General features: G+C 40.8%; 7 protein-coding genes and 1 long non-coding RNA gene across 12 annotated transcripts; 4 read left to right on the forward strand and 4 right to left on the reverse strand.

Moving 5' to 3' along the window:
* Positions 1-1,506: 1,506 nt before the first annotated feature.
* LOC103708073 (protein TIFY 9) lies at positions 1,507-3,932 on the reverse strand. 2 transcript variants are annotated; one of them, XM_008792840.5, is made up of 6 exons: positions 3,683-3,932; positions 3,376-3,544; positions 3,182-3,269; positions 2,971-3,049; positions 2,787-2,844; positions 1,507-1,805 (listed from the first exon to the last, which is right to left on the reverse strand). In XM_008792840.5, the coding sequence occupies exons 1-6, from the start codon at positions 3,774-3,776 to the stop codon at positions 1,709-1,711; spliced, it is 585 nt and encodes a 194-aa protein (XP_008791062.1). In that variant the 5' UTR covers positions 3,777-3,932; the 3' UTR covers positions 1,507-1,708. The 2 variants fall into 2 exon arrangements, with proteins under 2 accessions (XP_008791062.1, XP_088575639.1); XM_088719513.2 differs by having other exon boundaries at positions 2,787-2,868; positions 3,683-3,919.
* Positions 3,933-9,885: 5,953 nt separating this feature from the next.
* Positions 9,886-24,753, forward strand: LOC103708075 (uncharacterized). Of its 4 annotated transcripts, XR_015976956.1 has the most exons (4): positions 9,924-10,624; positions 23,183-23,305; positions 23,515-23,677; positions 24,439-24,753. XR_015976956.1 is itself a non-coding variant. In XM_039133421.2 (2 exons), the coding sequence occupies exon 1, from the start codon at positions 10,065-10,067 to the stop codon at positions 10,590-10,592; it is 528 nt and encodes a 175-aa protein (XP_038989349.2). In that variant the 5' UTR covers positions 9,886-10,064; the 3' UTR covers positions 10,593-10,624; positions 24,439-24,753. The 4 variants fall into 4 exon arrangements, 2 of the variants coding, with proteins under 2 accessions (XP_038989349.2, XP_089786122.1); XR_005514747.2 differs by lacking the exon at positions 23,183-23,305 and having other exon boundaries at positions 9,919-10,624; XM_039133421.2 differs by lacking the exons at positions 23,183-23,305; positions 23,515-23,677 and having other exon boundaries at positions 9,886-10,624.
* LOC149753593 (uncharacterized) lies at positions 14,526-19,337 on the reverse strand. Its single transcript, XM_089930319.1, has 2 exons — positions 15,990-19,337; positions 14,526-15,230 (listed from the first exon to the last, which is right to left on the reverse strand). The coding sequence occupies exons 1-2, from the start codon at positions 19,335-19,337 to the stop codon at positions 14,526-14,528; spliced, it is 4,053 nt and encodes a 1,350-aa protein (XP_089786445.1).
* A 2,478-nt stretch (positions 24,754-27,231) lies between the features above and the next one.
* Positions 27,232-32,776, forward strand: LOC103708076 (transport inhibitor response 1-like protein Os04g0395600). Its single transcript, XM_008792841.5, has 3 exons — positions 27,232-30,601; positions 31,169-31,664; positions 31,750-32,776. The coding sequence occupies exons 1-3, from the start codon at positions 30,150-30,152 to the stop codon at positions 32,527-32,529; spliced, it is 1,728 nt and encodes a 575-aa protein (XP_008791063.1). The 5' UTR covers positions 27,232-30,149; the 3' UTR covers positions 32,530-32,776.
* A 3,387-nt stretch (positions 32,777-36,163) lies between these two features.
* On the reverse strand, positions 36,164-39,001 carry LOC103708077 (uncharacterized). The gene is made up of 2 exons (XR_005514746.2): positions 38,861-39,001; positions 36,164-36,377 (listed from the first exon to the last, which is right to left on the reverse strand). It is a non-coding gene; the product is annotated as an uncharacterized LOC103708077 (long non-coding RNA).
* Positions 39,002-45,926: 6,925 nt separating this feature from the next.
* LOC103708078 (GDSL esterase/lipase At5g03610-like) lies at positions 45,927-49,403 on the forward strand. Its single transcript, XM_008792845.6, has 4 exons — positions 45,927-46,038; positions 47,055-47,332; positions 48,243-48,531; positions 48,985-49,403. The coding sequence occupies exons 1-4, from the start codon at positions 45,942-45,944 to the stop codon at positions 49,206-49,208; spliced, it is 888 nt and encodes a 295-aa protein (XP_008791067.3). The 5' UTR covers positions 45,927-45,941; the 3' UTR covers positions 49,209-49,403.
* Positions 49,404-50,618: 1,215 nt separating this feature from the next.
* Positions 50,619-52,468, forward strand: LOC103708079 (GRAM domain family protein). The gene is made up of 3 exons (XM_008792846.5): positions 50,619-50,974; positions 51,676-51,950; positions 52,036-52,468. Exons 1-3 carry the CDS (start codon positions 50,704-50,706, stop codon positions 52,255-52,257), a joined length of 768 nt encoding a protein of 255 aa, XP_008791068.4. The 5' UTR covers positions 50,619-50,703; the 3' UTR covers positions 52,258-52,468.
* Positions 52,469-54,903: 2,435 nt separating this feature from the next.
* LOC103699559 (protein CURLY FLAG LEAF 1-like) lies at positions 54,904-56,691 on the reverse strand. The gene is made up of 2 exons (XM_039133420.3): positions 56,164-56,691; positions 54,904-55,475 (listed from the first exon to the last, which is right to left on the reverse strand). Exons 1-2 carry the CDS (start codon positions 56,398-56,400, stop codon positions 55,053-55,055), a joined length of 660 nt encoding a protein of 219 aa, XP_038989348.3. The 5' UTR covers positions 56,401-56,691; the 3' UTR covers positions 54,904-55,052.
* Between the last annotated feature and the right edge of the window lie 4,676 nt (positions 56,692-61,367).

A 61,367-nucleotide genomic window follows, 5' to 3' on the forward strand; every position in this document is an offset into this window, starting at 1 on the left:
TGGGGCTTGGATGATTGGAGTTCCTTGAGATAGGGTGATGTTGAGAGCTTCTTCAATCAAAGGAGTGGACAAAATCTTATCAGAAATTTCGGAAGAATGGCAATCATTATGCACAAAACAGGAGAATGATAACTAACAAATGATGTTTTTTTCATTCTTCACCTATCATGCTCCATTATTTGCATGGAAAAGAGAATAATATAAAATTAAAATTAAAAAAAGTTGATTAGAACTAATGTGGCTACAAATTTGTGTCCAAATTCTTTTTGTTCATGCGCATAGCATCCTATATCTTAGCACTTGCACATCCTACATACTCTATGAATGCATCAATTATAACTTGTTCTGCATGTCATTCTACATGTTTCTCCATGCTCCATGATTGCACTTGGTTTCAGCCTTTCAGCTCTAATACAATACGTTATCACATGCAAATAGAGAATATCGCCATAGTTTAGGAAAAAGTAACTTTCAGATACAAATAGTTCCTTGCTAAATCTTCTTTAAATTATTTCATGATATTTGTGTAGCTCAAATCCTGATCCTTAATACAGCTACAATTTAATTAATAAGTAAATGACTTTGTTTCACTCGCAATCTTTTGGTCCCTGGGTTTGAAATTATATATTTTTGTACCTTGTTACCTGCACACTTATACATATTATCTTTGTGTTATACATATTTTACACCTTTGTTCTCAATCCATTTATATCTTATTTCATACATGAGTAAACGATTAGATATTTCCGTCAAATGATAGATCGAAAAATAAAAAAAAAATTTGACCGACAGATTTTTATAGGGAATAGAACTGCAAGACCTAGAAAGAGGGTGGATGATCGAAGAAGGATTTGCTCTCCATGTTTGCAACCTCTTTTTCTTTACAAAAAAAAAAAAAAAAAAAAACCTCTAAAACAAACTGCAAATCCTAATGTCTTTTCTTGGTTGAAATAGACACTTACAGAATAGAATGAAAATGGATTTATCGACACAACATATGAGGGATAGAGATTTTTAAATCTTTTCGAGAATTCTAACTGTTAAGTTCAAAAAAGTTTAATTATGTAACAATCAAAAATGTTGCATGAGGCTCACAAGTCACCAGACAAGAAACAATAATTTATAGTAGAGTGAAAAGAACAAGATGAAGCTATGATTCTATCAATTTTTCTATTTGCCATCATTTCTCTTACTAAATCTTCATTTTAAAAACTATATTTGCTTTTCAAGTTCAATATATATTTCCAACTTCATTGCTTTACAAACCCTAAGTTTATGGCCTATCAATTCTTCTGCTCGCCATTATTTCCACTGCTAAATATTTATCGAAAAAAGATACTGGCCTTGCAACTTCAGTAACATATACATCTATACCCAACTTTATCACTTTACAAACTCTATACCATCAAACCAAATGACATTTAATTGCTTTACAAACTCCCCTGCAATCTATATCTCAACTTTCCAAATATATCAGCTAAACTTGAACTGTCAAAACATCTCAAATTTTACATTCTAAACAATCTCATAAAGTGCTTTCATTTCTCATAATATATATGATCATTAATTACATAATCCACAAAAAATATGAACCAACCAACCAAAAGAAGGAACAAAATGAGTAGCTAAATTAGTGTTCCTTCACATCTAACCCTACGAAAGCTTGCCATTCCCTTGCTATCTTATGTAATGTATGAGTCATCATCCATCAAAAGTTAGACACAGTCACCACATCCATGGTTGCCACCTTGCGCGCCTTCTCCTTCCTCACCTCGACCTCCTCGTACGGTCCCAACGCGGTCAACCTGCACATTTAAAATGAACCCAGTTAGACTCGAAGCACTAAAAAGATCCGAAAAGACCACCAATCCCACCACAGCCACAAGTCGCGCGGCAAAGCGACCGTTCTCGGGCCCCACCCACCGCGTTCTCGTGATGCGGGAACCCAGCCAACCATATCACTCCAGATGGCGACAGGTCTGTCTTGTCTCTGGAGTGGGTCTATTTGTGGGGCTCGATAATCGCGTGTGGAGTAATTATCAGATCCAGCAAGAGGCCAAAGGGCCAGAGGCCGGGAGTTGGGTCCCTTTTCTCGGGTGGAGATAAGGTTTACTCGTTTTGTAAATTTGCTACGCGGGTCGGCTCCCGTTCCGTACTCCAATGCTTAGAAAATATTAAAAAGACCGGAATAGAAACCACCCATTCAGACCCATTCAAAGACTTTAAACAAATAAATAAATAAATAATATAATATAATATAATATACTACGGCGGCAGTACTTCCAATAGGATGGAGAAGGAGAAAAAAAAAAAAATTGCTACGAGATATCCGGGTGTTCCATGGCACATCTACAGAGGGGTTAATAAGGCCAATCTAGACGGAGCACAGAAAGACTGGTAGAGCTATAGATTGGATAGTCTCATATGTGGCAGATAAATCCAATACCACTATGAAAGTTTGGCTGCAGCACTCGAAGATATGTTATTTTTTGACTTTTTTTTAGATATATCAAGAGTATGAGCCACCCGATGCAGCAAAAATTAAAAAAAAAAACTCTGTACCAAAAATTATGATATATTAAAAATAAAATTATATTTTTTGAGAGTAAACAAAAACAAATTTATAATTAGAAAATAATAAAATTTGTTTTGAGTATATTTCTGCCATTAATAAATCTAATTATATTTATGCAAAGACTTTAACAAACATTTGGAGGAATTAGCGGACTTTTTTGATGAAGATTTATCTAATAAATTCAAGGGGTGAGTGATTTCCGGCTTTTTACCTCTCCTTGCGCTTCTCAAAAAATCTCTGCAACGACTTCTTCCGTGCCATCGGTAAATCTGCATTAAAATAAAAAAAAAACACTACCACTTTTCGTGAAAACAACAAGCAAATCTGAAGGTGATAAGCGAAAACAAGAAGTCAATCTCATTAATAGGAAAAGAAGGCTCTTGGGAGTCGCTTACCTCCGTTAAATTTTTCCAGTAAGCCCTCCTCCAGGCCGATACGGTTAGCATCCTCGGCAAATTTTATTATAATCTCCGCCTATATCCATTTGAAATTCCAAGATTAGATAATGTAAATTATTTACTATTTTTGTTAAAAACAGAAATAAAGATATTATTTCTACAAATTTAGGGGGGGGGGGGGGAAATAAAGAAGGAAATAATTACAAACCTTCTCTGGGGGGACGTCGATGACGGTGACGGTGCCCTTGTAGAAGATCGTTAACGGAGCCGTTCCCGGAAGACTCTCATTACTAGTACTAAATGTCACAAATATTTTAAAATAATTAATACATTTAATATATATATATATATATATGTATTTTAAAAAAAGGAAAAAGAAAGAGACTAGGAATAAAAGCTTACCGGGAGGAGGCCGGGCTCAGGACCGGCAGCGGCGACGGCGGCGGCGAGAGGAACGGCCGGCAAGATTCCCCCGCCGAGGCCGCCGGGTGAAACGCCGCGCTCCCACCACCGGGGGCGAGGAGGCTCCTCAAAAGATGCGGGTTTATCCTGGATATCTCACCCTGGATACCTATTCCCACCACCCACCGGCAAAAACCATCAAACTCATTGACATGAGAGAGAGAGAGAGAGAGAGAGAGAGAGAGAGAGAGAGAATAAAGTTATGGATGGATGGAATAATCGGAGGAGGAAGGAAGAGATGGAATACCACGAATGGAGCTTCTTGGCTCCACGGCGCGGAATCTGGCCGCGTTCTCCTTCTCGAGGCCGAAGAAATCCAACTCTACCGTGGCTCTCGACATGGCTAGCTGCAGGCTTCTTCTTTCCCTTCCGTTCTCCTCCTTCCTTCCACCGCTATTCTTGTACTCCTATCAACCGAGAAAGAGTAAAGCGAGCGAGGATTCCAAGAGATTCGTGACGGGTTTTAAATGCCCACAACACCACGAGAAAAAACGGGCAAGAAGGTTGGAAGCAGATGCAAAACCTAAATAGCCAATCGCGTGACACGAAATTGAAGGGACATGACTATTACAGCACGTCTTCCATGAATTCTACGTTGAATACCTCTCAAAAAAAAAAAAAAATCTACGTTGAAATAATGGAACCATCTCTCCCAAAACACCCCTCAGCTTCCTCTAAAAGAGACATGAAGAGCCGGGTATATCCGCTAAATAGGAGATGTCCGAGGGGCAAGGAATAAGGGAGGGGGATAAGAGGAGTCAAGTGGGTCACGCCAGTTGAAGAGGCACGTGATCTAGCGCGATGACAATATTCTAATGACAGGATTCGCGGGGTCCACCGGATACGCGCCGAACGCGTTGGTCGGAGCTGCCGTACGCGTACCGGCGTGTTCTGGTCACCGTTCCCGGGGATAGGAAAGGGCATTTCGCGCATGTCTTCCACGTGGGGAGCCGACTGTGGGGTCCACCGGCCGGTGGTGGGAGGACGGGGAGCACGGAGGGGCCGATTCGGGTTCGGTCCGGGTTCGGGTTCAAGTTTGACTTTGATCGTGATGAAATTAATGGACGGTGGTGTTGGAAGCCGATCGCCGACCACGTGGTAAGAATGGGGAACAAGTTTGCTCATCAGAGTCAATGGTTTGATCCTTGTCCGATTTGCACCTACCATGAGATCATTAAATTAATGGAAGTTTGATCTTAAATTAGAATAACGGTCAATGGTTGACTTAGTCTTTAATAGCATGCATCAGCTTAGGTTGCAATGGTTCAATTAAGACTTGGAGGGTGTTTGATACTTTGATCATCCATGGTTGTGATTGCTATTGTAAAAGCTTCAGATGCAAGCTAAAGTGATACATAGGAAATAGCTTCAAGGTCCAAACCTACCACCAAGAAAAAGCTTCAAAATGGGTTCCTTTCACTATAGATCTTTAATGTGTCCCAAACTGCACCAATCCCTCTTTAAATCACATGGCGCCTTAGTTGTGAAGCAACTTTTCTTCTTCTTCTTCTTTTTAACCATGCTTGGATTCAAAGCATCAATCGCAAGCCATATTATCTTCGCATGAGAGTAATTTCTTTAGCTTCAAGGATGGGAAAGCAAACTTATCTCTACCAAGTTCCATAACATTTTTGTTTGTAGAAAGGGGAGGAAGAAAAGTATGGTTAACAAAAAAATGAGAAAACCCAGCTCTCTTGTCAAAAAGTCACCATTATAGTTTTTTGAACCACCCATATGTTTTGCATGGAACAGCAATAATTATCGTTTGTGTGCTTAATTGCATGCATGAAAAACTTACATATTAGATTGTATTAAACTGTCAACCAAATCAATTGGTGGTCCATGTATACTTTCATGAGATGATGCAGAATTGTGAAGCAAATGGAGTAAGTGATGGGTGTAATAATTTGGTGGGGTAGTTGGGTTTCAATGGCTAGCATATGTAATGCTTGTAGGAGGGGAAAAGAGCTTGCTCTCTCATCTCCTTGTGAAATCCATGATGTCCAATGTCCAAGGCAATAATGTGCTGCATGCATTACTTGTGACTGATGGAATCTTGATGCCTTCCTCCCATTTTGCTTTGTTGTTAGCAATATATCACCTAAATAAATAAATAAATCTAATAATTGCAATTAATAAAAAAATTTAAATGAAATAATATATATTTTATTCGGGATCAAAATAAATCTATTTTATCACAAAAAAAATCTATTCTAGCACAAAATAAATCTATTTATTTAATAAATTCAAATCATAAAATTGTAAATCTTACATATCTACTAATATTAAATTTAAAACAAAAGTTAGAGGAAATAGCCTGATTGAAGATAAGTCGAAGCGCGTAGACGCTGTCCCAAAGAAGTATTTGCCCCTACGTACGGGTCTCCCGGCAATCCTCCTCAGAAATACAACGACCCTAAACTTCTTCTTTGGTGCGTCTCGAAAGAAGCCAAATAACATTCGATCAGACTTGTAGATCCAGCGAAGAACGAAATAAAAATGATAAAATAAATAAAATAGAATTGTAAAAATAAAAATCAGAAGTGGCTAAGAGAAAGAACTTTTCTGGTATTTTTCTCTAATTTTTCGTATCACGAAAGAGATGAAATCAAGGGGTATTTATAAGAGTATTTAGAGAAACATTTTAGTCTTTTTGGGGACGCGCCCGCAGTGATTTCACGGAAGAAAACCGCAACGGCGCCAGCAGGCGCCCGCTGGGTATTGTGCACGTGGCCCGAGAATGGCCGTGTGCGCCTTTAATTTTTCCAACAAATGTTTTCAAAAATATAAATCCCATCTTCCATGTTATATTGCTTGTGGTGCAACCACTCTTCTTGAGATGCCATCCATCCATATTGATTTAATATATACTTCTTGGTAGCATAGATGCTGTGTGAGATTGGTTTAATATCCCAACCGACCAAGTTCGGAAGTGCTTTTGCTCGGAAAGAAATTATTCGGACGTGTGTTTAGTCCAACATCGATTATTCACTGAATAAATTTTGGGTACTTATATAAAATCAAGGAACCCAAATAATATCTTTCGGCTAGCTTTTTTGAATAGGTCCTATATTGTTACAAATGGTATCAGAGCGGACTTGACTCATAACCTATAGGACTAGGGGACACTGCAGCATAGATTCATTAGGGCTAACCACGGGTCGATCATGGTGCTTGTAATTAGATTTGAATAGATTTAAATTCTTAGTCCGATGAGAATGTTAAGGCATAAACGGAGAAAGTATGTAAGGACCTATACGGACGTTTGTTTAGTCCCACATCGGTACGGAGGAAAGTATGTAAGGACCGTACGATGCGTGTGTTTAATCCCACATCGGTTAGGTTCTAGAGGCATGTTGATTATGTTGGTGGCCTGAAACTTCTGAGATAGATGGACATCAAGATATAAGTTTATATTATGAAATGCCAAAGAATTTTAAATAGGTAGAGACATGTATCTCCAGATCATAGCCGATATAGTTCTTGCGCCATCTTTGTCTAATTCTTTTTAAAGATTTCATATATGTTGTTGAGAAACATGCTAGGAAAAAAAGATATGCATTAAAGCTTGTTTTCATTAAAAAATATATTTAATAATTAATGAATTTCTTTACTTTTCAAAGACAAAAAAATAGAAGATCTCAACTCATTGATATGTAACAGGTGAGATATCAAATGATTGACCGACTTCTAGGGGGAAAGTGAGACCAACAAAGAACCTTTTATTAAGACCTTACTCTAAACTTTAAAACTTATTTGTAGAATAAAATAAACTGAAAAGAAGTATTAAAAACTGAGGGATATACTAATTTGTATCATCCAAAAACAACATGAGCGAGTGCTTCATAGATAAATTACTATTTTTTTTTTAAAAAAAAAAAAGCAACTAGAGAAAGACAAGGCTAACCTGATTTGATTTAATATGGAATAATGAAATGAAGAAATTTCTTGCATATAGGGGATTTTGTGAAACTTTATTAGCATATACAAAATCCTCATATTATGGTACTCATATTAATAATCTTAATGAATGTACTTGCACGAGGAAAAATTATACATCACTGTTTGCACACACAAAATATGGAATACTATGCAAGCTTATCATGAATGTTGAACTTTCAGATTGTTTTACTTTTAGCATTAGACTTAATCTATAGGCCTTCTCTTTGATAACTTCGACCCTCATTAGATTTGTTTATCATCGGGCATTAAGCATCTATGGCGATAAGAAATGCTCAATTGGAGTTCATGATCTTCTAAGATTCCAAGGAGTGGGAATGCCATTGAAAGATAAGAAAAAGTTCATCAACTAATGCTAGGAATTTTATGTTTTTTTTGCTTGTAGTTAGGACTATCGAGAGTTGAGAACAAGCGAATATACACATAAGAGGCATATACTGAAGCTACATGGTTGTTTAGCTGAATGGCCCCTACATGCATTTTATGGGACATAATTCATCATCATGCAAGCTTCACCAATTCTCAGATGGAGCATGCATAACATTTTTTTTTTTTACTAAAACGGGTATTTCATATGTCACGGGTACGAATACACCCAATAGAATCAACAAACAAAATGTCCCACAAAGTACTCCGAGAATCTCTCCCTCCTCAGTCTATAGAGTGCCTCTTGAGTGGCTCGCTACATATGCTGCCACTCAGTCGGCCACCCCATTAGCTTCATGATATACATGCATGGTCTGAAATGTGCGTCTTCACTCACCATCATCCAAATATCGTGGAGCAAGAGATGAACTCCTCCGTCACTGCTCGGGCCTTTTCGGATCCAGCTAATCACCGTAGTCGAATCACCCTCTAATAGGACTGAACTAGCCTGAAGCACCCGATGCGCGTAGCACATACCCATCCAGGCCGCCCGCAACTCTGCTCTAGGAACCGAGGCATCGAATATATGAAAACCCCCTGCTACCACCGCACTGGAGCTCGGGCCCCTGATGACGAATTCGGCCCCTCCCCTCCTACCTCCATCCAGGACTGAACTATCAAGATTGACCTTGAAGAAACTCAAGGGTAGAGGCTCCCAAGTAAAGAATACTCTATGTGGAGCTGCCGAAACAATGTCGGGGCCCCAGATATCTTGAACTATCAAAGATCTATGGTCTGAACCTACATGGATGATTTCTGCTGCCTGTGCACGAGCCCGCTCTATCACGAACTGTGGGGATGGACTAAGCTTGCCAAATATTCGAGTATGTCTAGCCAACCATATCTGATAAGCTGTACAGACCACCGTGATAGCCATAGGACGCATCTAGGGGACGCCAGACCATCGCCGAACCTCTTCCAGAAAACAATCCCTCCGGCTCCAAATGTCCCTCGGGGTCCCTGACAGACTCCAAGCATCCCTCGCCCATACAAATCGGAATAGCACATGATCCACTGACTCGTCTACCCCACAATCCAGGCACAGGGGAGAGATGTTCACTCCTCGTCTGCTCAACACTGAGCTCGTCGGCAAACGCTCCCAGTCCACCTTCCAGAGGAAAAGAGAAATCCTCTGATGTAGCCCAAACCCTCACATCCAGCCACAGTCTAAGCCTGGCTTTGACTCCCGCTGAAGAGCCCGAGAGACATCACCAATCCCGACACTGGCGCTACAGGTAGTGCTCCAAACCCTAATATCTGGACCAGCAGATCCCGAAATAGGGAGCGCCCAAACTCGCTCTACCAAATGCTCTCCAAACAATTGGCCAGTCTGTTGCCATCCTACTTCGTAGCCCCATGCATGGCTCACAACATGCATATGTGCTTTGTCTTTACATTGCATGACATGAACTGTCTGCGCATCATGCATATGTGTTTTATCTTCGCATTGCATGTCATGAATTCTGCATTGTGTGCGTGCGATGTAGGGGCCTGATCATGGCTAGGGCTGGAAATAGGCTCGGATCGGCATGAAGCCCATCTAGTCAGGCCAACTTTGGATCAGGGTACGAGCTAGGCCTGAAAGATTTCGGGCTGAATTTGTATTTAATTATAGATCCTATTTATTTTCAGGCCGAGCTCGGATGTATCATTGGCCAAGCTCGGGCACATCCAAGCTCGGGCCCATGCCCGAACCCAGTCTGATTTGGTCATGTAGACTCATTCTAAAATAAGCCTTTTCAATACTCCTAGTCTCCAATGGATTCACTGGGCGAATGGGCTTCAGAGCATGCTTGATTAGTTAGCTGTTTCATTTGTTTTATATTCACCTTAATTTGACAGTTGAATATTTAACTATAACTAATTTATTTTGGGCGTCATTCGAGGGCTGTTGTTTTTGGAGTTCGGGCCAGCCCAATTTTGGGGCCGAGGTTGTCTAAATATAGACCTAAGCCTGGCCGAAGCAGCACAAAATATGGGCTCGGGTAGAGGCCAATCCCGGCCCATCCCACCCATTTCCGGCCTAATCATAACCTGAGCGAAACTAAATCCCAGAACCACTCCAAAGCCGGCAATCCGACGCCGGCAAAAGGGCTGCACTAAAATCGCGTTTACTGATACCGAAAACGATCCGACGCGGCGAGGAGGGCGAGAAAACCCTCTGTCTCCGTTGTAAAACCCTAGCTGTCGCTCGGCGCGCGCGCGCGCGCTCTCCCTCTCTCTCACCCAAAACCCTAAGCGCCATGGCCGAGGCCGAGGGGGATGACCAAAACCTCGAGCCCCAGCACGATCCCCCGCCCCTCACGAAGCGAAAGCCCGTCTCCGATTGCGTCGAAGAAGGGGAGGAAGAGGAGGAGAGGGATACGAAGCTCCGGAAGCCGGACACCACTGCTCCTCTCCAAGAAGACGACGAGGATGACGACGACGACGGAGAGGATGGCGACTACGAGGAGGGCGCCAACGACGACGGTGAAGCGAGCGATCCCAATGGGCATGCCGAAGCCGATAAGGGGAAGGGCGTGGTAGCAGCGGTGGATAAGGGGAAGGGCAAGATGGTGGTGGAAGAGGAAGACGATGAGGACTCTGATAACAGTAACGATGACGGTAGTGGCGATGAGATGGCGGATGAGGGTGACGACGACAGTGATTTCGCGGATGATCCGCTCGCCGAGGTCGATCTCTCGAACATTCTCCCCTCGAGGACGCGGCAGCGAGCAGCCACGCAGCAAGGGATTCGTTTCGTTGCCGATCGAGATGGGGGTGACAGATGATTGAAGATTACCTGTGATGAGACGAAAGGGAGGTAACTTTGATGGAAAATTCCTGCTTTTGTTTTGGATTTCAGTGTTAATTGTGTCGTCTGGATTGGGAATTTAGCTATATTTAGGATTTTTGCCCGATTGGACGCAATGTAGAACAAAATCTTGATGATCAGAATGGGATCGCAAACAAGCAACCATTTTCCTAATAATCAAATGCACAAAAGGAAAGAATTTATCGTCAGATATGATGATGCTGAATGCAGTAGAATTAGATGGATGCTTTATGTTAGTCAATAGAAGAGGAAGGATATTTAAGCTCAAGTTTAGTTGTCATAAATTGATGGTCTGGGCATGATTCATGATTTCTGTATCTTATGGTTAATAGCTCTGAAATAATGTTCATTTATCTCCTAGCTGTTGGGTGGGAAATTTGTTATCAGCAATTTTAAAGCAGTTAGGACCTGAGAGCTTAGGAAGTATGGGAAGCTTATGAGACATGCAATGCATGATGGGGTTTAAACTTCTGAAAACTATTAAGAAAGGAGTGGAAGTAACCTACAAAAGTTTTGTATAATCCTTAGTTAATTATCCACTAGCTTGTGATGTTCAGTTCTCATGCAAGAGGCAACACACTGAGAATGGGTTCCATTTTGAACATGGCATTGATGGAATCAACTCGCCTCATACTCAGGGGAAATGATTTTAATAGGAACATATCTAGCAGGGAATTAAGAAAAATAAAATCTACAGAAGCTGATGCTCCTTTAGTTACTGTAATATTCCAAACCATCTCTGTTGCTTTCACATGTAGTTTAAAAGAGTTTCATCCCAGGCCTTGTGAACAGTTGCATCCAGAATCATCTCTTATATCATTCATATGATAGTCCAAGAATTTTATCCCAGGTCTAGAGAACAACTGTACCCAAAACTTAACAAACTAGGGATTAGTTGCGCTCAAATTCCTTGGGAAAGAGAGATTTATGATCATAAATTTCTAGGAGTTCTGTGACTAGTTGTATCAATAACAAGATTATTATAACTTGATATTGTTAGATATAGTTTCTGATATAGAGAGTTTCAAATACCACTGCCAGTTGACATATTTATGAGCATTTCTGAAGACTTGTTCAATCAGAAGTAAAAAAAAGAACAAATGAATATAACTTTAGCTAGATCTCATATCATGAACATTGTAGTTCATGAGCTGGAAGGGGGAAAAAGGTTGCATTAAAACTACATCCACATTATTGGAACAAAGCGGAGAGCAACCACTCCCGACGCTAGACCGAGAGATCGGCAGACCATTCAGAAACTAGCCATGTAGTCCGTAATCTGTGGGGATAGGTTGTATAAAAAAGTAAACCAACAACGAGTGAAACAGGAAGGAGTCAATATTCGCCCGCGAAGCCTTTTTTGATTGGATAACCATATTTTGGCGTGATTCACCTGTAACCCAGTAACCGAGGGAGCCGGCTGCAGCCGGGGTTCTCAAACGGCCTCTGTTTCACCCAAGAAATATTGTATTGAGATTGAGTGAACCATCAATCATTTGGAGCGTGAAGTACAATTAGATCAATTTATATTGGGGATCAATATTACGATTCGGGAACTCCGTACTTCAACACCCTTTTGAGAATTTTGGATGGTCAGGAGTGTAGACTCGATTTAAAGTACTCACGCGTATTCTTATATTAAATTGCCTCACTTTTATGTTGCCTGTGTTTCTCTGGAAATTATTGGTTTTTTCAGAACTCTTTTCTCCCCCCCCCCCCCCGAAAAAAAAAACCCACAAGGTAATGGGTTACGGATCAGGGGGTAACCCTCTCCAAATACCTCTTAAGTCTCTAGCCCCGCAAACCATGGTGTATGTGGGATTTGGGCCTACATCTTTGTTATGACCATCAAGAAATTTTTTTACTTGCTAGATAAACTTGCAGCTTCATGTTTCAATGACAGTTAATTAAATTTTTAGATGCAACAACTTCACTCATCATTTTCTCAATTATTGTTTTTCATTAGTTTGATATTGCTATATATTGTATTATTTTTGTCAAGTACTTCATATTGTCAGCATCTTATCTTTCTTTTCATATTTACATCATAGATTTTTTGCATATATACCCTCCTAAATATTGGAATTTGTGTGAATACCCTCCAAAAAATTGATATTTGCATGTATACCCTCATAAAATATTTGTTTTATGTCTATACCTTTTTTTTGGCATATGTACCTATGCCATCTAATGCCGTTAAAAAAATAATGGTTTAAATTAAAATAATTGAAATATCCTTAGTGGATATACATGCAAAAAGAAACATTATAAGGGTGTGCATGCACATAGCAACTTTGGTAGGGTATTCATGCAGTTTCACATATTTAGGTGGGTATACACGCAAAAGAATTTTTAGATTTTTTTTGCATGAATACCTGCCTAAATATTGGAATTTACTTGAATACCCTTCTAATTGAAATTTGCATGCATATCCTCACAAAACATTATTTTTGCATGAATATCTTTGACATAATGGTTCAGCTGACGCCATTGGACAAAATCTTATTTAAATTTTAATTATAATTATGAAATTATCTTTTTATCCCAAAAGTGGGTAATGGGTTAACAAGTCTCACTGGAAACTTATCTGACTCATCGAACTTTTCCTTTTCCCATGTGATCGCTCTTTTCCGTTCAAGATTGCCCTAACCCTTCTGCCTCCTCTAAAAAGTTTTTTCGATCTCTCTCGATCTCTCTTTTATTCCCCTATTCGAAATCAAATCCATTCTCTTGATTCTCTTCTCCCTCTTTTTCCTTCGCTGGAGTTCTTGCTGTTGGAATCCAAGTCCCTCTCATCACCACTGGAGTTTTTCCTTTATTGTATCATTTTTTATTTGAAGATGATCTGGTCCTACCTTTAACTCTATGGATTATTTTAAAGAAAAGTGTTGTGAGAGATTTGCAGGTTTATCTTTTAGCGTGTGAGATTTGCAACTTTTATAGTTTAGAGATGGAAAACTTCTCGTGTGTAGGCAGGTGGCTGATTTAAAATCGCTAAGACAAGATGGGTCCTATACGCTAGGTCTTTTCTTCTTCAGGAAATCAAAGTTTCAAAGAAAAGTGGCTTAAGGTATCCAATGTAAGGGGTGGCCTTGTACCACATGGGCAAGTTGTTTGTGAGTTTGAAGGGGTTTGAAGTTCTTCAATGGCTTTGCTCGGGAATGATTGATGTTGTTTCCACCCATGGGCACAGCACTGGTAAAGAAGCTTGATCATTGCAATCTATTATATCTTTAAGAGATTCTATTTCTTTCTATATTTTGATCCATGCCCTCACATACATCTATAACAATAAATATTACGAGCTGGCTTTCGATTAAATAAGATATAATGATAGTTATAAATAAAGAAGGATAAAGTAGAACAATCTCATGATTAGTGAAGAACTTTCATAACTCTCATTGTTATCTAATCGTCGAATCTATCTTTTTTCTAAGCTATGTTTTCACATAAAATATTGAGGAGCAGGCACTGGACTAATCCAAGTGTCAAAACAAGTTGAATAGACAAAAATGTTAGAATTTTTTTTCACATGCATCGCCTCCTAAATATGTGAAATTGTATGAATACTCTCGTAAAGTTGTTATTTGTATATATAACCTTATAGATGGTTTGATGCAGGACGGAAGTACGGATTGAAATACAGAGAGAAAGAGGAGAGGAAGAGGGGAAGAAGAAGAGAAGGAGGAGAAAAGGAGGAGGAAGAAGAAGACCAATTTTCATTCAATAATTCATTAAAAAAAAAATAACAAATGCATGCCCTATATATATATAGGGCCACCAAATAACAAATAAGTCCCAATAATAAAAACGATTCGAAAGAGGTCCTCACAAGACAATATGCAAACTAATCCTATCAAAATAAATAATAATAAAAGAAAAACATCAATCAATCCAGCCACAATGAAAGTGGCTGGACCGTCTTCCTGCGACGACCAGAATCCCGCAAAATAATCAGTCCAGTATTCGTGTCCGCACCAACTCCCCCCTGGTAAGAAGAAGGCGACCCCGACGAATGACTCTGGTAGTACTCCAAAAGATCTGGGTCAATGCGCTGTAACTCCGCACGGGTAATCCATGTAGTATCAGACTCCGGGCGTCCTCGCCAACGAACCAGAAAACGCTGAACACCCCCATCACTGGTAGAAACAGTCTGCTCATCTAAAATGGCATCAATATGTTCTTTTTGTGCTGGTGGTAAAGCTAGATTGGTCGGGGATGGGGTGGAATCAAGAAGAGGAGTATCATCAAGCTCAAGTGATGGCGGAGCGAAAAGATCAGTAGGAATAGAAAGGGGGCCCTTGTAAGCAACCAAATCCTCAATATTAAAAGTGGAGCTAATACCAAAATCAGAGAGAAGATCAAGAACGTAAGCATTAGTACCCACGCGTTGCAATACTCGAAAGGGCCCAGCACTACGAGCCTGCAGTTTCTTGACGGTTCCAGATGGAAACCGCTCAGGCCGAATACGTATCATCACATAATCCCCAGTTTGAAATGATTTATCTCGCTTATGAGAATCAGCTTGTAGCTTATATTGAGCATTACTCATATGAATGCGTTTGCTAATTTCCTGATGCAGATTATGAATGTGCTGTGCAAATGCATGTGCAGACTCAGAAATGCGAATATGGGGGGACATAGGTAGGAGATCTACAGGTTTGCGAGCTTTATAACCATGGACCACTTCGAATGGACTCATCCCGATAGATCTATTGACTGATGAATTATATGCAAATTGGGCGACAGGCAGAATAGAATCCCAGTTACGATTGTGATCCCCGACTAGACTACGCAGAAGGTTACCTAGACTTCGGTTGACGACTTCGGTTTGGCCATCGGTTTGAGGATGATAAGCCGTAGAAAATTTAAGTTTGGTGCCAACCAGATGCCACAAGGTTTTCCAAAAATAGCTCATGAAACGGACATCCCTATCGGAGACAATGGTTTTTGGTAAACCGTATAACTTAACAATCTCATCAAAAAATATCTTGGCTACTCGAGAGGCATCAGAAGTTTTGGAACAAGGAAGGAAGTGGGCCATTTTAGAAAAACGATCCACAACCACAAAAATGGAGTCATGTTTCCGAAATGTGCGAGGAAGGCCGAGTACGAAGTCGATACTAAGGTCAAGCCAAGGGCGATCTGGGACAGGTAACGGAGTGTATAGGCCAGTATTTTGTTTTTTGTGCTTAGCTAGTTGACACGTGCGACACTGTCCCACAATTTTAGCAACATCCCGTTTCAAACTTGGCCAAAAAAATTGACGTTCAACTTCTTCTATGGTCTTATCACGGCCAAAATGTCCAGAGAGACCACCGGCATGCACTTCCCATATCAAGAAATCGCGCACGGAAGTGCGCGGAATGCAGAGCTTGGAAGCTTTGAACAAGTACCCGTCTTGTAGATAAACACCATCAATCAAAGGTCCTTGTCCATCAGCAAGGGCATTATAGAGTTGGCCAAAATCTGGACAAGACAAGTAATCGAGCTTAAGTCTATCAAAACCGGTGATGGAAACAGACATGGCGGACAACAGAGTTACTCGACGACTTAACGCATCAGCAGCTTTGTTCGCAGCACCGGACATATGCTTGAGGACAAAAGTGTAATCCTGGAGGAACTGAACCCACTTGGCATGTCGATGATTAAGTTTTTTCTGGGAATTAAGAAAACGAAGTGCTTCATGGTCAGAATAGAGAACAAATTCATTAGGAAGGAGATAATGTCGCCAATACCGTAGGGCCTGGACTATGGCATAAAATTCCTTGTCATAGGTGGAATATCGTTGTCTAGCCTCATTCAGCTTTTCACTAAAATAGGCTATAGGATGACGTTCTTGACTAAGCACACCACCTATTCCCAAGCCAGATGCATCACATTCCACCTCAAAAACTTTGTTAAAATCAGGGAGTCGCATAACTGGCGCTTCCGTCATTTTTGTCTTAATGTCATTAAATGCTTTAGCGGCTGCGCGTGTCCACTGAAAATCACCTCGTTTAAGACAATCAGTGATAGGTGACATAAGTGTACTGAAGCCCTTAATGAAACGACGGTAAAATGTGGCCAGGCCGTGAAAACTACGGATGTCAGTAATATTCTTAGGTTCAGGCCATTCAACAATTGCGGTGATTTTCGCAGGATCAGCAGATAAACCTTCAGAGGAGACTATATACCCTAAGAAGTTTACGTGAGTAGTGAAAAATGAACACTTCTTAAGGTTAGCATAGAGGCGCTCGTTGCGTAAAGTCGTACAAACTTGCCTTAAATGGCCTAAATATTGCTCCTTAGTGTGACTATAAATAAGGATATCGTCAAAGTACACGACTAAAAATTTGCCCATAAAAGGTCGGAGTACTTGAGTCATCACTCGCATAAATGTACTTGGAGCGTTTGAGAGGCCGAAAGGCATTACCAGCCACTCATAGAGGCCATCTTTTGTCTTGAAGGCTGTCTTCCATTCATCTCCTGGACGAATCCGGATTTGATGGTAGCCACTTTTTAAGTCAATCTTGGAGAAAATCGAGGCACCTGCCATCATATCCAGCATATCGTCGAGCCGGGGAATAGGAAAACGGTATTTGACCGTGATTCTATTAATAGCCCGACTGTCTACACACATTCGCCAAGTCCCATCTTTTTTTGGAGTAAGAAGGGCAGGTACGGCACAAGGACTTAGACTCTCTCGAATAAATCCCTTTTGTAAAAGCTCGTTAATTTGCTTTAGGAGCTCTGCATGATCAGAAGGGTTCATCCGATAATGGGGCAGGTTAGGAAGGGTAGCTCCCGGGACTAGGTCAATGGCGTGCTGAATATCACGCAAAGGGGGTAAATGATCTGGAAGGTCTTCCGGAAAAACTTCTTTGAACTCCTCGAGAATAGCGAGGGATTCAGCCGATAATGTGCTGTTAAGATGGGGCTGAAGTTCTTTAACTAGTAGGGCAAACACCGGAGAGTCCTTAAAGACGTTCCTCTCAAATTCCGTGGGGTTAAGGATATGCAGTTCCTTCCCCTTTGATTTACTCTTGTCTGTACTCTTATTTAGCGTTTTGGGCCGTAAAGGATTAAGCTTAATCTTTTTACCCTGGAATACAAAGGAGCAAGAGTTAGTTCGACCGTAGATGGTGACATCGAGATCGAACAACCAAGGCCTACCTAATATCAGATGACCTACGTCCATTGGGAGTACGTCACACCAGACAGTGTCTTTATAAGAGAGGATTTGAATAGGTACAAGACACCGTTCCTTAATGTGAATGGACGACGTGTCGATCCAGGAGACCTTATAAGGGTGAGGTTGGGACACAGGGGTCAGACCCAAGCGGGCGACAATGCTGGAAGATATCGCATTAATGCAGCTCCCGCTATCAATGATAACTTTACAGTCTTTTTCGCCGCATTTAATGTAAGTGTGGAAAATTGAGGTTCGTCTCCAGTCATCAGTCTCTTTAGGCTGGGTAATTGCACACCTCACTACATTCACAGTGGATCGGTCAGCTTCGTGGGCAATTATCTGGGGAGTAGGTCGGATACAACCTAAAGTGTGTGGTTCTTCCTCAGTTTCGTCTTCGACATCGTGAATATCATCTAAATTAGGCTCATAAATTTGTTCCTCCAAATTATCTATGTCATCCGTCGGTTCATGTGTGTCAATAACTAGGGTCGGATTTGCACATTGGGAGGCAACGTGACCAAACCCTTGGCATTTAAAGCACTGAATTCGTGAGCTTGGTTTTGGAGGTTCACCTAAAATTCCTTTGCCTTTAATATCTCGGTTTTGGATAGGTGGAGAAGAAAAGGGTTTAGGAGGGACAGAACCGACTGGGGGTCTGGATCCAGATGGTTGGGTACTAGTGGGGACCCGCCTGGTGTCAGGGCGCCTAGCAAACATAGATTTGGAGAATTGTTCATAATTTTGCACAAATGTATAGGCTTGGTCTAAGGTGGACACTTCACGAAGGACAAGTTCTTTCCTAAGCTCATCATTTAGGCCTCGTCGAAATCGGCTCAAGATCATACGTTCATCTTCAGCTATATTACTACGCATCATAAATTCATCAAATTGGGCGATGTATTCAGTAGCTGTGCGACTACCTTGTCTTAAATTGTTCCATCGATCTAAGAGGTCAGATTGATAACTTAATGGAAGGTATTTTTTTTTTAATTTTTCTTTCATCTCTACCCAATCGGTAATAGCAGGTTGATGTCTCCTGGCTAACAGTTGTTCGGTGTTTTGCCAAAACAACTTGGCTCGACCAAGGAGTTTCATTCGAGCGAATCGGACCTTTTTCTCCTCCGACAGATTGTACCACTCAAAGAAGTGATCCATTTCGTGTAGCCAATCGGAGAAGACCTTCGGATCAAGACGACCATCGAAAGTGGGGGCTTCAACCCTAATGCCTCGCATTACATCTTCATCAGGGTCACGAGGCTCTCTAGATTCTACGGTATGTCGGTGAACTCTATCAACAGGAGGAATGGGACCAGGTCCTCTAGGGCGAGGGTAGGCATAATGGTGACCTGGAACAGACCTATGATCAAAGTTGCCCTGCCGAACCGAACCTTGTTGTTCTAGGATTTGTTCTAGGGTATCATCCTCATCAAGACCCGGTAAATGGGGAGTACTAACCTTTTGGGATTCAATAACCCTTTGAATTGAAGCCTCAATTGAATCGAGTCGAGCATTAACCTGGGTGGACATTGTGGTTAGGTCATGAATTTGGGCGTTGTTTGCTTGGACTTGGGCATTCGTATTTTGGACTTGAATATTAGTGTCATGGATAGCTTTTAATAGGGCTTCAATTTTGGAATCCATGTCTAGTGGAAACTCAAGATGAGATGCGACACGACCACTACGTAGATGCATAAAATGAATGACAAAATGTAGTAGCCGACCAACTATAAAGGTTCCTAAGTAGACCTAATGCATGAAATGAATTCACAATTGCAAAGTAGATGCTCAATATAAACTAAAACTACTCCCTAGCAAATAGTCATAGCAAACTGTAAATTACTATGAAGCGCAGGCCAACAAGTAATGCAGTCCAGTAGTACTAGGTTTTCGGACTATGCAAGATGGTACGGAGCCACGTATGTTTCCCCGAATTGATCTAGCTCCACAGTTAATATTAAAAGTGCTGCTACTAGGGTTTCTGTTTGTCTTGTGAACGTGTGTGAACGCGTGTATTTTGGATTTGTAGACGCAGTACCACGCACAAATTAAGAAAATTAATGCCAACTTAATTGAGCAAATTGAATCTGCAGGAAATGGGAGAACAGCGCTGACCTGGTCTGGAGAGAGACTCGTGCGCGCAGAAGAGACGTGGTCTACAGAGATGTAGAACAGAAGCTCGATGACGACCGGTGGCAGAGAAGGGGTCACTGAGACCTCCCGGAAAGGTGATCAGAGAAACTGATGGCGGCTTTGGTCGGGACAGTTCGTGATGGCTGATGGCGCGGTGACCGGCGATGGCAAGTTGTAGCAGCGGCGCGGCGGCGACTTAGCAGCGGCGAGCGGCAGTAAAGAAGGGCAGGGGCGGCGCGCAGCGCTGTGGTGCAGCAGCAGGCGTGGCAGCGGCGGTGGGGAGCGAGCGGGGAGCGCTGTCAGCAGTGGAAGGCAGACAGTTGCGGTGGTGGGAGGGCGGGATACGGTGGTGGAGGTGGGAGCCACTGTTGGCAGGGGAAGCGTCAGTGGCGGTCTGCGGTGATGGCTGTCAGAACCCGACGGCGGCGGTCTGCGGCGACGGCAACGCGGCGGCGCGGCGGTGGGAGCAGCCCGACGGCGCGGCGGTGCGGCAGTAAATAGCAGCGGCAAGCGGCGGTACGGAGGAGGCGTGAGCGGCGCGCGGCGCGGTGGTGCAAACAACGGAGATGGCGGCGGCGGTGGGACAAGGGCGGTGGCGCAGAGAGCAGTGGAAGGCCGCGGGAATGTTGGTGGTGGGACGAGAGGCGGAGGCGGCGAGAGGCGGTGATCGGAGATGAAGAAGAAGTTCGGGAGAATGAAGAAAGGGGAAAGGGAAGAGCACGTGCGTGACTTATGCGTCACGTGCAGCTTCTTTTTTTTTTCTTTTTTCTTTTTTTTTTTTTTTTTGAATCAAGTCGGGTTGCCGGGTTGTCGGGTTAACGGACCCAACCCACTAGGACAGTCCGACCCGCAAAATTTTTTTTTTTTTTTGAAATAATTCGGGTTAATGGATATCGGGTTAACGGGTCGAAACCTTACCCGCACTGTGGATCTTCTTCCACCTTCGACGAATCCGACGGTCGCGTTCGACGATTCCGACGGTCGCGCCTGATTTCGTGGCGGTGGTTGCGGGGAGGCGTTGCGCCGGTGGAGCGGGGTGCTGGTGCGGCAGTGAACGGGCGGCGATGTCCTTCACTTGGTCCGGCCACGGTCGGTGGCAGCAAGCTGCTGCCGAAACCCCCGGGGAAGCACGGCGGCGACCGAGGGCGAATCGGCGGCGCGGCGAAACGGATGCGGTGGGTGATGCTTGCACAGTGACTATCGGAGGAGAAATTGACGAAGAGGCCGGCTTATTTGCCTCCCGGGCTGCCTTGGGGTTTTCCGGCGACAGTGGCTTTCTTCACTGCGTGAGATCCGAGAGAAGGAGGGAAAGAAAGGGCGAGAGCGTCGGAGGCAGCGGCGGTGGGAAGAGAGGGCGGCGACGGCGTCTTGCGAAGGCGATCTGTGGATTGACGCCGGAAGACAGTCGACCGACGGGGGGTTTTGTTTTTCTCTTTCTTCTCGGTGGGTGAGGTGATGAACAGGGAAGAAACTAATGAAGAAAGGGAGCGACCCTTCTTCTTCGGAGTACGTGCCGTGCGACGACCTTCCGTGCGTTCCGGCGTTCGCGGTGCAAATGAACTAGCAAAGTACAGGTGAGGAAAAGGCCGAAAAGGAATCGGCGGGGGTCCGTCCATAAACTGGATCCTTCGACTTCAGCAACAGAGGCAAAGTCAGCCCTGCTCTGATATCAAAGCTGATGCAGGACGGAAGTACGGATTGAAATACAGAGAGAAAGAGGAGAGGAAGAGGGGAAGAAGAAGAGAAGGAGGAGAAAAGGAGGAGGAAGAAGAAGACCAATTTTCATTCAATAATTCATTAAAAAAAAAATAACAAATGCATGCCCTATATATATATAGGGCCACCAAATAACAAATAAGTCCCAATAATAAAAACGATTCGAAAGAGGTCCTCACAAGACAATATGCAAACTAATCCTATCAAAATAAATAATAATAAAAGAAAAACATCAATCAATCCAGCCACAATGAAAGTGGCTGGACCGTCTTCCTGCGACGACCAGAATCCCGCAAAATAATCAGTCCAGTATTCGTGTCCGCACCATGGTTTTTTGTGTGTCTATCTATTAAGAGTATTTTAGCCATTTCAATTTTAAAATGTGAATTTCTAAACAGCATCAGGTGGCGTGGGTACATATGCAAAAAAAAGAAGGATATATAAACAAAACAAGTATTTTATGAGGGTATACATGCAAATATCAATTTTTAGAGGGTATTCATTTAAATTTCAATATTTAGGAGGGTATGTAAGCAAAAATCCCTTACATTATTGAGTATTTATACTAAAAGCAGGATAAAAAATATTCTATTCTTTTTTTGATTTAGAAGGAAGTTAGTAAAATCTGTAAGATATTTTGACTGTGTAGAGAAAAGGAGCATCTTGTTACTCATTCTGAACCTTATGTCATAAAGAAGAAGTCCATGGCTTGTCAAAATTCTAGAATTTTTTTCTTTTCTAAATAATCTTGATTGGTTCCATGTATTTAACTTGATCTAGATTATGGATTTAATCAAAGCTCTCTCTCACTCTCGCACACACACAGAAAGAGAGACACCCCCCTCTATTTTTGAAATTTATAGTAGTCGGGCGTGTATTTAGTCTCACATTGGCTTTGCATTGGGTAGATCTTGGGTATTTATCTAGGGTCAAGGAACCTTAATAATACCTTTATGCTAGCCTTTTTGGGTAAGGTCCTGAGTTATGACAAATTGCAGCAAAGCGAACTTAGCTCATGACCTATGTGGACTATAAGATATTGCAACACAAGCCTATTTGGGTTGACTATGGGCTGATTATGGTGTTTATGGTCGGATTTATGATACTTGTGATTGGATTTAAATGGATTTAGATCCTTGCTTGACGAGGACGTCAGGGCTTAAGCAAGAGAAGTATGTGAGGACCCATGTGGATGTATGTTTGGTTCTATATTACTTATGCATTAGGTAGATCTTGGGTACTTATACAGGGTCAATAAATCTAAGTAATACATCTTGGCTAGCCTTTTTGGGTAAGATCCTGCTGGGGCCTGGGCTGTGACACATAACCATACTCATAACCAACTAGCCTTGTCCTAACTATTTAGATTGGCTTTATGAATTCTTGTTCATCTATATTCCAGCTTAATATTCGCTATAAAACCTTATTCACAGACTATTGCAAGCCTTTTCAATCTCCCCATTTCTAATCTAATTATAAAATTCAGATCCTCATGAAAATTAGATTTTCATGTTTGTTTTCGACAGCTTTGTAATAGTTTGATCTAAACCAGTAGAGATGAGAGAAAGATCGAAGATATAAAGGCACATGCTGGATCAATTGGGGATGCTATATTTTTAATAATCTTTCGCCGTGTTTCAGGAATTTAGGTGATGGTTTCTTTTTCCTTTCTTTTTCTTATCTGTATAGAACTATATGATTACCAACTCTTTCATTTTAATTATTTCAATCAGCAATTCCTAGAAAACAACTTCTAAACTCCATGAATTTCTAATTTAGGATGCATAAAATAATATTATTTTGGAATCATAATTGTCGAAACATAGCTTGTCAAGTTAATTAGATCTCCTAATTGCAGTTCTTCGTACCAGCTTAATTGGACAAAGCGGGCAAGCCAGCCTTAGGAGCTCCTATGCTAGTCCACTACTAATCGGATGACTGAAACCTAGTCCAACATATCTGCAGTTTGCGTGCAACATTATTATCTGGACTGGAAAGGTTCATTGACTGATAGAAAACAGGTGATGTTTTATATCAGTTTTTAAAGATTGGCTGGCAGATCCTTTACGTCAGTGCAGATCTCTCTGCAGAGATATATAGAGATATAGTTGACGTGTTTAACCATGGGGTTTTCCTGAACTATAATTAGTTTTTTCATGAGAGGGGCTTTTGGCCTTGTAATCTGTTATAATTTTTTTATTTTTCATGGTCTCTCAGCCAGTTGTCCCTTGATCTGACGTGGATATCATCTGTCTACAGTATACTCATGTATATTCTCTATCTTTTTTATCGAGTGTTAAACTTGATAGTGTAAAGACATAAAAGTGCATTGAAATATGGCTTTCTAATAAGGATAAGTCAACAGATACTGAGGTGGTAGTAAGAGTATTAAATATTTGAAGCCATTGATGCAAAGTTACTAAAGTCCTGAATGCAAACTTCTAGTTGTGGGGTGGTCCCTGGCTAAGAATAACTTGTATGGTAGCTTGTCTTACTTAGATATGCTATTCTATTCAATATGGTTTAGATACTGACATTGCTATGGTGTGGTGGGTTTGATACATGGAACAGAAATGGCTGTCTAGCCACTGTTATGGTGTTGAGTTCGTCAAAGCTACTGTGGTGTGTATTAGACCTCATGTGGTGATTAAATTTCCTTTTTCATGTAGATGGAGTACCATATTCTGATTTGATCGAGTGGTTCAAGTTCATGCATTTATACCGGTCAATGTTTCGTAAGTGTCTGTGTTAGTTGCTTAATTATTTGATTTTCCCTATGCAGGAAATTGAAGAGAAGGTGGCAGGTGACCTTGCTGGGTTGAGTTTCACAAAACATTAGGGGTTCTTTCCCTCTCAGGTGTTTGTGATTTCTCACATTTTTGTCACCATTCCTCTTTATTTGTCTGTGTGCTTATTAGCGTTCTGCCGCCTCTTTAGGAGACATATTGGGTGATCTTCCTGTTATATCACCCCCTCTCTGTGTATTAGTTATGTCACTTGAAGGCATCAAAGATTTTCAAGTTGGTTTAGTACACAGTAAGCTTTGATTTGTACATCTTTGCTTGAAGTTGTTGGAAGTGATCATTGGTGTTATCTATGTCTACATCTCTTCTATTTGTCTTCTAATGATTGTGGGCACATTTATGACTGCAGATAGAAAATGAGTTTGATACTAGGTGAAAAATAGAAAAGAGAATTTGGGAAAATAATGTTAAGAATAGAAATCATGGTTATCATATGAAGAAAATTCATTTTATCAGCCGATGATAGGTTTTTTCCTGCCTGCAAATTTTTGATCCAAACTGGTCCAGCATGCTGATTTGGTGATTGGTAACTATTGCAAAGTGCAAACATATGACAACTGATATCAAGGCAGAGCAATATATTATTACAGTCCTCATGACTGCTGCTTGTTCAAACAATAGTCAGTCAATTTCAGGCACCATCTTTTGGAAAAACGTACCTTTTGTGATAGAGAATGGTCAGAGATAACTATGTACAAAATATTGCTTGATGACTAGTGCCCAGTCTGTGATGATGGAGAACTGGAGGAAGGGACGAACGGTAGAGAGTTGGCAGCATTCGATATGCTCACTTTCTAGTTTTGTTTTTTTGCTTCTGATGTAAGATTTTGACATTGGTAAGATTGAAAGTGGGGGCAAACTACTAGTTGATCTGATTTTTTTTCCCTTCTTTCTATAGTGGAGATGGTCGCACGTAATGATGGTCATATTATTAAAAGCTTTTCCTTCTATTTTTGGTTCAATGTCTTCAATCATTTCCAATAAAAGTAGCCCTTGTGTTTTCATAGCTTAGTATGTGCCCTCTGTTATTCTTTAGTTGATATTGCTAAATGTACTGGGTGAAAGTTTTAAGGGTGAATAATGCCCGAATTGCAATTAGTAGCTAACTGTTTATGGCTTTACCTTTGACTTCTAACAAAATAAAGAATGAAGATTATTTGAAATAGATATACAAAGCTGATGCAGGAGCTTGATGGGTTTAGGTGCTGCGAAGTTTTATTCGAGATATCATAAGAGGGATATGGCTTATGAGATCTTGGTGCATAAAATAACAACTATGCATTAGCAATTATAGGAGGGTGCCCTAACCAAAGGAACAAATTTCATGCAAGACTGGCAAAAAATAAGAAGCTTTTGAAGTAACAATTTATTGTAAGCTCAACAATCTTTGCCTTTGTCAAAATCTGTTAGTCATTACTTGCATAATCTGATTTTTTTTTTTTTAAATGATTATCTCAATTCATTCTCAAGATATGATCTGGCAGGCTTCTCTCTTAGTCCAACAACAGTAGTTTGTTAATATCCAACTGCTTTCCTTTGCCTCCAAGGCTGACAAACAAATAGGAAGACCTGGTGGTGGGCTTCATGCTCCAATTATTTTAGCCCTTGTACATTTTTTTATATCTCTATCTTGATGCTGGTTTCAATAGTTGCTTGCCCCCATGATGGCAGTTGAACATGATTAAGGATTGATTTTTTTTTTTTTTCAAATAAAAAATTGTGGTTGGATGGTTCATCTCAAAGAGAAACATTAAAGAGGTGAACTGATTAAATTCAACAAGTATGAATTACATATGGTCCAGTCTTCAACAAAACCTTAACCTGTGGGGTCAAAAAAGCAAAAAGAAAAAGGAGAGGAAGATAAGCTGCACTTTTTAAGCATCTTGTGAAGTTAAAATTCCTTATGACTTGTGAGGTATAAATCGATCGAAGAAAGGAATCGAATCTTTACAACATCAGCTTGCACCATATCATTCCTTTGACATCTGATCTATGTTGGATGGTGGCCCTGCCGGACAGGGAGGCGGACCACCGTATAAAAGCCATGATCCTTTTAGCCCTCCCTTCGCATTGTAGGCTATGGATTCATTGGACAAGTGCATTAGGAAGTAGTTGTAGTTGCTTTACAGTGACTAGGATCTCTTAGGTTAGTTATAAGCTTTAATTTCTTAACTCCTAGAACTGGTCTCCACTTAGCTCCTACTTTTCTCTTTGACATGCCTCACATGGCCGCAATTCTAGCAAATGATGTTCAAGAGGCATGAATTATCACCCTCTAAACAAACCTTAGATGCCTTTCACAATCATTCCCCATCTCCTGCTGATCTGCAATATTTTACAACAAGTGCAGCCATGCTTCTGTGTCATCTGATCACCTTTCTCTGCCTAACCCACCTCCTTTTCGGTCGTTGGCGGCTCCGATCATTGGGCTTCAGGTCCCGACCGGAGTCCGGCCACGATCGCCTCTCGATTCCCCCACGCGACGATCGAATGAGAGACAAAAAAAGGACAGGTCAGGCACCATTTGAACCCCTCCAAGGGCCATGATCCCTACCAACTAAAGATGCTTGCTTGCCCCAGCAAGCCATGCCTTCACTATATTTTATGCCTCTAACCACATGCTTCCACATTTCTTTTGGTATCCTAGTCTTCTTCCCTCAGCCAGCCCGATGCTATTGGAGTTTTTGAAATCTTCAAGCAAACATTCACATGCATCTTAGAGAGCTTATAAAAAAAAGAAAATTAATCATGGGTCACTAATAATATTTTTTTTTTTTGTGCTGCCAGCCCACTTCATCTAATTATCCAAGTGGGCATTCTACCCACAACAGTTCTTGTTCTGTGCTCAAATCCACTGTAGTTGGATAGAAAATTCCATCATAGAGAAAGGGCACCAAAAACAATCAACTCAATTTCTTAATATTTGATGAAATGTGTTAAGTGAATATTAATACCTAAAACAAAAGTAAAAGGGCAGTAGTACCATAGCCATTTGTTTCAGTTCATTTGGTTGGGTGTGGACCTGTATTTTGTGCCATGCTAATGTGGAGATGGTTCCTGATTCTTAATATTTTGATGTAGAATGTAAAAATAAAGCTTGAGGTTTCAGAAAAATTTTTACTGCAATTTGAATAGACATCTAGATAAGTCAAGTTATAATATAAACAATTTCGACTTCAAATGATGTTTCTTATCTCTTAATACTAGGAATAAAAAGGTTTCATATGGTGCTGCCACCAATTAGTTTACTGCATCATATTCTCATTCAATAATAAGCAAGGATGCTTGCGTGGTGTATTCAAAAGCTACATAGATTTGATTATGGACGAAATCGCTCCTAATATCTTTATCAACCCTAGAAATTGTGGCTGTGGTAGATGCCGACTTCAACCTTATATGAGATGCCACAAACTTTTTATGAGGTGACTTGTGACACTGCCAAGTTTTTAGTTGGCAAGGTTCTTATTCTCTATAATCTCACTCACTCACACTTTGTTGGTCCTCTTCCTGGTCTTGCATTTGCAATCAACAAAACTAATACATTGTCAACATCTCCCAACTACAAATTTCAGCATTTTCTTTGGGCAAAATCAACTAATGGAACCTTGATAGGCATTGAGCTAGTGGAGATGAGCAGCAAATAGACCATGCCTTGGATATCCACTTGCATGGGGCACCATTTTACACATGATGTCTATTTTTTTTATTTTTTTGTTCTCCTTTTCTCTATATTGGATTACCCATTCAAAGTCCCTTTCATGAGTGACTAAAACACAACTTGCAGATAGAAGACACAAAGAAAATAGAACATCCAAACATATCCTCTCACTATTGCATGGCCCCATTCCAATATAAGCCTCCAAAGTCATTAATGCATGGTTCTAGGCCCTATTCAAAATGAATTATTGCTTTTGTCCCCTGGGTAGTTGAAAACCATCCTTATATCAAATAGATTAAAGTACATACATATAATCAAACTTTAGGAACCAGTTTAGGTTGCAATGTATCGGGACCATAATATCTTCCTCAATGTCAAGCGCATCGACGTCAAAAAAATAATCCAAAATCCAAAAGAAATAAACATTTAGTAAAGCATAAGGATAGTTATAAGAGAGAGAGAGTGAGAGAAAACGCCCTAATATTTTTATCATATAAAATTTTTTGTGCATAAAAACATTTAATCAAAAAATAATTATGCATGAAAATTCAAAACTATTTTTTTAAAATAGTCCCTTTTTTTTTGAATCAACATCACCAACATGGGCCCACCCACCACAAGAGTGCTCGACCAGCCTGGGTGGCTCAGTGGGTGAAACTTTGAGGTTGGTCTAAGGCAGAGATTCCCCTTCTCGTATAATTGGACCATAATGGCCAAAAAAAAAAAAAAATCCATATCCTCACGCCGACCAAAGAAGACGACAAAACTACTCACTCCCCCACAATCCCGCAAAACCCGGTACAGCCGTCCGCAATCCAATCCCCTGTAACCCAAATCTCCTCCACTGTTCCACTGGGCCCCACCCGATCTCCCAATCCCCACCGTCTGATCTCCATTATTCCACGTGGCACGATCTTAGCCAATAAGAGAGCCTCGAATTATTGGGAAGGGGGTGTGGGGGAGAGCGAGAGAGAAAGGACGGTGTACTTGCTCGTCTGGTCCTGTTCTAATTTCTAATGCCGCCATCACTGCCCGTTCCGTGGAACACTGTTCCCTGGGTCCATCACAACCGTCCATTTCCTGGCTCCCGTTCCCATATATTCTCCCCTTTATTTTGCTATTTTAATAAGCTATATTTCTGTCACAGCTAATGATTAAAAACTTATGAATTTCCGTTACTGATATAACTTAATAAAGCCCCGGGTGTGGCAATTTCGGTAATTTGGAGAAAATCCAGGGGTGGTAATTGCGGAGCTCTTATCCAAGACGGGCGGATAAGGACGCCGGGGTGCAGACCACGGCGCACGAAGATCCGACGGTTGGGATTCGTTCACGCGTGGAACGGACCGTCGGATCCGGAAACCGGGGTTAGCGGAACTAACCCGGGTTTAACTCAGGTTAAAGAGATAGAGTGAGCGTTGAAGAGAGAGTGAGAGAGAGAGAGAGAGAGAGAGAGGGGGGAGGGAGAGAAGAATGGGAGAGAAGGGTTCAAAGGAATAGAAGTGGAGGTTATTCTTCTCTACATACCTCATCCTTTTAGATCTTTTCCTTCTTCTCTCTTCTTCCATTTTTTTTAATTAATTTAGATCGAGTACTTGATTTGAGATGCGGTGATCTGGTCGTCTTCCTGGTTTTTCCTCTTCTTTTTTTTTTTCTGATTTTTTCGTTGCGATTTCAGAGAGTTTTCGTCCAATTTTGTTCCGAATTCTTTGGGATGTGGTTGGAAGCGGAACAATGATTTTTTTTCTTTGATTTAGGGTGTTCCCAGTTCGAATTCCCATGGATTTATGGATAAGGGACGGGATTTTGTTTTTTTACTACTTCTAGTGATCATGTTGGGGTTTTCCATGGAGTAGATCTGGTTTGTTTGATGTGAAGTTGGGGCGGAAGGGGAGAAATATAGGAAAGATGGGACGTATTTAGCACCAGATCTGAGCGATTTTATCGTCGTCTTCTGGGAATCCCGACCCACGAGGGGAGGTTGAAGGAAGCGAGAAGGAAAATAGAGAGCTTTGGTGGTAGTTTTCAGTCATGACTTACTTCCCGGAGGAGGTGGTGGAGCGCATCTTCGATTTCCTGGCCACGCACCGGGACCGGAACGCGGTGTCGACGGTATGCAAGACGTGGTACCGGGTGGAGCGGCTGAGCCGCCGGAGCGTCTTCGTCGGGAACTGCTACGCCGTCCGGCCGGAGCGCGTGGTGGCGAGGTATCCCCGCTTGAGGTCCCTCACCGTCAAGGGGAAGCCCCACTTCGCTGATTTTAACTTGGTTCCTCATGACTGGGGTGGCTTCGCCCTCCCTTGGATCGAGGCCGCCGCCCGGGGCTGCCCCGGCCTCGAGGAGCTCCGGCTGAAGAGGATGATCGTCTTTGATGAGAGCCTCGAGCTCCTTGCCCGCTCCTTCCCCAACTTCAAGGTCCTGGTTCTCATTAGCTGTGAGGGTTTCAGCACCGACGGGCTTGCGGCGATTGCCACCTATTGCAGGTGAGCCACCTGACAGCTCTATGTTGATTCTCCAGTGGCTTTGCGGGTTAAAAAGTTGATATTTTTCATGTTGGTATCATGGGTTCTAGCTTTTGCATTGTAGATTGACGTAAAAATCGAAATTTTATCACGTTACCTTATGCTTGTTTCTGCTAGTTATTTAGTTTTCTTCTTTATTGTTAGGATGCACCGTTTGAATTGAATCTAAATCATGTCTTTAGCTGGATCTGTTTCTCTGTTTTTTTTATAAGTAATTTTTCGAGTCCTTGCCTGGTATCCAATTGTCTACGAATTGATGTAGTGTGGTGCGGACTCTTGGTTGCTTAGGAGTTCAAATTCTTGTATTGTTTCACTTTTCTGCATCATTTTTTGCATGAAGTTATTATTTGAGAAACAGAAGTTTTTATTATACAGGCATAGTAGAAAACTATGCAAATTTGGATACTTATTGAACCATAGATGATGTTCAGGTGATATTGAACTTTTCCATTTCTGATTAAGATTTAAAGTTCTTGGCTGTGACGTATTTCCTTGTTTCTTTTTTTCTTTCTCCTTGCTGGTTGTTAGGGTCCTTAGGGAGCTAGATTTACAGGAAAATGAGATGGAAGATCGTGGGCCTCAGTGGCTCAGCTGCTTCCCTGATTCCTGTACTTCGCTTGTGTCCCTGAATTTCGCCTGCTTGAAAGGGGAGGTGAATGCGGTTTCATTGGAGAGGCTCGTCGCTAGGTGTCCAAACCTTAGGACCTTGCGACTCAACCGTGCAGTGTCCGTTGATACACTGTCCAAGATCCTTGCTCGGGCACCTCACTTGGTCGACTTGGGCACTGGTTCGTTCACCATAGACCACCGAGCTGAAGCTTACCACAAGCTGATCAATAACTTCATTAAATGCAAGTCATTGAGGAGCTTGTCGGGGTTTTGGGATGCTACACCTCGCTGCCTTCCAGCTGTGTATCCCATTTGTGGAAACCTGACTGGTCTAAACTTGAGCTACGCTCCAGCAATTCAAGGTGCTGACCTTATAAAGCTGATTCGTCAGTGTTCGAAACTTCAACGGCTTTGGGTGAGTTCTTGTTGGTTCGTTTTGCGGAATTAACTTGGATGTTGTGTATCAAAATGACTTAGTAGTAGCTTGAATGCTTCTGCAGGTATTGGATTGCATTGGAGACAAAGGATTAGCAGTTGTGGCCAACACTTGTAAAGAGCTGCAGGAATTGAGGGTGTTCCCATCTGATGTCTATGGCGAGGGAATTGCTGCCGTGACAGAGGAAGGGCTGGTGGCTGTATCCTCAGGATGCCCGAAGCTAATTTCCTTGCTATACTTTTGCCATCAGATGACAAATGCTGCACTCATCACTGTTGCAAAGAACTGCCCACAGTTCACACGCTTCAGATTATGTATCCTTGATCCAGGGAAGCCAGACCCAGTGACTAATCAACCATTGGATGAAGGTTTTGGGGCAATTGTGCAGTCATGTAAAGATCTAAGGCGGTTGTCACTATCGGGCCATCTCACCGACCAGGTCTTCTTGTACATTGGCATGTATGCCGAACGCCTAGAGATGCTCTCAATTGCATTTGCTGGTGACAGTGATAAGGGAATGGTGTATGTGCTCAACGGGTGCAAAAATCTGAGGAAATTGGAGATAAGGGATAGCCCATTTGGGGATGCCGCACTTTTGGAGGATGTTGGGAAGTATGAAACAATGCGATCCCTTTGGATGTCATCTTGTGATGTTACCCTAGGGGGTTGCAAGACACTTGCGGCAAAGATGCCAAGGCTCAACGTGGAGGTCATAAATGAAATGGATGAGAGTGACGAACTGGAGGAAAACCCTAGCGATCTTCATAGGGTGGAGAAGATGTATGTTTATCGGACTGTGGCTGGACCAAGGAATGATGCTCCAGATTTTGTCTGGACATTATAGAGTCGGCTAGCATGGCTTTTTTTGCCATTATTAGTCTATAAGGTAATGTTAGTGTGCTTCATGGTGTTTTCTTTATTGTTCCCTAGTGGTAGCACAATCTGTAGATTGAAGTAAGGGTGACTGAATGCCAGTCCCAAGATTTTTAGCTATTTGATCTTTCTTTTAGAGACGTGTCATTTGTTATGGTAGCTCTTTATGAATCACTTTGGCATTTTTAACTAAGCATATATATATTTTTTCTTTTCCATTGATTGTTTTTTATCTTTCGTAAGTCTACAAAACTATATGAAAGGTAAGTCTATGAAACTATATGAAGGGAATCCAAGAAAGGGAAGGAAACACCTAATATTTGTGCGCAGTTGTCTGTCATTTGATAGATCTTAGTAGCAGGTGCTTGTTAGCACTCTGAAAGTGATCTGCAAAAGAGAGAGAGAGAGAGAAAAAAAAAAAGAAATGATTTTCGTAATGTATGTATGCAAGTCATTGAAGAACACTGTACTGTGCCATGTCTTTTATAGATTTGATGGCAATTCTACTACCTTTCTACCAAATTGGTTCACTTCAGCTTGGTTTTGTGAATCCCTTTGATCATAATTCTCAAACTGTTGGCCCCACTCATTAGATCACAAAGGGTAGGCACTTTCCGTATCATTCTTTTGCCACTATATAGCTGAATTGCTGGCACTCTCACCATTGCATTGAAAATTTGCAGCCTTACATGTATGAATTCCTATGTTCATATCTTCTTATCTAACTTTATTTTAGCACTCATTACCAGTATGTAGAGGGAGGGGGCTGGAGAAGGGTGATTGGAGTTGATGCAAGGGATAAGCTTGTCAGAGAGTATTGTCTTTTTCATAGTCCAAAGCCACATATGTGCCCTCAGTTGCAGCATTTTTTTTTTTTTTAAACTCATCATTCCTTCCATGTCCTTGTTTTTTTTTTGTGTGTTTGGTCACAGGCCACTTGGCTTTTTCTTTTGTGCTCCCTGTTTGTTCCCAAAGAACGAGCAGCTTTTCTATCTTGATCACCCCACCCCTTCGCTTTCCTCAGCGGAGAGTGCCGAATTCTTCCCTGTGCTCTTTGGAAACATGTATCCAAATCTGTTACCTGACCCTTTGAAGGCTTAGTCAATAATATGTGCCTGTGCTGGAGCTAGGCTTAGGTTTTAGGGAATTGCTAGATTTGCTTTGGGGCACAATCTTATCTTGTAAACCTTTTAAATGCATGCAAATTAAATGCTGTTTACCACTGTTTTGCATGAAAGATATCATGAGCTCTTTTATTTAGATAATTTATGTATATAAGTTGGATAAATCATAAGCATATTATCATCTTCTGGTTATTTCTTTCTCTTTGTACGATCATGAAAATGTTTGACACTCTGAAAACTATCCGATGAATCGCCATCCCAGCTGCTATCTGAATTCAGGTTCCGAGCTTCACAAATTTGGAATTGATACTTTCAGAGACAGGCAAGACTTCATCACTGTAAAGGATCCTTCTCTTGCACTTGGTATCAACAGTTTTAAGAAGCCAGTGGCATTCATTGAAGCTGCAGGCAACTCATCCCTCATGATCTCTTTATCAGGTATCCAATTCCTGCAAGGTGTGGGTGTACAGCTCCATCGAAGTTGATCTTAAGTATCTGATGGTGTTGGCATACCTGTACAGTGTACAGCAGCTTTGCTCGCATAACATGGATGTTAAATCCACTGACTGCTGATCATAAGAAGAACAAATTACATTCTAGGTTGCTTGTGGCTCGGGCTACAAGCAAGCAATCATGGCGAAAATAAAAAGATGGGACACCTTAGGGCCTATATCATAAAGTTGATAAGCTTTGATAATATCTCCAAGCCTTAGCAGAATTGATAAATTCTCGAGAGAACATCTCAGCCATTAGGATAAATAGAAGAGGTGACATGAGGCAGCCATGATGGAACCATGTTAGCATAAAACCAGTGCATGGGTACCATGGACCACCATAGACAAATTAGGAAACTTGATACATCCTTCCATCCATGAAACAAACCCTAGATTGAAGCCGAAGTGTAGAAGGACATCATGAAGAAACACCACCGGACAATGTCGTAAGCACGTTCCATATCAACCTTAATGGTCATCAGAGGATCGATATTAGTGGAAATTTGAGTCTTATAAAACTTTAAAGGTATATGTTTTGGGGCTCCCTGTTATATGTACACAAAGTTTCTCCGACATGAGGCTCGACAAGATTATAATCAACCATGTATCTCGTAATTTTTCATGATCGGCTGCACCAAATTGTGCATGATAAACAAATTTTCTTGGCTTGCCTCCTATGACAAGCCAAATATGTCCCATCTAGCTATACAAGGATGGCATGCCAGATATCTGTCATGCACCATAAAGTTGGTTAGCAGGGTTTTGTTCCTCATCAATTAATCAGAGAGTAACCTTTAAACATCATTATTATGTAGAACCCTATAACCAAAATGAGAAAGATGAAGTGCATCATGATAAATCTCAGAGATCTCATGATCCCCAACATTTCTAATATATCTGGCATTGTATCCTCAACTCTGATGGTCGTTTGATGGCTCAGTGGCTGGGTTAAACCCTGCGACGCAGAGAAAAAGCATTCAAGGTTCCCTATTATTTTTGTTGTCTCCATATGTGATATCTTTTATTATCAGTGTGTAGCACCTAGTGGGTGTTGCAGATGGGATAGATTTGCTCTGATATCCCCACCATGAGAAAGGCTATATGATATGTATAACCTCAGCCAATATGCTTGAGTTTGAGGGGATCATGTACCATACACTAAAAGTGCATTTACCATCAATTTTTTTTCATAGAAATGGTGAAAGAATTATACCTGTAAAATATTTGAAGAAACACCTCCTCAGGTTTGAAAACTGAACCTCCTCCAACCAACCAAAGGAGTGCAAGCATTAGGTTGCAGCCTAGTTTTGCTAAATGAGTGGTCTCTATGGCTAATCTTATTAACTATCAAAACCCTTTTTGCAATCTTATTAGCTATCAATGTGGCATAACTTATGTTCTGAGTCAGCTCACAATCACAGGGCTCTTTCTATCAGATTGTCTTTCCTTCTCTAGTTACTCACTCTATATTTCTTTTTCCCATATTCTCTTGTAACACATCATTGTAATTTTTTTGATGCTTTTATAATAAATTAGGGGAAGTTTCTCACTTCCTCCACTTTCCATTCAGAAAAAAAAGAAATCTTATTACACTGATGGTAATTGGGTGGTTCATTCCTTAGCTCGGTAGGCAATTTATATTAGAAAAATTGCTTGTTGATACTTCCATTTTATTTTTGTCATATAGATCACATAATTTTTCTATCCAAAAAAAAGGGAGAAAAAAGTTTAGTATTATTTTTTTAATTAAGATGGTGTGTAGAGACTAGGGAGGGGTTCTGAATCCACCACCTATCTTATCCCCTCCTCTCCCCCTCCTCCAAAAGTTCATATGGCCTGAGCAATGTTCTCAGGCAGACAAACCCTAGCAATTGCAGAACCAGGTACTAAGCAACAGAGATTGAATCGACGGTTGACACCACTTGGAATCGAACCCCTGCCCCATGCCTTGAGTAACAAGATGTTCTACCATTCAAATTAAAGTTCATTGGTACAGAAACTTACACCAAGCCATATCATAAAATATTGCCGTAATCACCATCATTCCCTGGGACTCCTAATAAACAGCAAATTACAAGAACAATGTACACTAGCAAGCAGGATTATGGATATAATCTCACAGCAGATAAACAAAACTATCAGCAAAATGGTCTTAGAAGCAGCACTCTTCCAGCATGCAACAACAGCAAAGAGCAGCCAGACTTGCAAAAAAGATCAGAAGATAAAAAAATTAGCCAGTCTTCAATACTAATTATATGGGGCAAAAGAGGTAAACATTTATTGAAGAAAAAAAAATATTGCTTCAGTTTTTACCTTCTTAGATTGAGAGTAGGTGAATGCAGAGGTTCTGCTTAAATATATGAGATGGCCAAAGAATGGTGTGATAGGGAAAACAGAATAAGACTAGAGGCTATCCTGTTTTCTTTTAGCCTAGGAAGGATAAGAAGTTGCATTCTCTAAAAGCCCTAAAATACGTCTACCGTCTACCGATTGTGATGCTACTTAATTTAAATTTGACCCCCATATACAAAGCACAAATTTAATTTGTTTTATATTTCTGTAAGCGAATATTTGCATAATACAACAGCAAAAGAAGGGATTGTTTTACAGCAACATGAGATATGTAGGAAGAAGAAAAGAGACTGGTATGAAGAAACAAAAATGAGCAATAACCTTCAATCGTCTTAGGGGATTCTACTTGAAATGGTCATTCACAATCTTTAGCTGATATTTTCCCACCAATCTGACCAGAGAATGTAAATAAAAGAATGCTTTGTTAGTGCTTAGAATTGGATCGGGATGCACAATGGTGAGATGAGTTCAATCATTCAAAAGTTTGTGGCAGCTATTTTGGTTTGGGGTTAATTTGTATAGAACAGTGGCATGCCATGGAGCTGGGCCTCCTTTGGAAAATCTAATGAGTCATGTATCAGCAACAGGTAACAACTTGAACAAAATTTTTGATATTAATTATACAAGCAAGGGCTACAACTTGAACAAAATTTTCGATATTAATGATACAAGCAAGGGCTACAACTTGAACAAACTTTTTGATATTAATGATACGAGCAAGGGTTAGAAACCAGAAATCCTTCCTTTCCATTTCAGTTTGCTACATAGGAATAAGATTGATGAATGCCTTCAATGTTCTGTGGTAACTCAGGTCTGCATGGCTCTGAGTCTGCTTACAATTGAAGAATTATGATTTTCTTGTCTGAGTAATTTGTTTCCCATGGTACAAGTGGATGATATCAGTTTATACTCAAAACATCTTAATTTTTGTGGTAATTTGGATCTTCAAAGCTTTCTTTGGTGATTTCGTTGCAGTCGGTTATTCAATTTTCATACTCAAGATTGTCCCAAGTCTAGGGTTTGAGGTATATGTTGGCCAAAAATCTACGGAGTAGCCACTGAGACATTGTCATTACAACTTAAGAATCATGAGCTAACGGAGAGAAAATTTTAGTTCTTTATTATTGGGAATGGATCAAGCTATGATAGAAAAGCAGGGTATAAATATATCTATTCAGATTCCATTGCAGAGGAAACAATGGAAAAACCAGTGACCAAGATGGTCCACAATTAAAACAAAAAAGAAACATAGATCAAATGTGGAAGAGATTCTTGGATTCCAACCTCTAAAACTTCTGAATTAGTGTTATCCATGTGAGGATGTGACAGTTTTGTTGCTCTATCTTTAAAGAAAGATTAGGCACACCTAGCTATACCTTGATTGAAATATAACTGGAGATGAGACCATGAAGTGAAAGAATACATAACTAAACTTGCATAAAAAGATATGGCAGAAAAAAGATTGGGAGAATAAATAATTAGCAATATGAAAAACCCTAGTGGAAAAAGAAAAATAGATTGATGCTAGAATAAAGAAGCACAAAACTTGTACTTTTTAGATAAAATCTTCAAGTTGCTGCCAAAGCTTCAAGTGATCTTACACTACCATGTCACTATATCAACAAGAACATCAAGAATCATGACACAGTTAAACTTGCATAAAAGAAATGGCACAAAACAGATTGGGGAGAATAAGCAATGAGCGATACGAAACAATCCTAGTGGAAAGGAAAAAAAAAAGAAAAAGAAAAGAGAGATCGATGCTAGAATGAAGAAGCACAAAGCTTGCACTATTTAAATAAAATCTTCAAGTTGTTGCCAAAACTTCATGTGATCATACACTACCATGCCAGTATATCAACAACAAATCAAGAATCATGGCATAAATGGAAACTAGAAGCTCAATAATTTCAGTTCTCTTCAATTAAAATGTGATGATCATCTGGAGGGCAAATTTTTCCTCCCAATTAGTCCCCATAACATAATTGGGCATCTAAGAAGGGAATCTAAAAAATAAATAGAAATAGCAAACATTTCAAATCCCAGGAGCTGCTCTCATCCCATACCCAAACCAAATCCTTTCTGCCTCAGTTCAGGTAAACACCACCTCTGTAAGAGTGAATTAATATCCCAGTTCTCAGAAAATAAATAGCAACTGCTTAAAGGAACAAGATAAATGAAAACCCCTCAATATGTCATCTCCCACAGGAAGAAAAACTAAATCAGAGAAATCTACTGGTATGACCAAAGATAGAGAACATGTCAACATCCTACATGACAAAGAGAAGGACATGAGAGACCAAAAGAAAGGGTGGTGAGATGGCATGCATACCATCCTTTTAGGAATGAGAGGCAGCATCCATCATCATGGCTGTGGCATTTTGGCCGAGAAGGAGGTGGTGGAGGGTACTCATCACTGAAGTAGCCCTGATAGCTTGGAGGTGGTGACTATGGGCACGCCTTAGGGGATGGAGGAGTTGAGTAAGGGCAACCATACTCAACCTGTGGTGGTGGAGGGTATGCATTTGCGTACCCTGCAACCAAACCAAATGCCCCTTAAACTCATATACAACAAAGCAAATGATTATAACAAAGACACAAAACTACAATCTGAAAGTAAGAAAAATTAAGAATACCCATGAGGACAAAAGCATAGTGCAGTGAAGCATTAGAGCTCATGTGAGGAGGAGGGAGAGGGGATTGGGACTTTTGCCTGGTGGGGGATAGGAGTCTTGCTTCCTGGTAGCTCATGATATTCTTATGCTTCTGATGCTGCCGTAGCTTTCTTGGAAGGTGATGGAGAGGAATTGATGGTATTGGAGGTGCTGGGTTGAAGGATCCGATGACTCCAAGGATTTAATGCACGCCATGAGAAACATGATGGTGGCTTATAGTATACTCCAGTCCACAGAAGGGAAAGTTGGTTATTATTATGTCTATAACTGCATGGGAAGTTTACAACACTGATAAATGGTGGGGAAACTGATACATGCACTCCACTCAATTGAGATGCGCCCTCTCATCGTACCCATCTCTCTCTTTCCCTCTCTCTCTAGAAATTTGTGCACTACTGTCCCCAGAACACATTTCGAAGTGTTCATATATCAAGTTTTGGATGAGTTACGAACTTTTTGTTGGATATTGCTGTTGGAATTTATGATCGAGCTCATATCGATATGGTCCACACTATTCTATATTTATATTTTTAAAATGATTAACTATGTCATATATGATTATAGTTTTATAATTTCATGAATAAACTAGAAGGAATTTTTCTATTTTCTATTTTAGCAGATAAAAAAATAAAGTGATGTCAGATGGAACCTTAATTTTTACTTAGCACTTTACCTAGATCACACCATTATACTGCAAATAAACCTTTCCTAGTCTCAATTAGGATATAGGATTTGGCATAAATAAGATGTTAGCAAATTTCCTGAGAGAATATTAAGTCTAAATATTTTTATAGGCAAAAATGATGCGAATCTCTTAAGGTAAGCCTCACGTCTAACATATTAGATAAAGGAGGATGCAATTTTTGTATGCAGTCCATAGATTTATCAGTACTCATTTCTTTGATAACAAGACCTTCTTGCTTATGATTGTTCCTTTGCATATCAATATGAATTGATGTAGCCTAGAGGTGGAGACTATTGATCACACTCTACTCCAGTGCCGGAGGGCGGTAAGTGTGTGGAGCCATGCCTGTCTCTTTCTGATGGTTCTCCGATCTTTGATACCTAACCAGACCTTTTTGAAATCTCTACAGGGCAGCGCCAGCAATGAGTCATCCAGGGTGTGGGTCATCAAAGCCGCCTATATCACCTATCATATCTAACTTTCTAGAAATACCTACATCTTTGAGGGTAGTTTATAGATGGCGAGGCTTGTTGTGGAGAGGGTGACAGTGTAAGCTATTGTGGTTTCTTTTCTTTCCACGGCCGATGTGATTGAAATAGCTTGGGTCACTTGAGACTCCCTTTCTGCTCCCACAACATCTCGGTTGATTTATATCACTTGAGAGCCTCCATCCTCGAGCTTCCTCGCAATATAATAAGCAGAGGCTGCAGAAGTGGATTTGGGTTTGTGATCCAAGGCCCGAAATTGAGGCTGATTGTAGCGAGTGAGTCATTGATTTTTGATATCTTAGTTTTTGGGGCGAAGCTAAGGGTGGCCTAGGTGGGTGTCACCTATGTGAGGCAGATTTTGAGAGCCAACCATATAGCGGAATAGCAGGCTTCTTTATTCACTTCATAGAACTCCCTCTAGGGCCACGGGAGCCTTTACAACTTCCCCATTCCGTAATCGGGAGGAGCTCGCTGGCCTCATCATTAACCGGAGAATGGTTGAAGTCAGATGCTTTTGACTGATGTTCTGATCCCTTGTACATAAAATTAGGAGGTTCATTTCTTCCGATTAATGATTTAGTTACGCCATGCATCTCAGTCATGTTTTGCCCATAATTTAGCTCCATTGATGAGGGATTTCGCAGTAATTTTGTTGTATTCTTCTCTAGAGAGGTGCTTTCCAGACGATGTTGCACATCCAATAAAGAGAGGCTATCTTCTAGCAACAACTTAGCAACTTGGGATTCTACCTCCACCCCCAATAGACTTTTAGATGAAAAACGATCTTATGAATGTAACTTATAATCAAATAACTTTGCTTCCTTCAATTTTCTGCAAGGTTGAGATGACCTCATCCAACCTCCAGTGCCTGATCCTTCAGTGTAAACGCAAAACACCAGAAAGAGGGGTGCATGTGACATCATCATCATTACTTGATGTTGATATTGGAATAGGAAGATTGGATCTTTTATCAGCATGTGATTGTCGTCGAGGTCCAGCAGACCTGGCTCCACCATGTATTGGTGATTTATATCACTTGAGAGCCTCCACCCTCGAACTTTGTCGCAATGTGATGGGCAGAGGCAGCAGAGGTGGACTTGGGTTTGTGATCCAAGGCCTAAAATTGAGGCAGATCATAGCGGGTGGGTCACTGATTTTTGACATCTCAGTTACAGGGGCGAAGCTAAGGGTGGCTTAGGTGAGTGTCACCTATGCGAGACAGATTTTGAGAGCCAACCATATAGCCATTGAGGGGGATTTAGCGACGATGATTGGCTGGCTCCAAAGCCAGTGTAGCTTGCGGGCGGGGAGGGGGGGCGGGGGGAACTCATCACCATTACTTGATACTAGGAGGCGAGTAGTGTTGCCGACAAGGTTGCCTCATTTATGATGGAGCATTGGACCAACTTGGTAGTTGCTCCAATTACTTTTCGTGATATTTTGTTCTCTAATCTTATAGGATGTATCCCTACTAGATATGTATAAATTTTTCGTCTTACCAAAAGAGAGAGAGGGAGGGGAGGGGTTGGAGAAATATATTTCTTCCACACATAGACCAAAGTGTACGTATAGGTGTTGCACAAGCAGGCGAAATTGCACTGTATCCTTTTAAACATTCTTTACAATAGCATGGGTTAGCTGACCGTGCGTAATTGGAAATATCTAACAATACCTGAAAGATGACATGCTTACCATAATATCTTTTTTGTTTATTTTTTTATGAGTGCCCCTACTAATCACCTATTAATTATCACCTCTTAGTTCACTTAAGATATGATAGCTTGAGATTGGTGCTAAACATGAAAGGATTAGTGGCCTTAGTCGGCCCCATCGGTTTTCTATAAGTCGCCGGCCTTCATGTCTCTTCTTGTTGTTGCCGTGGCGAATTCGAATTTTGGGTGATTGAGAGATTAAGGCTACGACGGTTATGTTATCTTAGGAGGCGTGATTTTTTTTGAACAAATGCAGATTTGGCAATCTGCAAAATTTCAGCAAAAAATATATAGTTGCTATTAAGAGCCCACTGTGCCACCGTAAACACATGTGTAGCTACACCGTAGCTCCTACAGTGCATTGAATGCCACTGTAGCTTGCAAGCATATGGAATCCTAGAACTAGAACCAATTTTGAAAACATTTGATGCTTATACCAAACAAAATATAGGAGGTTGGTGGACTACTTAGTTTATTTCTTTCTACCGGATCAAGCAAAAGATAAACTCTGTTTCAAAGGATTAGAATTTATTTTCAGTGTATACCAAAAACAAGTATAAACATAAATCCTAGAACAGATGATTAATAAGAAGGAAAAGATGCATATTTCTAGATATGAGAATACTCAGGTAGATGTGCGAAAGCAAATGAATGAATGAGTTTAGGTAATCTGGTAAAGCTTAAGGCTAGCATAGAAAGAGGTTTTGGCAGGAAAAAGAGTTTGAGATGACTTGTACGTGTCTGTCGCCATAGACAGTCCTGTTGTAGAGATTATAGATGCCATCTGAAGCATTAAAGAGAGGGTAAAAATTGGGTTGGAGCATTGAGATGGATTTGGGGACTTGAGATTAACTGAAAATTGATGGCTTGGACATCATGTGCACTATAGCCATGGACAGACCTGTTAGGGAGATCTTGTGCAATATGTAACATTGAAAAAGACACAAAACCAAAGCTAGATGGCAGCATTGAGACGGGATTTGATAACATTTCTCGTTTTTCAAGGGCTTGAGCTTGACTAGGAACCAAGATATTTACTCAAAGACAAATGGCCAGTTAAGGCCCTTCTTTATTCGCTTCATAGAACTTCCTCTAGGACCACGGGAACCTTTACAACTTTCCCATTCCGTAATCGGGAGGAGCTTGCTGGCCTCATCATTAACCCGAGAATGGTTGAAGCTAGATGCTTTTGACTGATGTTCTGATCCCTTGTACATAAAATTAGGAGGCTCATTCCTTCCGGTTAATGATTTAGTTACACAATGCATCTCAGTCGTGTTTTGCCCATAATTTAGCTCCATTGATGAGGGATTTCGCGGTAATTTTGTTGCAATCTTTTGAGGAGAGGCGCTTTCAAGACGATGCTGCACATCCAATGAAGAGAGGCTATCTTCTAGCAACACCTTAGTAACTTGGGATTCTGCCTCCATCCCTAATAGAGTTTTAGATGAAAAACGATCTTGCGAATGTAACTTATAATCAAATAACTTTGCTTCCTTTAATTTTCTGCAAGGTTGAGATGACCTCATCAGACCTCCAGTGATGGATCCTTCAATCCTCATACACTTCAAATGCAGAACACCAAAAAGAACGCATGTGACATCATCATCATCACATGATGTTGATACTGAAATAGGAAGACATGATCTTTTGCCAGCATGTGATTGTCGTCGAGATCCATCCGACCTGGCTCCACCAAGCATTGGTATTTTATATCACTTGAGAGCCTCCACCCTCGAGCTTCCTTACAATATAATGAGCAGAGGCAGTAGAGGTGGACTTGGGTTTGTGATCCAAGGCTCGAAATTGAGGCTGATCATAGCGGGTGGGTAACTGATTTTTGATGTCTCAATTCCAGGGGCGAAGCTAAGGGTGGCTTAGGTGGGTGTCACCTATGCGAGGCAGATTTTGAGAGCCAACCATATAGCCAACTACATTTCCATATATTTATCTTTTCAAATAATCTATTTTTGGCCATTGATCCTCAAGAGAGGCAAGGAGGATGTCTGATATATCTTTTGATAAAAAAGATAATATTTGATATATATAGATTTATAAGATCTAAATTGATCCTTTTGTTCTTTAATAAAAGATACAGCTTGAATCTGCGACTTTGTGCTTCCTCAGTGAATTTGGTTGATCTCTCTGTCATCTTCCAAATTGTTGCCTCCCACATCATTCTTTCATGAAGGATGGGTTTCGAAGATGAAGAGCTAAAAGCAAACTGAAATCGCTATAAATCAAAGTTTGAATAATTAGGAAAAAGGAATCGATAGAACTCTCTTTGAACAAGGGAATCTCATTATTAAAATGCCTTTCAAAGATTAAGATGTACAGATCCATGCACAAGTCTGGACGCCAAAAGGAGTGGCTTCAAGTTGACTACCAACTCAGGATAGTTTGTTCTCTTTATGTTCTAGTTTGGTCTTCGTCAAGCTTAATTCAAATTACAATATAACCCTAGCTTGGACGTATCTTGTCAAGCTCTACTCAAGCTTGAATATTTGTTTCATATGATTTGGTTCATTTTGGCTCTTCTGAACCTTTAGCTCCTATTGCCGATTTTACCATAACACTATTTCTTGTCTATATTTTATAATAAGAAACGATTGAGGCATGTCTAGTAGTATCTCACATGATAGTTTGGGTGAATAAAATGTTTGTGAAAAAGATAAAGAGCAGATATTGATATGGGTCAGCCTTCAATTTTTTGAACCTTGTTCCTCTTGAAGTTATTTACAGAAGTCAAAAAAGTCAAATAATTAAGAGAGAAAAAAATTAAATAACAAAAACTATTTTAAAGTTGTAAGGTCCTTAAATTCTCCTCTCATAAAATATATATACTTCTTTTAGAGATACCCTTCACATAGATTCAAATAAAATAGTTATCAAGGAATATATGTTAAAATAAAAATATATTCATCAAATATTATAATTTATCTTGATTGATGGGATTATAACTATCCATCAGTTGCTCCTTACTGAATGAACCCCATAGATGGCGCGAGATTTAGTAGCATTGTAATACTAGATATTGACATGATTATTCTCATATCTTCTTTGACATATGCAATCCATATAAGGGATAATATTGATTGATAGTTTTAACGTTAAAATTTTATGCTTTGCTTATTATTCATATAAAATTTCATATATGCATTTTGAATTTTTGAAGCATGCACTTTCTTGCTTCTCGAGGGAGAATTGGACAAATTTGATGCATGGAGATGAACAAACATATGGCTCCCCAGACTTGTAGCTCAATGGTAGGATTAGATGCCTTAAGAACTCCTAAACTATCGGATATTAAAGATCTAGTTCAGAGCTGAACCTTTGGATCACACGCTTGTTAGGTCAAATTCGGATTACCCTTCAAAATCCAAAAATAGTAGCACAAGCTATAAACAGTAAATGTTTGTTACAAAATATTGGATAATGACAAACTTATGGTTAATTTCCTACCACTCGTACGTGTTCCCTGGCTCCTATATAAATGTCCCCCATAACCATACCACCCTCATTCTCTCTCCCTTCTCTCCTCTGCTCTCTCTCTCTCCCCCTCTCTTTTTCCACCATGGAGAAGGCTTTAAGGCATTTCTTCCTCCTCTGCTTTGCCTTCTCCTTGGTCTTTCTCTCAATGGGTAAGCCTCATTTTGTCTAGCTTCTGTGCTAACTGCTTTCTTTTCTCAGTTCTCATTCTTTCTTCTTCTTTGTTTGTTATATTGTAGGGAGAGAGGTGAATGCTCGTGCTCATACTCGAAGGCATAAGAGATCTAATGGTGCTCATTATAAGAAGCTTTTCGTGTTCGGCGATTCCTACGCCGACACCGGGAACCTCGGGAACCTGGGGAACATGCTTACCACTTCATGGTATGAGCCATATGGTATGACATTTCCTCATAAGCCGACCGGCCGGTTCTCCAATGGGAGGCTTCTCACCGACTACGTTGGTCAGTGCACCTCTCTTCTTTCTTATGCTCTCTCTCATATCTGATCTCTGTCTTTCTACAAAGCACGTACTGGCTTAATTGCTTTCTCTTCTTGCTTTCTTATGTTTCTCCTTTTTAGCAAAGGCTTCATTCCATAGATTTCTAGCTTTATGGACACCAGTTCTTATTAACTCTTCTATTCTCCAGCTCACTATGAAGTGCAATCATCCTTTTTTTTTCTTTTATCAACTAATTTATGCAGTTTTTGAGTCATAACTGACCTACTTCTCAAATAAATTAATCCACCTCTTTTCTCTCTTATGGTTGTTTTTATTACTGTCCATCACGTGATCCTCCTTTGCATGTCATACTTACAATAGAGTAAATCATGGAATGATCTCTTACTTTCATGCTTTTCACCTGCTCTCTTTTCTCATCGTTCAGTCCATAACAATTATTCTATTTAAACACCTAGTAATATTCCATTCATTACCAAACTTCTGATTAGCAATTTTATAGCCAGCTCTCTCTCTCTCTCTCTCTCTCTACACTGCAAATTAACCTTTCCACCTAAGTTGGTCGTCCTAATATAAAAGCTTATATTGGAAACCTCATGAACTTTGCTGAGCCACAGGAATATCTAAATTCATTTCTAGTCAAAAGCTTCAGTGCTTCTTGTTTCCACATGGTGTGGCCGCTTCTTTTCCAGGAATCAGATCTCCCATTCCTTAACAGTAATGGTTGGGCTGCAACTTCCAAGATTTGGAGTTCTGGCTTAATTAAAATGAAACCTTTCAGCCTACGTACCTGACTTTCAGCAGTTTCAACCTAAACTATTCAACTCCAGTTTCAGCCTAAAACTTCAATGAATTTTCATATCTTCATCCAGTATTGACAAGTATTTGTGAAAATTAAATGAAATAAGGTTAAAACTATATCGGATGTTTCTCTTTTTTTTTTTTTTTTTTTGCCCTTTTAATTCAACTAGCTTTTCTACTTAGAAGTTTCACTAACAAATATTCCCAAATGGGTGGCAGCTTCATTTCTTGGAATCAGATCTCCCCTTCCTTACAAGTATAGGAGGCTGGAAGTGTCGAAGAAACTGCTACCATATGGCATGAACTTCGCGCGCGCTGGGAGTGGCATCTTTGACAATGGCAACTTTCAGGACAACCTAACGCTTCAGGTTGATGCATTCCTGTGGCAGGTTAAAGCAGGCGTCTTCCCCGAATATGATCTCAAGTCGTCAGTGGCACTGGTTTCAGTCTCCGGCAATGACTACAAGTATTACAAGGAAACTAATGGAAGTGACGCTGTAAGTGCCCTTTAAGATCCATGGGACCTCTTTAATTGGCAGGTATTCTGATTATACCATTGAGGAATGATAGTAAAACCTAAAACAAGTGTTCTTTTTTTTTTTGAGAACCTCGCGCGAAACATGATTTTCTAAACCACAATTATGCAAAAGAATTATATATACTACTTCTTAAAAGTTTTTATTCTTCAGAAATTTAGTCCACAAGAGTTAAATACCTTGATTTGATGCAGTTACAAGTATTTTGAGAGAGCCAAGGTAGACTCTAGAAAAATTTGGATTTATTTTTGATGAAAAACTTCCAGGTTTTTCTTCAGAGTCAAACTTGGCTCTCTCAGATTTGGATATGAGATGGTTTTGGCCTAACATAGAAATAGGAGAGTGCCACATCCAACAGTGAACAAGATTGGCCTTAACCAAAAAACGAACAAGTATTAATTGGTAGCTAGCAGTAACACAAGGCAATCTCATGCTCCCTGCATGCAAGCTTAACCATTAATTGTTGCTGTCCTAGCTAGACTTGCAGCCAATATGCTTGCTTCTCATGGACCAAAAACAAACAAACAAAAAACAAAGCATTGGTAGCTAGCAGCTATTTTATACTACTTCACAGTATCAGATCAAATTACAAGTGCCACTTGCAGCTAGGTTACTATGTCATACATAAATATTGAAGAGGGTATCCCTCCTCCAAATACCCCTTAACATCCTAATAAGCTGTTTTTATTAACATCAAATAGCTATCTCAAACAAGGAGGATTAGGCGGCCCTCATTAACTTCGAGGAACATGCCCTGAAATTTTTCAGCTGATATAAGGGTACCCAGGTTTGATCAATGCTGGTAGTTTGGTTGCACCAAAACCTTGATCAGTTCCTTCCATTTTGATTCATCTCTTTCCCCCATGCACAGGGTGCTTTGGATTTCGCGAACCGTTTGTTCCAACTGCTGAAGTCGGACTTGAAGCGCATCCAAGGTGCTGGTGTGCCCAAGGTGTTGGTCACCAACCTGCATCCTGTGGGATGCACTCCCTACATGACCAAGGTTACCAACCACACAAAGTGCGATTCTACTGCCTTAGGGGAAGCACAAGCTCACAATCAAAAGCTTGAAATTCTAATCAAGGAGCTGAATGGAGCACGCACCAAAACCTTCTTCAGCCTCGATCTTTTTACATCCTTCAACTCCATCATCAATCAAGGTGAGGTTCTAATTTAGCAGCTCAGCTCTGTGTTGTTACATCCTTCGACTCCATCATCAATCAAGATCTGAAACCCACTGCTATCAGCTCTAGATGAATAGGGCGGCAATGCTTAACCCGTTTAACTTGACTCAACCAATTTCAGGTTGGATTAGGTTACCTGTATAGTAAAATAGTTAAGTTTGGATCTTAATTTTTGACCCGTTTAATAAACATTTTAGATTTGGGTTGGTCGATATCTGACCTATTCTGCATCCGACCTAACCGGTACTACATGTATACCTCGGTGAATTTTTTGTTTTTGTTTTTCTTTCTTTAAGATTATAATAAGGAGTTTCTTCCATAAGTTTGATTGCTAAATGGCTCGGATATCTTTTTAATCTCTTTATTTCAATGTCAGATGCCATTTTTTCTTCTTCTTCTTTCAACACCTAGTTTGCTTTCTTTCAACAGTGAAAGGAGCCCCCAAGTTTGAAAGCATCTTGAAGCCGTGCTGTGATGGCAACGACAACTCGTCAACTTGTGCGCAGACAGATGACAATGGGATGAAGAAGTATTCTCTGTGCTCCAACCCAGACTCTCACTTCTATTGGGACTGGCTGCACCCCACACAAGCCGCTTGGGCTGCAGTTTTTGAGTACCTGAAGCCTGCTCTTCGTCGCTTTCTGTCACTCTGAGCTTGGTGTCAATAGCTTCATGATTACTTCAAAAAGCCATTGCACGTAGATGAGAAAGGGACATGCTTAGTTTGTTCCAATTTCATCAGATGCCTTGCTCCCTAAATTCTTTTTCATCTGAAAGGAAGTTGTATGTTGCATAGGAATAAATGGATAACAAAATGGATGGGATTTCCCATCCCCTGCAAAATAACAACTATGGCTTCTCATTTTATAACTTTCTTATGAAAATATTTCATATCTATATATTAATTCATTTCTTTTGTATGTTTGTATCTTAATTCCTGAATGTTATAACTATTTGCTTATAAATTTCTAAGATTAGGTTTGCTAGATGATACTGAGAAATTTTACTTATATGCTGATAAAAATATGAAATTTACAAATACATTTGTCCCTTGCTCTAATGATCCTTTAGTCCTAGCAATCAAGTCACGAGCGCAGTAAACAGGAAGAGACCAATCCTAAACCCCATTTCCTATTTGATCAACGGTATTTTGTCCTTCTACAATCGTATTTGATCTTGAGAAATATTTGATCAATGAAAACTCACGATTTGTTTAAAAGAAAAATTTACAAGAATTTTTATATAAATATAAAAATAGGTATTAATATGCGAAAATAGAAGATGTTGGCTATTAATGAGGAGGAGGGGGGGCTTGCAAAATTCCAAGAAAACAATATGCTGCCATCGCCAGCAATTCATTCAACATGAGATTGAGAATCTAAATGATTTCATAAAACACAACTAATTTGTATTTAGAGCAGGATAAAGTTTTGGTTTTTGGTATACATTATATCCAACCATAACCAATTAGGAATGGGTAGAAGGGTAGATAAATATTTATTGCTTCTAATTACATAAAAATCTCATCTCCATCATCATATGTCCCTTTCCTTATGTGTCACGCTCAATTTCTCATAAACTATGTGAAATTGTTAATAAATTACCTTCCAACCAAGATTGTGAAAATTAAAATTTATTAGCATTTAGTTTGAGATCTGTCACCTAATATGCAAAATTTAAGGTAGATTTTTGAAGAGATCGTACTAAACTAGGGTTCGTCAATTATTTTCTATATGTCATAAATTTCCGAATTTCAATTCCACTATGTTGGATTCTGTATCATTTACCATATATTTATATAAAAATCCAGATCATTTTATCAAACCATTTATAAATTAAGGCTCCGCGTTACATCCATGGTATTACGATCCTACGGCTAAAAATGCATCACATGATTTTTTTTTTAAAAGCTTGGGTGGAGGCACGTAGAAACTTCTGGAATTCAGACATGACGCGTTGTCTCCACGGCTAAGCCACGTGTCCCCACACGCGTACTCAATCTTACTGGTTAAGGCACGCAAGCATTAAAAGGAGGGATTGGTATAAATTTATCCTCCCATCCGATAACTATTCCAGATAACCATATCCCTTCTTCTTCTATACTCCATATAGCTTTCTCCTGCTCTCCGCTTCATTTGTGCAAACGCCATGGAGAATACCAAGGAGGGTTTTGGCGAGGGAGATGAGGCGAAGTGGGGGACGAAGTACATGGGGCCTCCGGCGGCGCCGGCGGCGCACCCCCAGAACCAGCAGGCGGCCTTCTGGACGCCGCGGCCGGCCGACGACCACTGCCCGCCTTACGTGCTCGAGCGGGAGCCGATCCAGAAGCCGAGCTCCAGTCCCATGGAGAGCATCCTGGACTTCTTCAACACCTGGACCAAGAAGGCCGAGACCATGGCCTCCAACGTCTGGGAAAACTGTAAGCTCTCTTAGCTTCTTCTCATCATGACCCAAACATCTCCTCTCTGCGTTAATCACCTGTTTTATGTCAAATTAATTGGTTTTATATATATGTTGCTAAGTTGTTAAGTATATTAATCATTAAAACAGTGTTTTTAGCTGTAGACTTTCTTTAGCTTTGTTTGGGTTGGTAATGGACCAAGCCAGAAGTGCAACTTGGACAGGTGGGTTTGGCTAGAGGTGTTAACCCACACCAAATATAGTCTCTCTACAGTACCCAGTCTAAGGTCCAATCTAACTCAGGTTCGCTCGGGTTGCATCAAGTTGGGTGTACTTCTTTGGGGAAGGATTTCATAGACCTAGGAAAATAGGTCAGTATAAGAAAGTATAATAGAAAGGATTAGATTCAGGATGAGTCCGAATGCCTAAGCCTTAACCCATCAACTCCACATCAATTTGTGTCAATATATATTTAGCAAGTAGCTAGCAGACCATGCAAAGCAATATTTATTGGCTTGCGAGGTTATGTGTTATAATATTAGGTGCACTAACGTTACAACCGACTCCAAGCTATGAATCCGACCAAAAACCAAAAAAAAAAAAAAAGCAGCCCAATGGATTTGACTTCAGATTCACTGGCTTCATCATCCATCTTTTCTTTTTGTTTCCAAGGAAGAAAAGTTTAATGTTACGTTAAATGTCCATGCATTGTAATTACAGTGAAGACTGCTCCTAACAAAACAGAGGCGGCATGGGGGAAGCTGAGCTTAACAGCAAAAGCACTCAGTGAGGGAGGGTTTGAGTCCCTTTACAAGCAGACCTTCCACACCGAACCCGCCGAGAGGCTCAAGAAGACGTTTGCTTGCTATCTCTCCACCACCACCGGTCCGGTGGCCGGAACCCTCTACCTCTCCAATGTCAAAGTGGCCTTCTGCAGTGACCGCCCCCTCTCCTTCACCGCCCCCTCCGGCCAGCAGGCCTGGAGCTACTACAAGGTAAGAAGACATGCGCCTTTCGATTCACATGCATCTTAGAAGCTAGCATCAAAGTTGATGACGAATGCTAATTTTGATCATGCAGGTTGTGATCCCTCTAGGAATGATTGCGACCGTTAATCCTGCGACGATGGCAGAGAATCCACCAGCCAAGTACATCCAGATTGTCACGGTGGATGGCCATGAGTTCTGGTTCATGGGCTTCGTCAACTACGACAAGGCGTCCGCGCATCTCCTGGACGCCGTCGCAGATTTCGCTGCGGCGCAGCGTGGGGCTGAGCATGGTGTTCCTCAAATGATCGGTTAAGAAGGGAAGAGTAGAGAGAGATGATCCATGAGGAGTAGGCTCTCAGAGGTTGTTGGTTGTTGCTTGTTAGTGTCCTGTTTCCTTGTTGTGGTTTGGTCTCTCTTTTTTCCATATGGTGTTATCTATCTACTCTGGATTTTGTTCTCTATCGCGTTCTGTTTGTAACTAGTATTCAGTGTCAAATATATTCCAGTTTGATGTTTGATAACAAGTGATCCTTCTTTCAGACAGTTTTTGTCTTCAAATTCTTGGATTTATGAGAGGTTCGGTCGACCAAATCTATTACAAACCTCTTGGTTGTCTTGTCGTGGGAGTAGTTGTGTTTGGTAGAGGCTTTTATTAGAGTTTGAATTGAGCTCTTGTTTCTAGCAGAGCCAGGTAAAAAGAAAGTGGTGTATGGTCGATGATGGCCCCTTCAGTGTTGACAAGAATGTCGTCACCTATCTAAAATTCAAACATTCCTATCCAAGTATGGCGTCCACATCTAAAAGTGTAGGAAAGCATCATATGATTCACAAGGAAGCCCACCAAAATGGCATCCAAGTCATTGTTTCATTATATGGATATAATTAATCGAACTAAAAGGTTTGAAACGTCTCAAAAGAGCAACGTTTGAAACAAAGGTGGTGAAGTTTACGTATCAGCCAAGTCTTGTGTTGTGGCAACCCAACCATACAAATATTTTGTACACTGATTTGTTGTTAATCATCCTTCCAAAAGGGACTTTATAGCAGATAACTGCAGCGACCTCAAAACAAAAGCTATGCCTATTAATTCTTGCATCTCTGTTCTCTGACAGTAGAACACCTAAGCCGAACCCTTGAGGCCTAACAAGGCCAAGACCATGGATTAATCCCCCAACCAAAAGTTTGGGTCTCTTTTTTTTTTCTGTAGCACTCCATGGAGACAGGCAGCATTACAGTTTAGGACCTTGTGGGGCCAGAGAGAGCAGAGAAACAGGGGAGCCCCAGAGAGACTTAGGATTGCATCATTTGGCCATGATTCCCCCACACAGAAACCTCACAGCCCTTTCCTTAATCCCAAACAGTGCCAACCCACCCCACCAACATCCCCCATAAAGGGAGCATCCATCCCAAAAGCATCTCATGCCTTCACTGTAGCTTAGGTGAAAACAGGGGCTGGGGCAGATGCCCTATTGTAGAAGAAAAAAGTGCTCCAAAAGTGACCATGGCATATCAACTATGAGGAAAGTTGGTGCAGCAGCTGCTGCTCCTGCTCCTCCTGCCCCCTGGCTCCTATCACAAGCCCTGTCTTCTTCGGCCATGGCCTCGAAGGTGGTGGGGTCTTACTAGGCAAAAGGAGATATAGGAGTTGGGGAAGGACTGGTGTGTGAGAGATTCTCTCTCTCTCTCTCTCTCTCTCTCTCTCTGGTGTTCGGACTGTGGGATGGGTTGTATTCTGTTCTGCTCTCACTGGCTCTCCCCACTGCATAGATTCCTTTCTGCCAAACCGAGGAAAGGTTCCTGCGCCTGACGCACTTCGCTCTCTCAACCCCAACTTTATTCCCTTCCCAGTCTACTAGATAAAATTCCTCTGTGCTGTGGTTTCTTACATTACATGGAGCACCTTGATATGCCTTGTTATTACTTCCAAGACCCTTGTTTTTTAGGGTTTCGCCACCACTTATGAGACATAGAGGACACACTATGCTTTTAATCTCTCTCCGGCTGCAAGATGAACTCTCTTTTGGTTTGTAGTTTTATGGGGTGAAAATATGTCAATTTTAGCTGACCACTCTCTCTTCTCCTGGCCATCATGCTTTAACCTAGGCACTAGGATAAAAGTCAAGGGTGAAGTGTGTGAAAGAAAAATCTTATGAGACTACTGATTACATCACATATATGACCTTAGAATGTTCGAAAGGAGGCCAAGAATGTCTAGACATAGCACACGCTACGTTTATCCATGTCATGCTAGAGATCGAAAAGGTCGCACTAACATGGGACCGAAACCATTATTTATATACTTATATTGTAACACATTGACCCTATGATAATTGAATGCAATGACAAAATTTACAAAAAAAATGATGCCTACAAAGTGTAATGCCCTGAAACCCTATTTAACGTGCATCTTTGTTGTGTTGCATTCGATGATACAATTTTAGACCCTAGCATACCCTGCAATCGGTGAGTTAGAGGATCCATCAATTGAAGGGCCTAGATCAAATTGACAAGTACATCGATGAGTGAGTTAGTTATAATCAAGGCAATTCCAGCCATCTGATGAAAGTACTTTTGCTAGTGTCAGGAGGGCTAGTTATAAATTTGACATTACTATAGTGTAAGAGGCATGCCATACATTGAGATAGATCCAGATATGGCCACCGAGGGTAAGCATACCGGGGGCACCAAAGGGCATTATTTGTACAGCCAGGTTGGCATAGAGACGGCCAAACGTGGAGCGAGGGAAGGAGAGAGGAAAAATTGAATCAGTGTCCTCCTCGGCACAGAGATCGCATGCTTTCTCCTCAGACCAAGACGAAAACAAAAGCAGAGAGAATATTTTTTCTACTATCAAAAAATTCACTGTAAATCATACAGTAATCTATAAACACAGCATTGGATAAAATAATTGTCATAGAAAAGAGATTATTTATCTTTGTTTATAGATTTATCTCTATGATTCACAGCTGGGTATAGATGGGGGGAGAAGAGGAGGAGGAGGAGGAGAGTGAAACAGGGGAGGAGGAGGAGGAGAAGGGGGGAAAAATGACATTTTGGCTTAAAAAAACGATTTTTTTTTCCACTAATTCGAGCCAAAATTCAACAATTTTAGATGCAACCATTGCGGCCGAGGTGGAGGAGGAGGCCGCCGCACTTGGGGCAGTCCTCAATGCGCTTGGGGACCATGAAGTACATGAAGCAGGACTTGCAGCCGGCGGCAACGAGGATCTGGCCGCCTCCGCGGCCGCCGTAGGGTTCGTCGGAGCTGGTGGCGGTCTCTCCCGGGGAAGAGGAAGAAATGGAGGAGAGACCGGAGTAGGCACCGGAGGAGTAGCTGGGCTCGCCGCTGTCATCCTTGCCGTCGCCGCCGTCGCCGGAGGTGCTGTCCTCGTCGGACGTTTCGTCATCATCATCATCGTCTTCTTCTTCTTCCTCCGAGCAGTAGCTCGTTACGTAGGCCGTGGAGAAGGTCCGGGGGTCCTCGGTCGTCCTGGTTCCGGTCTCCCAGTTGACGTAGTATACTTCCCCTGTCTGCAACGAAAACAGACCAGGGGAAAAGGGGAGATCTTTTCAGATAAAAATGGGAGTTTGATTTGAGAAACCGATAACACTTTGCATCACAAATCAAATCCATGGGATAATTGACACCAAAATTCCAAAAGAAAGGCATCGACCCAAAAAAAAAAAAAAGACGAGAAGATCTCTGCCTCCCCTTTCCGATCGTTTTATTTTCCCTTCAACGTTTTGCCGTCTTCTCTTTGCATCGGTCTCGGAGAGAACAAGCACAGAGAACAGCATACAAGAGGTCAGAACCAAACGAAAACATAGAGAGAGAGAGAGCGGAAAAAAGAGGCAGTTTTGCCTTCATTTTTCCTCAAATCTTTGTGGCATTGAGATGAAAAGAAGCAGGCAATGGAAAGAAGAGTCGCAGGTCAGAGAAGAAAATGTTAAAAAGAAACAGGCAAAATAGAGAAGATCTAAGCCGGGATCCAATCTAGCAAAGAGAGAGAGAGAGAGAAGGGGGCTTAGCTCTAACGAATAGTTTTAGCAAAGAGAGCGAGGTGAGTCGCAAAAAGGAAGGATTTTGACAGCGGAATCGAGCCCAAGACGTCGCCTTGGAAGCTCTGGGAGGCAGCATTAATGACCAATGATTGGTGGGGAGACGAGGAGATTGGAGGGGTTAGCGGCATTAAATGAAGAGAGAAAGAGGTCGCGGTACCCGCATGTCGAGACACTGCTCCCACTGGTACGGGAGGGGCAACTCCGAGTTCAGCTCCACCGTCACCCCCGCCCCCTCCTCCTCCTCCTCCTCCTCCTCCTCCTCCTCTACCAGGCGCCGCGGCAGCGGCGGGGACGCCGCCGCCGCCTCCGCCGCCGCCGCCGCTCCCCTGTTTCCTCTCCCCAGAGAGCAGTTCCTCAGCGACGCTGCTATCATCTCTATGTTGGGCGCCGTCATCGCCGAGAAGACAGAGATTTAGAGAGAGAAAGAGAGAGTTTGGGAAGAGAAGGGGCGAGAGGGATATAAAAGGGGAAGAGAGGCAGAGGGAAGTTATAAGAGGAGGAATATTTTAGGAGGAGGGATATTTTGGGAAGGAATGTTAAATTTGGAAGGGGAGATGGGTAATGGCCGGAATAGTTTGCATTCCAAAATCTCCTGCAATTTATTTTGAAACACACACACACAGAAAAAGATAGAGAGAGAGAGAGAGAGTTTTTCGGCTTCTCATAAGGAGAAGATATTTGAGTTAGTTTTAGAGAGAGAGAGAGAGAAAGAGAGGAGGCTTTGGAATCGGTTGACTCGGCCCAAGTTGTCCACATTGCCCCCACATTGGGTCCCATGGTGCTTGAATTCATCAAGTGAAACCTTTGAACTAGGAAAGAAGCTCCTTTCTAGTTCCTTTGCTTCAACCAATGCCTTTGACAAGCATGAAGGGAAGGAACTCAAAAAGAAAAGCCCAACATGGAAAGTGTGTCCTGGTAGGACACTTACCAGGTCCACTGCTAAGTTGGTAGACCAATTCAACCACAAAGTAACTTGCACGAAGCACATATATTATGTTTTTTTTCCACTTTGTCCATTGTTATGCATGTCACTTAGTGGTTGGATTAGCTTGTCTTGAGAACTAAAATTTTTTTTTTTTTCTTTCTTACCGAGTCAATTATATTGGTGAATCTTTTTGTGAAGTCGATGTTCGAGATGTGTCGGCGACTTGGTCTTGAGTTTGCTTGAGCCAAAGCTGAGTTACTTGTGCTTGGAGATCCCATAATATGCATTTGTGACTTGAGGATATCTGAGGGTGCTCACTTTGAAGGTGCTAACTCACTCAGTTGTTAAAGTCATCACTCATTTTCACTTGATCTCAATCTGGTTTCCTTCTATCCTGACTTCTTTGAAAGAATAAATTCAATTTCTTTTGAGTTGATTAAGATTGAAGTTTAGCTGTGAGTTGTAGCATAAACAACTTTCCCTGGTGTCTTTTCCTATCTACATTCAGTAATTATAAGTTAGTTTGCTCATGCAAGAGGTGTTTGAAGCACACAGGACAATGAACTCTTTTTTGCTACATGGCAAAATAAACTTGTCCCAGTTATGTGCACAAAGAAGTTTCCTAGTCCCACCAACCCCTTTTTGCCACATGGCAAAATAAACTTTACTGTGTGTATGTAAATTAGATCTCCATAACATTACTTTATTAATTCATGCAAAGTAGCTTTGGAATTATTTGAATACTTATAGTCTTTCTCCATTCAGATAAAGCCTCTTTTATAATAAGATCAGCATCATTGAAGATATTTTACAGCTGTTGTACAAAAAGTCTCAAATTTTTTTATGGGAACTTAATATATTTAGATGTTCCTACTTGCTTGTTGAGGTTATTGTCAATTGCTATATGTTGATAATTTTGAAAAAAATATGAGACTTCTTAGTTTTAGGAATAACTTATAATTTATTAAGTTTAGCTTGTACCTGTGGTATGTATAATGAAGCCTATGCCTAAATGAAGCTCATGCCTAAAGTTTGGGATTAATGGTATGCCACCAAGCATTATTAAAAAACAAGAGTATTGTAATTTTAAAAGGACATGATATATATGCATCCTTTTTTTCCAAATTGAACAAGGTTATCGGCTTGTTATATATCAAATAATATAATACCATGACATGCAAGAATATTCAAATTTTACAAAATAATCCTTATTTTTTAATCTTTATTCTTTCCTTTTTTAGTATTTTTATCCAAATTTTGTTTATGTTTAATATCTATTTTGTGCTTAGCATTTTGTGATATGTAATTGATAATGGCCTTGTCAAACCCTTAGAAGCATATTTATTGTACCATGACATAACTAGAATGGAAGAGTGGCTATTCCACTCTAAATAGCCCTGGGCTTATTATTATTAAGCATCACAAGAGAAACTATTGATGTCGTATTGCCTTTATCGCATATTTTTTTAAAAAAAATAGTGCTCTTTTGAGGACTCATACGGACATATGTTTAGTTCCACGGCAGTTATTTATTAGATAGATCTTGAGTACTTATACGGGATCAAAAAATTCAAATAATATCTTCTAACTAGCTTTTTTAGGTGAGGTTATGAATTGTGACAAATGATGTTAGAGCAAACTCGTCCCATGGCCTATATAGACTAGGAAACACTACAACACATACTTGTGATTAGATTTAAATGGATTTGAATATTTAGCCTGACGAGGACGTCAGGACTTAAACGAGGAAAGTATGTGAATACTCGTACGGACATGTGCTAGCAATTTTTGGATGAAGTCCTGTGTTGTTATAGCCTTTTATGATTGTTGTTGCAACATAAATCTAGAACCAATAACATCAAAACACCGGTAGAATATAATGAACTCACCATTCGCAGATTTTAGTATCACTTCTAATTTATAGTTATGTATATAAGTAAACGACTAATGTATAATAATCTTTTATTGTGTAAACATGAAAAGCAGCAAAATACATATAAAGGCCAAAAATCATAATGTTTGTGTCTCAACAACCACATTGTAACCTTGCAATGGAAAGCATGCCTCGAAGCTCAATGCTATAAGTGCTTGTGAGAAGCTCGCTGAACCCTGGGGAGCAAGAGGATCGTCGCAACAAGGCACTTTCTTTTTCTTGAAAGGCTATGCGTGTTCACTGATAGTTAGTGGAAAAGGCTGTCTGCTGAATGAAGGGGTACAGCTGTTCCAGTCCCCCCGGAAAGCGAACAGTTCAGGATGGCAAATGGGGGACCACCGGATCGGACGGCTACCGTGAAAGCGACTCCTGCACCAAATTCCATCGGAGCCCACCTTTCCATGCCACGCGAAAACGAGAAACGGATCCCGCATCTGGGAAACGACCCTGGAATCTGAAGCAGAAGCCAGTGGTGGAGGGACGAGAGGGAAACGAGATTTAAGTCGTTGATAAATTCCAAGGGGAAACGGGGTGTGGATGGGCGGCAGGACTGCCAGCGAGGAGCGGGATCACGTGATCGGCATGTGGGGGCTGCGTGGCAGAGATTCCTGACGTGCCTCTGGAAGGACGACAAGCATCCATACGTAAAAATTCCGGACCGGTTCAAACAAAATAAGAATTTTAAAGCCAAAAAAATCTGTTTAGATGGCTAAACTGAAAATTTTATTGAATTTATGGATTAGACTACTATAGCCCCCAAAATTATAGGGTTACATATTATATTAAATTTATATTGATAAATATCTAGAAATAGCTTTGAAATAGGTCGGCCTGAATCTTAAAGGAAAAAAAAATTACTGAGTTTTTTTTTTTCCTTGTGCAATTCGAACCGGTCTATTTTAAGGCAATTTATGGGTACTTTAAGCTTAGCCCAGCATATAATTCTATGGTTTTACTAGTTGCATTAGCACAATACATAAATCCAATAAAACTTTTAGTCTAATCCAAACATGCTCTAAAATATTCTAAGTTAGAATCTTGAATTAGGTGATGTTTATACCTTTTATGAGAAACTTTTTTAGAATTTTATGGCAAGGAAAAAAAAAAAATTTCTTCCTATGCGGTTCAAACCGATCTACTCTAAGACTATTTTAGGGTATTTATAAATATAGATTTAGCCGAGCCTGTAATTATATGATTTTGTTGGATATATTAGCATAATCCGTAAATTCAATAAAATTTTCAATCCAATTATCCAAACAGATCTAGAATGTTTCAAGTTTGAATCTAGAATTAGACGATGTTTATACCTCTCATGGAATTTCTTTTCGAATTTTATGGCAGAGATTGAAAACAAATTTATCCATGGCCCATCTCAGCTTTATTTCTTCTTTTTAGCCGAAGCATTATATTTTAGTTGGATTGCAAGTACATGGTATTTCTTTGTTTTTATGGGTCCTTTCCTTCTGTGGGGAGAGAAATATTTTTAGTAGTTCGCGAATGCTAATGGTGGTTATTTTTAGAAGTATCCTAAGTCATGACTTCACAATTTAATCAACAAGTGTAACATCTTACAGAGAAATGCCTTGTGTAAAACCTAAGTGTCTCGATGCCTGGGTTCAAGTCATATCTTTTGTGGCATCAATGATTCGATCGCACTCTACATGGATCTCAAAACACTTTAAATTTTTCATTCAATCATCTACACATATCTCAAAGTGACTATTAAGAGATCCAATGATAAATTTATATGAAGAAAGGTAAACTCCCCTTGGTCTGAAAAATACAGGCACTTGCTAATGACCTTCCTCCCTGCTGCATCTGCTTCCAATCACAGCTACCCCTTGATAGGTCTCAGCCAGAGAGAGAGAGAGAGAGAGAGACTTCGAATGGGATAAGGGAATACTTTGGATGAGAGCAACTCATTACACTCAGAATAAACAGGAGAAAACAACACTTGCTCAACCCTTCCTTGCTCCCCTTCTTTTATTATCCCTGCATTACCCCTTAATAACTGACTGATGAAACGTCTTAGCGTCAAAACCGTGTGCATGGCTACAACGTCATTTCCGCTAATAAAGGCTCTATTTCAAGTGAGAGCAACCCATTACACTCAGAATAAACAGGAGAAAACAACACCTGCTCAACCCTCTTTTGCTTCCCTTCTTTTATTATCCCTACATTACCCCTTAATAACTGACTGACGAAAAGCTAGGCTATCACATCGGCGAACTGCTTCCCGCTACCAACGTCTTAGCATCAAAACCGTGTGCATGGCTCCAACGTCATTTCCGCTAATAAAGGTTCTACTTCAAGTGAGAGCAACCTATTACACTCAGAATAAACAGGCGAAAACAACACCTGCTCAACCCTCCGTCGCTCCTCTTCTTTTATCATCCCTACGTTACCCTTGATAACTGACTGACGAAAAGATGGGCTATCACATCGGCAAACTGCTCCTCGCTACCTACGTCTCAACGTTGAAGCCATGTGCATGGCCCTA

The sequence above is a fragment of the Phoenix dactylifera genome, chromosome 4 (assembly GCF_051530095.1).
Source record: "Phoenix dactylifera cultivar Ajwa chromosome 4, Ajwa_hap1_PhDact_Kaust_v1.1, whole genome shotgun sequence".
Taxonomy (NCBI): Eukaryota; Viridiplantae; Streptophyta; class Magnoliopsida; order Arecales; family Arecaceae; genus Phoenix; species Phoenix dactylifera.

Bases quoted from the DNA above. Each gene is read 5' to 3' on its own strand.
- LOC103708073 (XM_088719513.2), bottom strand. From the start codon at position 3,776: ATGTCGAGAGCCACGGTAGAGTTGGATTTCTTCGGCCTCGAGAAGGAG. The intron at 3,545-3,682 runs GTATTCCATCTC...TGGTGGGAATAG, and splicing joins GCCAAGAAGCTCCATTCGTG to GTATCCAGGGTGAGATATCC. The intron at 2,869-2,970 runs GTAAGCGACTCC...GAAAAGTGGTAG, and splicing joins ACTGGAAAAATTTAACGGAG to TGTTTTTTTTTTATTTTAAT.
- LOC103708075 (XM_039133421.2), top strand. From the start codon at position 10,065: ATGGCCGAGGCCGAGGGGGATGACCAAAACCTCGAGCCCCAGCACGAT.
- LOC149753593 (XM_089930319.1), bottom strand. From the start codon at position 19,337: ATGTCCACCCAGGTTAATGCTCGACTCGATTCAATTGAGGCTTCAATT. The intron at 15,231-15,989 runs GTGCGCGATTTC...GCATTTGCACAG, and splicing joins TCTGCATTCCGCGCACTTCC to CACATTCATAATCTGCATCA.
- LOC103708076 (XM_008792841.5), top strand. From the start codon at position 30,150: ATGACTTACTTCCCGGAGGAGGTGGTGGAGCGCATCTTCGATTTCCTG. The intron at 30,602-31,168 runs GTGAGCCACCTG...GCTGGTTGTTAG, and splicing joins GCGATTGCCACCTATTGCAG to GGTCCTTAGGGAGCTAGATT. The intron at 31,665-31,749 runs GTGAGTTCTTGT...ATGCTTCTGCAG, and splicing joins CGAAACTTCAACGGCTTTGG to GTATTGGATTGCATTGGAGA.
- LOC103708078 (XM_008792845.6), top strand. From the start codon at position 45,942: ATGCTTACCACTTCATGGTATGAGCCATATGGTATGACATTTCCTCAT. The intron at 47,333-48,242 runs GTAAGTGCCCTT...CCCCATGCACAG, and splicing joins AAACTAATGGAAGTGACGCT to GGTGCTTTGGATTTCGCGAA. The intron at 48,532-48,984 runs GTGAGGTTCTAA...TTCTTTCAACAG, and splicing joins CAACTCCATCATCAATCAAG to TGAAAGGAGCCCCCAAGTTT.
- LOC103708079 (XM_008792846.5), top strand. From the start codon at position 50,704: ATGGAGAATACCAAGGAGGGTTTTGGCGAGGGAGATGAGGCGAAGTGG. The intron at 50,975-51,675 runs GTAAGCTCTCTT...TTGTAATTACAG, and splicing joins CTCCAACGTCTGGGAAAACT to TGAAGACTGCTCCTAACAAA. The intron at 51,951-52,035 runs GTAAGAAGACAT...TTGATCATGCAG, and splicing joins AGGCCTGGAGCTACTACAAG to GTTGTGATCCCTCTAGGAAT.
- LOC103699559 (XM_039133420.3), bottom strand. From the start codon at position 56,400: ATGACGGCGCCCAACATAGAGATGATAGCAGCGTCGCTGAGGAACTGC. The intron at 55,476-56,163 runs GTACCGCGACCT...TTTTCGTTGCAG, and splicing joins AGCAGTGTCTCGACATGCGG to ACAGGGGAAGTATACTACGT.